General features: G+C 43.7%; 1 protein-coding gene and 1 long non-coding RNA gene across 4 annotated transcripts; one reads left to right on the top strand and one right to left on the bottom strand.

Annotated features, from left to right (window-relative positions):
- Positions 1 to 16,521: 16,521 nt before the first annotated feature.
- Positions 16,522 to 34,936, bottom strand: LOC133062298 (uncharacterized). Of its 2 annotated transcripts, XR_009694140.1 has the most exons (4): positions 33,032 to 34,936; positions 32,747 to 32,840; positions 19,826 to 19,953; positions 16,522 to 16,991 (listed from the first exon to the last, which is right to left on the bottom strand). It is a non-coding gene; the product is annotated as an uncharacterized LOC133062298 (long non-coding RNA). The 2 variants fall into 2 exon arrangements; XR_009694141.1 differs by lacking the exon at positions 16,522 to 16,991 and having other exon boundaries at positions 17,331 to 19,953.
- A 75-nt stretch (positions 34,937 to 35,011) lies between these two features.
- On the top strand, positions 35,012 to 53,381 carry LOC133062289 (alpha-1,3-mannosyl-glycoprotein 2-beta-N-acetylglucosaminyltransferase). Of its 2 annotated transcripts, XM_061151120.1 has the most exons (3): positions 35,012 to 35,127; positions 36,082 to 36,503; positions 51,781 to 53,381. In XM_061151120.1, the coding sequence occupies exon 3, from the start codon at positions 51,905 to 51,907 to the stop codon at positions 53,246 to 53,248; it is 1,344 nt and encodes a 447-aa protein (XP_061007103.1). In that variant the 5' UTR covers positions 35,012 to 35,127; positions 36,082 to 36,503; positions 51,781 to 51,904; the 3' UTR covers positions 53,249 to 53,381. The 2 variants fall into 2 exon arrangements, with proteins under 2 accessions (XP_061007103.1, XP_061007104.1); XM_061151121.1 differs by lacking the exons at positions 35,012 to 35,127; positions 36,082 to 36,503 and adding an exon at positions 41,418 to 41,565.
- The last annotated feature ends 14,749 nt before the right edge of the window (positions 53,382 to 68,130 follow it).

The following is a 68,130-nucleotide window of genomic DNA, read 5'->3' as shown; positions in this document are numbered from 1 at the left end:
ACTAATAGAAAAAATGTTTAATTAAAAATGTAAGTTAAAAAAAAAAGAGGGGTGAGACCAAAAAAAAAAAAAGATGGTAAATCTTAAGCCAAAAAAAACCCCCACAATATTTAGACATAATTTAATTTCACTAAATGTTTAACAAAGATTGTCAGGGAGTGTCTTCGTTTGGGCTGCTGGGGTGGGGGGCTTGACAAATATGCTGGACCAGAAAGTAAATCTGAACAAAATTTAAATAACTGAAGTTAGAAATTAATTTTTAAAATGTATAAAGCATGTCTATTCAGAAATTTGCATAAACATTTTAAAATCACAGTTCAAAGAAGAAAGTATTTTCAACTGAATGATAATGAAAATACTACATATCAAAACCACAGAGATATTGCTTAGTGCTTAGAAATTTATAGCTTAAAAGATATTTCAGAAAATCAGAAAACCTGGTAATTAATCACCTAAGCAACACTTCAAAAAGAAAATCAAATCCTAATGGAAGTTACAACAAGGAAGTAATAAAGAGCAGAAACTAACAAAACAGAAAAACACAGAGACCACAGTCAGATGTCTGTGTTTTGGAAGAGATTAATAAAACTGACAAACCTCTGGTGAGACTGAACAAGGAAAAAAAGAGAAAGCCTGAATAACCAAAGTCAGGGATAAAAAGGGAGAATACAGAGAACTGTAAATTTTTCTTCTCTGAACATACACTGACCTCCTTGCTCTCTGCTATTCTGAGAGAATAGCTCACTCCTAAACTCCTGACTCAACAATTCTGAGAACAGGAATGTAACAGTCACGATGAGCCAAATCAGAAAGAAGCACAACTCATTTCTGTAAGACTGCAATACCTAAAAAAAAAAAAAAAAAAAAAAAAAAAAATCGCAATACCTACCAAAACTGCAGTATTCAGTGCTGCTTTTGTTTCCTTCCCCTATAAAACCTCTCATTCCTCATGTTTGGGGAGACATTCCCTTTAAATCTTTCCCTGTTACAACAGTTTGAATAAATTCCCTTGAAGTCTCAGCAGATTTCTAAAGTTTTGTGTTACAAATGCTATAGACATTAAAACAATAAGATATTATATCATAGTTTTGTGCCAATAAATTAGAAATTTTATTTGAACTGAGAAAATTCCTAGGGGGAAAGAAACAAGACCTATTAAAGGTCGCACAGTTGGGAGGAGTATGGGAAAGATTCTGAAGTGAGTTCAGTCCTTATGGAACTCACAGGAGGAGTGAGTGGAGGGAGAAGCAATAGAGAGGGAAGGGAAAAGCTTGATAAACAGTAAGTTTGAAAAAGCTTTCCATAGGAGTTCACTCTATTTCTAGCGAATCTGTCTGAAAGCAAAAGCCTGAAAAATGATTTCATCAGGGTTTATGTACAGAGACACTGGGTAAAAAGTTCTGAATATCAGTCATGAAATGCAAGGGAACTTTTCCCTCATGAGATTAAAAAATGAGAAATGGTCACCTAAGGATCAGCTAGCTGAGGACAGACAGTTGGGACCTGAAGTCTGTCTGCATCAGGACCTTAAGGTTTCCTAGGGAATTCCCTGGCCTGGGAAGTCTCTCCATGCCTCTTCCCCAACCTCAGCTGAGGGCCTTGACTGGAGACATGCAGAAGGAAGTCAGAATATTTAACTCGATTTTTCTTTCCATTGAGTGTTCCCATTTAGACCTGGCAGTTCTTCTCAGGCTGTGAATAGTATCAGTTATGCTCAGGAAGGAGTTTGTGTGAATCCCACATAGAGAGGCAACACAGTTTAGTAGCCAAGAGCAGTCTCTCTGCCATGAAGCTGGGGTTCAAGTAAGGACTCTCACTTATTCCCGGATGACTAAGCAAGTAACTAAACCTTCTACTTTTTTTGCTCGTGTGTCCTCATCTACCACTTGTTGGGATAATAATGGTAACAACCTCAGAGGTTGTAATGAGGGTTGGGGAGGTTACTGTTAGAGCCCTTAGAAATGTGCTTGGAATGAGAGGCATTTGTAGAAGGGTGTGGGAAGTAAGTCTGACAGTGTGATGGCCCCTGCCAAGGATTGATACATCTAGACGGACACTCAGGCAATGGAATACAGCCCCATCTTCAAGCCAAGAAAATCCCCCAAGGACTACCCCACACAAGGTTTGAGAAGAAATATTTTTTTGGATATGTTTACTCTGTGGTATTTGCTTCTAAGCAAGCAATCCATTGTTTCTAAGCAAATATGCTTTCTTTCTTTTTTTTTTTTTCCTGGAAAAGGGGTCAACAAGAAGAGCCTCCAGCTCTAGTCCAGTGACCCAGAGTGTTGGGTTGATCAAGGGCTGCTTCACACTTGCTTCTCTGGCTAGGCAGCCTGCCCACTCATGCTGTACACAGTTTTCTCCCCACTCCCTCCCCATCCCTCTGTTTTCTTGGTAATAGGCATGCTGGAGACTACTGAAGGAAGGATTGGTGAGAGCCAAGCTTCCACCATCTTAACCATGGCTGTTTTGGGTAAGTGTTCCTGAAGACCTCGAGAATAAAAGGAGGCCCTGGAATGGGAGGAGAAGTTCCTCTGGTCTGGGGTCAGTATTCTGGTGAATGTGATAATTATCTATAATTTCCCCATCTGTAAAAATGAAGGAAAAGACCCAACTCACATGGTTGCTTTGAGGATTAATGAGAAAGCACTTTGTATTTTGTAAAACTTCACATAAACATTATTGTTAAGTTGATTAATGATCTGTCTTATTTTTAAAAGTTAAAGGAGATAAAGAAGATGAGAGTAAAAATCAATGAAACTGTAACACAACAGGATCAAAAGTCAAGGTTGGTACTTTGAAAAGAGAATTAAAATTCTCTTCTGGTAGACTTCTGATACAATAAGAAAGCACAAAGCACAGATAATTATAACAGATACCCTAGGTTATTTGGAAGTGTATTTTAAAATTTTGAAACATACAGGAAATTCCTAGTTATAATTTTGTTATTGCATTTTGGTTAGAAATCATACTGTATATGGTTGCTATCCTTTTATGTTTGTAGAGATTTGTTTATGGCCCAATGTGTGTTTGACCTTAATGAAGATTCCACAAGCATTGGAAAAGAACATGTGTTCTGCAGACTCTGGGTGCAGTCACCTAGATAAAGACATTGGATCAATTTTATAATGTATTGTTCAAATCATCTCTACTCCTTATGAATTTTTATCCACTTGTTCTATCAATTAATGAGATAATTGTTGAGTTATCCACTTCTACTTACAGTTATGTGGGTTTTGCATAATATATTTGAGGCCATGTCATTAGGTACATGCAATTACAGACTTGCTACATCTTCCTTACTTAAAGAAGTAAAACTCTGTAGTAATACCTTTGGCTTACTTATTTTTTTTCTGGTATTAGTAACAGCAGCTTTTTTTCCATTATTGTTGTCTAGCATAACTCTTCCCATCCTTTCACTTTCAACCTTTTCTGCATCCTTGGGTATTTTCTTTGTTTGGTGGGGGTGGTTTATAGCCTTTCTGTGCCACTTGTGGGATGGGACTGAACCCCCAGCCGTGACAGTGAAAGTGCTGAGTTCAGGGGACTTTCACTGGACCACCAGAGAATTCCCTCTGTATTCTTGTTTTAAATGTGCTTCTTGGAAATAGCATGTAATTGTTGTTTTAAATCAGTTTGATAACTTTTGTATTATGGGTATTAGGTCTTTAATATATAACTTCCAATATGTTTGGGTTTCAGTTTTATTCACTGCTTATTATCTTTTAAATAGTTTTATTTATTTTATTTTTGGCTGTGTTGGGTCTTTGTTGCTGTGTGGGCTTTTCTCTAGTTGCGTTGACAGGGGCTACTCTTCATTGCAGTGCACCGGCTTCTGCTTATAGTGACTTTTTGTGTTGTGGTGCATGGGCTCTAGAGTGTGTGGGCTTTGTAGTTGCAACTCCTGGACTCTGGAGCGCAGGTTCAGTAGTTGTGGCACATGGACTTAGTTGCACCGTGGCATGTGGGATTTTTCTGAATCAGGGATCGTGCCCGTCTCCTGTTTGGCAGGTGGATTCTTTACTACTGAGCCACCAGGGAAGCCCCACACTGCTTATTATTTATCCCACATGATTTAAATTCTGTTATCTCTTTTCTTACTTTCTTTCAGATTAGATTAGAATTATTCTATTTCCCTCTTTTGATTTGGAAGTTTGTACTTTTCTTTTAATGGGCAAGGAAATAAACGATCCATTCTTGACTTATGAAAACCTAGTTTTATCTTCATCCTAGATAATGAAAGGATCTTAAATACTTTAACTATTTATGTCCTGCCTTATATGCTATTATTTTGTGAATATTAATTATGTATATGTAAATGTATATAGATATGTCATAAAAATACATTATTATTTCTACATCAAATGTTTATTTACACTTATCCACATATTTACTATTTTACTTTCATATTGCTCTTCGTTCTTCTCTCCCTCCCTCACTTTCCTTGTGAGGTCACTTTCCTTGTGTTTGAAAAACATCATTTAAAACATTCTGTCCTGTTATTCTACCTTCATTCTTCCTTTCCCTTAAACTTTTTATTTTGTATTGGAGTATTGGGCTTCCCTAGTGGCTCAGACAGTAAAAAAAAATGTGCCTGAAATAGGGGAGACCCAGGTTTGATCCTTGGGTTGGGAAGATCTCCTGAAGAAGGGAATGGCAACCCACACCCAGTATTCTTGCCTGGAGAATTCCATGGACAGGGGAGCCTGGCGGACTACAGTCCAAGGGGTCACAAGGAGTGAGACATGACTGAGCAATAAATATGTATATATAGCTGATTTATGATGTGATATTTTCAGTTTCCACCTTCATTTTTAAGAAACATTTTTTTCTAGAAATCGAATTCTAGGTTGAGCATGATATTCTGTTGTCACCCTGGAGGCACCAAGCCACCAGTTTCTGACTTGGTGAGAAGTCAGCTGGTGAGCAGTCAACTGTTCATCTGTCCGTTTAATATATTCTTTTGTTAATGGCTTAAGATTTTTTTTCTCTGTCTTTGGTTTATCCCAGTTTTACTATGGTATGTATAGATATGGACTTTTTTTTCTTTAGTAAGTAATCCCCCTGGGATTCTTTGGGCTGTTAAATTGGTAGATATGTATCTTCCTTTAGTTTTGGTAAATTTTCAGCCATTGTGTGCTCGAATATTAGTTCTATACCATTCTCTTTGTAATTTCCTTCTGGGACTCCAACTAAAGGTATGTTAGACCTTCTCATTGTATCACTTATGTCTCTTAATCTCTTGTTCCCATCCCTTTGTTCCCTTACTTCGTACCTGGCTTTATTCTGGATATAACTTACCTTCCAATTCACTGTGTAATCTGCTTTTATGTGTATATTCTATTTTTCAGTTATAGAATTTCCATCTGCCTCCTTTTTTATAACATGCCAAATTCTCAAATTCGTCTTTTATGTCCTTGAGCATTGTTATTTTAAAAGCTGTATCTGTACCAGTTTTCTCTGATGCTGATCCCTGAGTATATCACCAGTCCCTTGCATTAGATTCCCTCCATCCAAATACTTAGAGTGGATTATATGTTCCTGATTGGAACCTGACTGTTACACTGCAAAAGGGAAGTTGGTTCAAGACCTACAGAAGTTGTGGTCTAAAGTCAGGTGACTCATCGCATATGTTATACTATAATTTATTTAACCAGTCACCTAATGATAAACATCACCGACTCGATGGACATGAGTTTGAGTAAACTCCGGGAGTTGGTGATGGACAGGGAGGCCTGGCATGCTGCGATTCATGGGGTCGCAAAGTCGGACACGACTGAGCGACTGAACTGAACTGAATGATAAACACTTCAGTTGTTTCCAGTCTTTTTCTAGTATAAATATATTTCTTATACATTTGCAGTAAAATGTATTTCTTTACCCTCAGCACAATTTCTGAGACAAATTTTGCTTTTAAGTTTTTGATAGATATTATAAAATTGCCCTCCCCAAATATTACAACATATAATTCCAACAATGGTGTGTGAAACTGTTTTCCTATACCTTCGCCACATTTTTCATGCTTGCCAAGCTGATATTTGAAAAATGGTATCATGCTGGGTTTTTTTTTTCCAAAAACTTCTAAAAATCTTGAAATAGCCTCAAAGAAAAATGGAAAGTAGAGTTTAAAACTTCCCCCCTTGAATCAACTGAGAATTCATAAATTCACAAGTTACTAGTGAAGTGAAGTTACAAGTCACAAGTTACAAGTGAAGCACCTCATTATATCTGCATATTTTTAGTATATATTTCCTAAAAGCAAGGACCACCTACATCACCACCCCACAACCATCAAAATCAGAAAATTAATACTGATGCATTACTATGAATTCTCTGACTCCATCCACATTTCTTTAATTATTCCAATAATGTCCTTTGGAACAAAAAGATCCAGCTTATAATCATGCCTTGCTAATTCATTTTTGCTTTCTAGTTTCTTTCAATCTAGAATAGTCCCTTAGTCCTAGAATAGTGGTTCTCAAACTTGAGCAAGTGTCTCAAACTGAACACAGCCTGCTGGAACCCAGGGGGCTTATTAAACACAGACTGCTGGACCCCAGATTCTGTGATTTAGTAAGGCTGAGATGGCTGAGGATTTTCATTTCTACAAGTTCTTAGGCAGATTATGTTGGTCTGGGGATCCCATTTTGAGAACTGCTGTTCTGGAACCTCTTCATGTTAATGTCCTCCAGCCCTGACTAATCCCTGAGAGTTCATAAGACAGTCAATAGGCTTCTGCAGAAAGTGGAAAGTCAACACATAGTCTTGTCTTCTTAAATTTTAACATAATGCTTCATACCACTAATAAGTAATTTTTTAAAAAAGGAATTACCACATGTGATTTGTATTAGTTTCTGTTTGCTGCAGAAATCACCATAATTTGGTGGTTTAAAACAATATAAACATATTATCTTAGAGTTCTGGAGATCAAGAATCTGAAATGAATCTCATTGGGCTAAAATCAAGGTGTCAGCAGGAGTTGCATTTTTCTGGAGGCTTTAGAGAAGAACCCATTCTTTTTTTTTTCTAGCTTCTACAGGGTGTCCAAATTTCTTAGTTCATGGTTCCCTTCTATCTTCAAAGTCAACAGTGGCTATGCTAGTCTTTCTATGCTGCATCCCTCTGATACTGACTGACTCTCCTGCCTCCCTTTCATATATAATGCCCCAGGGGAATAATGCAGAATAACTACCTCATTTCAAGATCCTAAATATCTTCAAAATCCCTTTTACCACATGAGGTAACATATTCACAGGTTCTAAAGATTAGGATGTGGAAATCTTTGGGGTCCATTTTTCTGCCGACCACAGTGGTGAAAACCACTAGCTGTCTACCAAACTCTGTTCTCTCCTGTGAGCACACAGCTAGAATAACATCTTCCAGTCCTTTTTACAGTTGGTTGACAGCACATGATCAGTGTCCCTCCAAAGGGATGTGAGCAGAAATGTGTGTGTTCCTTCCATGCCAGATCTGTGACAACCTCCTTTGCATGCTCTGCATGTTCCTCCCATTTTCTCTAGACCTTAGAGAATGGCAGAGCCTGTGTGCCTAAATGATCACCAAGGAAGGGAACTGCCCCCTGATCCGAACACCTATCCTGAACTGCTAAGGGTGGGTGCAAGAAATAAATTTCTATGGCCTAGAGACTATGCTGTAGAGCCATTGCATTTTGAGTCTACCTGTTACAGTTCTTAGTCCTAACTAATACTGCCCTAACAAATGAGAATATATCTTGATTTTATTCCCAATGCCCACTGCCCATTTTTCATAAGACCTAACTTCCTATTTCCCTAAGAAGACTGAGGTCATCTGAAATAGCCAACCACAATTTTTCACCTCTCTCCTCTAAATGTATAACAGTTACAGAGGAGGTACACTACTAAGACCTGTGATGCCTGCTTTTTGTTGTTGCTATTGTCTCTTTGAGCATACTTCCCTTCCTTTCTTGTTGCCTTTTCTGAGCCAGATCCCTTTCTTCAGCTCTGCTGTCCTCCTCACCTTCTCAAGTGCTCTTGCCACTGGTTCCTTAGCTTCCCCTTTTAAACATGCTGGCTTTTACCCCAGTGTTGAGTCAGCTTACCTTTACTCTGTTGTACCCTGAAGCTTCCCTGGTGGCCAGACGGTAAAGAATCTGTCTGCAATGCAGGAGACCCAGGTTCAATCACTGGGTCAGGAAGATCCCCTGGAGAAGGGAGTAGCTATGCACTCCAGTATTCCTGCCTGGAAAATTCCATGGACAGAGGCGTTTGGGGGGCTACAGTCTGGCTGGGGGGTCCCAAAGAGTTGGACACGAATGAGTGACTAACACTTGCACCTTCACTTTTTTACCCTGAAGCTACTTCTCTTTTTGTCTGCCTCCTTTTACTTCCTTCCTAGAAATCTGGAGGTAGAAGGGAGTGGAGACTGACCTGGTTTGGAAGTTCAAAGAAAGATAAAATGAAGAGGCAGTGTTCAAGCTGACAGCTGAGGGCTGAGGCCTGAGGCTGAGTAGGCATTAGCCAAGCAAAGGAGCAGGAAGACATTTACAGGGAGATAGACAAACAGCTGGAAAAAGACTGAATTTGGAAGGCACACACATGATAACTGGGGTCAAGGACTTGTGTAAAACAGAGGAGAATGCTCTGGGGATGGGGTGCAAGGTGGGAGTTAGGAGCTAGAGGTGGGGTAGGGAGAGGAGTTGTTAGGGAGCAAGGTGAGGCATGGAGGATGGGTGTGTGGAGGGTGTCTCCAAGGTCCTAGCTCAGACCCCAGTCCTTGCCACTGCTCTGGAGTTGCCAGAAGTGTGACCTGGACCACCCTGCTCCCTGCTCTATGGCTCTAGGAAGCAGGGGGACTCAGATTTTGACTAAAGGCCTATTGTAACTTATAAAAACATGAAAGAAACCAAAAAGTTGGATGACAACTGTGTCTCCTCTTCTCGCTTATTTTGCAATGGTTTTTTCACCCTAGCCACCCTGTCTCCTGCAGAGGCAAGGGCCTGTGTGTGCAGGGCTGCTAGCCAAGAAGTCCTGGATCTGATTCGTTCTCTTGTGGTACTAAGGGCCAAGCTATCCTAGGCTGCCTCACAAAGATCCCAGATACTGGAGTGGGGTGGACTGTGAGCACTGCAGAGAGCTCTTGGCAAAAAAACAACTCCACCCATGTCCTGCATTTAGAGACGTAAACAAATACTAGCATAGTTTTTAACAGCTGAAGGCCATGTCCCCTACGATGACTACTCCAGCCCACTGAAGTTCCTGCCTGGGAAAACTCAAAGGAATGTTCAGTTTGTTCCAGCCAACATTTGAAGATAGGATCCGTCTCCCAGTCTCTGTAGGAGGGTAGGAGCCTTGCTTCTATAAATGTCAGTGAGCAAATCCCAATGGCTCAATCACATTTTTTTATTTCTATTTCCCTGACTCTGCTTCCACTCCTCATTTCCTCCTACCTACTCCCTCATTCTCCCTTTAAAAGGCTCAGGTTATACAAATTGAATTAGAGTTCAGTTCACACTGGACCCTCTTCCATATTGCAACAGTTATCGAATAAAATCTGTTCTAATTAAAGCAGTAGTTTTAATTAGTGTCTAGCTTTATCTTTGACAGCTGGAAAGTAGTATTCCACCCACTCCCACATCACCACCAATTAGGATTATGATTGATGCTTTATGTGAGACCCTCAATGAAGGTAGCTTAGACAAGATGAAAGTCGGAAACAGTAGCCCAAGGCTGCTACGGTGGCTCTGCAATCATCAGGGACTCAGGCTCCCATTATCTTGTTACTCAGCCTTCTCTTGTGCTGCTTCCTTCCCATGGGCCAAGGAGGCTTCCCTAGATCCAGCCATCTGATCTGCGTTCCAGTCAACAGGAGCTTCTTGAAGGAGCATGATGTGACAGGCACACTTGGCTCAAGATATATACCACTGATCAGAACTTGACTTGAGGAAAGTCCGGAAACTGGGGTGGGGACAGCCATGTTTTGTCAGGTAGACCTGACAAATACCATCTTCATGCCAGACGAGGAAGCCAAATATCGGGATAACTAGCTCCCACTCCCTTCCCACCTCACCTACTACCTTCAAGAACTCTGGGTGAAAGGAGACTTTGGTGGTGATTACTGGAGGAGAGTGAAGAGGTAGCACAACCGTTGTGAAGACATTTCGTGAGGAAATCCAGTAACTGCACTCAAAGCAAAATAGAATTTTTCAACCTTGGGATTCTTACTTTCTCCTGAGATTGAGAGCTATTAGGTATGAGTGTGGAAGAGGGGCTTGGTGAGAGGAGGATGGGAAGGAGATGAGCTTTTTATGTGAGGAGTCCTGGCTCTGGACAGTACCACCGCCCCTCACCTCAGGCTCCCCTTGTACCAGAATGGCCACGGCTAGGGGTTCAGGTATGACTCCAAGGTGTAACAAGTGCTTTTGACTGAGTCACCTCACTGATTTGGGCTTCTCTTTTTAAGCAGAAAAACTTATTTCTCAGAAATCTAGATGGAAACCTTAAATAAGGTGGAAAGTGGAGCTTCTCAGGTAGAGAATGGAAAATTGGGGTGTTGCCTGCTGGATCAGACTGTCATGAGGGATTTGAATCACCTCCAAAGAATTAGCTAGGGCAGAGACTACAAGCTATTCAGAGGATCCAGTCTTGCCTTCTTCCATTTAGTAATCAGACCCCTCCCAACAGGTTTTGGCAGGGCATGTGCCCAGCTTTCCTTCAAGCCTCTGGACAAAGGAATGTGAGCAGAAGTAAAGCAGAAACTTTCAGGTGATGTCCTTAAAAAAAAAACAAAACCAGCTCTTGGTCCTTTGCTTCTTCTGCCCCTCCCACCTGGCTTGGAAAGGGGACAACTGGAGTTGCACTGAAGTGACATCTTGGATTCATGAGTGGATACCTTGTTTTGATGATGACAATGCCAACCTTCCAGCCTTGGCACCCAATGACCTGTGGAGCAGTTCAACTATTGCTCTGTACCATCCACCTGCCCACCTCTGTGCTGTTATCTAAAAGAGAAATAGAGGCCTATTTTGTTAAAGCCAATGCATTTGGGATCTTTTTGTACAGTGACTTAGACAGTTGCCTAACTAGAAAACCAAGTCTTAAAGGAGCACCGTTTGATAACCTCTGCATTACCTACTTTAAGCCGTCGGCAGCACGCACTTATGGAAGACCATTTTGCTTATGACACATGTCCCCATATGGTTTTTGCCTGCTTTTAAAGCTTTCCCGGTTCCATCCCAATGGAGGAATCTGTAGCCCGGCTGGCTGAGAGTATTCAGAAAAGCTGGTTTGTCCAGTCAGATGCAAATTTCTGAACTGACACAAGAACATAAAGCAAATTAGTAGAAAAAATATGATTTCTGTTTCTTTTCCTCCTCCCATCATTTCCTGCTAGCTTTCACCTTTTGTTTATTCTTATTACTCTTTCTCACTTCTCTTTCTCCTTGATTTTTCTCTGGAGTGCCTAAGTAAGTTGTTCAAACATGTGCCATTCCATGGGTTATCACTGATGGCTCATGGAAAAGTAGGAAGGCAAAGCATCCAAGACACAGCTGACTGCTGGCAACTCAAGCGCCAGGAAATGGTGAAGCCACATGAGAACTACGCACTGTAGTAGGACATTTTCTTCTTGTTGAAGGATAATGAAAAGGGTGGAGAGTCACCTGCATAAAAAGCATCAGTAAGGGACTTCCCTGGCAGCTGAGTGGTTGTATGTGTGTGTTAGTCACTCAGTCGTGTCCGACTCTTCTCGACCCCATGGACTGGAACCCTCCAGGCTCCTTTGTTCATGGGATTCTCCAGGCAAGAATACTGGAGTGGGCTGCCATTTCCTTCTCCACAGTTCAGTGGTTGGTACTCCACAATCTCAATGCAGGGGGCAGGGGTTTGAACCCTGGTTGAGGAACTAAGATCCCACATGCTACTTGGCATGGCCAAGAAAATAAAAAAGCATCAGTAAAAATACTGATATGTAGTGTTCAGTGGACCTTTTTTTCAAGTTGAAAACTGAATAATTGCCACCATTTGTCAGGCATAAGTCTAGGTGTCTCAATACATGGTCTCTTAATTTTTACAGAATCACTCAAGATAACCATTCTTACTCCCATTTTACAAATTAGAAAAGTTGAGTTCAGACTGGTGGGATTTGAACCCAGCTTTAAAGGAAATAAGTCCTGAATATTCATTAGAAGGACTGATGCTGAAGCTGAAGCTCCAATTCTTTGGCCACCTGATGCGAAGATCTGACTCATTAGAAAAGACCCTGGTGCTGGGAAAGACTGAAGGCAGGAGGAGATGGCATCACCAACTCGATGGACATGAGTTTGAGCAGGCTGCAGGAGCTGAGGATGGACAGGGAAGCCTGGTGTGCTGCAGTCCACGGGGTCCCAAAGAGTGGACACAACTGAGCAACTGAACTGAAGGGAACTGAACTTGACTATTTTTCCTCTCATGTCACTCTGCCTCCCACTTTAGACAAGAAATATAAAGTGTTAAAAACTGGCCTTGGAAGATGTGTTTAATTTCATGTGTCAACTTGGTTGAGCCATGGTCCCCAGGTATTTGGTTAAACATTATTTTGGATATTTGTTAGTCTTTTTGGATGAGGTTTACATTTAAATGGATTGACTTTGAGTAAAGCACATTGCCCTCCATAATATGGGTGGTCTTGTCCAATCAGTTGAAGGCCTACAGAGAACAGAAAGACTGACCTCCTCTGAGCTAGAAGGAATTGTGCCAGTTATGAGCCTTTGGACTTGAACTGCCACTTTTCTCTGCAGCTCTCCAGCCTGCTGGCCCACCCTGCAGACTTTTGGACTGGCCAACCTCCAAAACTGCATGAGCCAATTCCTGAAAAATCTCTCTCTCTCTCCCTTTCCTTTTCTCCTCTTCCCTCCTCTTCTTCCTCCTCCCACTGCCCCCTCCTCCTCCTTCTTCTTCCCCTTAATGTTCTCCTTTCTCCTCCTTTTCTCTCTCTCTAAGAAGATAGGTAGACAGACAGACAGACAGACACATCTTTATTCTGTCTCTCTGGAGAAGCCCAACTAATACGAGGAGGAGAGACAATTATTAAAATTCAAAGTACAACTGCAAACATTTCTTCTTCCTCTTTCTAAGTAAAAGCATCATATACTCTTTGCATGAGAGAAATTATGACTCTGTCAAAACCATTTAGGGTAGCTTTGGGGAATTATCCCAAGTAGTCTCCATGGAGTTTTCAGTGAAAAACCTTGCCTTTAGAGGAAATAAAACAAATGTTAAAAACCACTATGGTTTTCTGTAAAGCAATTATCCTTTAATAAAAAATAAATTAATTAAAAAAAACCCACTATGGCCATTTGGACAATGCCTTTAGTCCCACATTATAACTTATATTTAATGCCTAAGACCAGGTACAACAATGTTCAATTCCAGTGTATGCTTTTAATAAGTTATTACAGTACAGTAAACAAAATGAACAAACCTGGGAACTTTAAATGATTTAAATTAAGCATTGGCCATTTACATGCAGGGACTGAAGATTCCATGAAAAGATAAGATGGTTCTGGAGGGTGATTTTTCCAGAACAAGGCAAAGCTTACCCTAACCCATGGGTGTGAAACCAACTCATCCTGGCTGTTGATCCAATAGTTTTCACAATAATGCCCTGCAAGCCTCAACATCATCATTAGTGTCTTTCAAACATTTTGGACCCTGACTACAGTAAGAAATATCGTTAGCCATGTGCTAGCCATGTGCACACACAATGACTCAGAGACACAGGATTTTTTTGAGATAAAATGCAGGCAGTAGAGAAGCAAATGGCAACCCACTCCAATATTCTTGCCAGGGAAATCCCATGGACAGAGGAGCGTGGCAGGCTATAGTCCACTGGGTCACTGAGTCAGACACAACTCAGCAACTAAACAACAAACAACTGTGTGCATACCAGTGGTGGGTGTAAGGTAGGTAGTAATCTGATTTTACTCTTTCAGGAAAGAGGAATAGTTGTCCTTTGGCTGTTTCTTACCACATGTCCTCCCAGTACGTTGTTTATAAAAAGCATTGTGCAAGAGTATAAAATCACACATAGGAAACCTTCAGTAGTCATGGATTATTACATAGAATTTACAAAGATAATGAATGTTAAATGTTCATTGAAATTCTGTGGAACTGTCTAATGAAAAAAATCAGTTTATATTTTGTATTAATACTCTGCTTCTAGAGACAGTTAAGTAATAGAATTACAGATTGAAGATTGTCTTTTCTTTGTAAAATTATCATTTTTAAAATCTAGCAAACATTTTGTTTTCTTTCTCTACTTCAGGTCGAATCTCAGCCAGTTACTGATTTCTCCTGCTTTATCTTTTTAAAAACCTGCTTACAAAAGCCTGTTTCATATAGATATAAGATCGTTCTAAGAGGGTTAGGCTTTGTGAAGGATGGAAAATAGATGTGAATGTGATTCATGAGTTTTTCTTTCCCTGTTGTGTCCTGGAAGCCTTTATTTAATGTAGTCTTTCAACCTCTATGTTCCTGAGGTACGTAAGTGAGAGAACTAAAACCCATCCCAGGCAGTGACAAGCTCTAGCTCTGGCCATGGGAAGCTATAGCTGACTGTGTGGGCTTGTGGGCATAGTTTCCCCATTGCCTATCATGGGAATTCCATGGGCCAAGTGAAGGTCAACACTATGAACGTTTAACAGTTCCTGTGTCTGATGAGACTGGGTGTGAAAAAGGAAAGTAGGAACACACTCGCCCAGAACTGTTAGTGGATTGTGTAGAAGTGACAGAATCCTTAGTGGACTCAGCTTCCTTCATTAATGTGTCCTAGACGTTCTCTTATGTCTCCATTCCTGCTTTATTTTATAAGAAAAAGTCTGCCCTCTGTTCTTTTTTGTTTTGTTTTTGTTTGTTTAGTTCTTTTAATTCTAGCACATTTATTCTGCATGTAATTGTCATACTTTGGGGGGGAAATCAGAAACAATCTTTATGAAGCTCGAAGAATTTTTAGTGAGTAGATGAACAGTAATGAGATATTTGAGCTACCTTGCCAAAAAGGCTTGAGAATGTTGCCAGATTAATAATCATATGAATGTAGGTTACCCAAAGGAGTAGGGTGACCACGAATAGCTTTATTACTCTTGAGAATACTTGGAGAAAGATATCCTTTGCTCATGTCAAGGTTGGTGTGGTTGAGCTGTGGGGTCACTGCAAAGCTGCATGTCCCACAGGCCTGTGCTCATCAAAGGTTAAATACCTGAGAGAGAAAGTTCTCTACACTTGGTTCATGGCAGACAGTGTGGGCAGGAGACACACACCTTAAGAATTCACCTCTGCTGAGGTGATGTCCTGTCATGTCTACTGTATTCCTGGGCTTCACCTGTATTAACAAGTTTTGTACTGATAAAACCTTCTAAAAGCCTCAGTGAATGAGCTTGTACAATCTTGTATATGTACAGGAAACCCATCCTGTCTCCTACTGTGATTACTCGTGTACAATATCATTGTGTAAAATTGATTAAAAAGGGAGAGCAGTTGAAAAAAAAAAATAGAGGCAGTACACTCTGATCCCCTTCCCTAATCCACCCTATCCCCTACTCAAAATGCTGGCATGGCCTGGGTTCACAACCTGCAGGAGTTGTGACCCACAGTTTGAAACCCCTGAGTTATTGCTGGTTGCTTTGGCTGGCCCATCAAATCAGCCTGTATAGTATATTTCTTTTTTCTTTTCTCTCACAGCTCCCAGAGGGAAGAGGAGCCAAGTGCTTGGAAAGGGAACTGTCATCTGGGAGTCAGTAACTAAATCCCAGAGCCTGGAGAACTCAGCACCACTTCTGGAAGTTCCCACAATTGCCCAGACATGACAAGACCCTACTACTTTAATACCATCCTCAAAAATGTTGAGGTTCACTTAACATGTTGTCCTGTTACTAGAAATACCAGATTTAGCAAAACAATTTTTAAAAAGTCAGGACAGCCAGTAAAATTTGAATTCCAGATAAATAAGGAATAGTCTTTTTTTTAGTGTAAGTATGTCTCATGCAATAACAATTATTCCTTGTTTGTCTGAAGTTCAAATTTAATTGGGTGTCCTGTGTTTTATCTGGCAACTCAACTGGCTGTACACCCTGTCTCTTTACTTTGAAGGTCCTAAATCGGATGGATGGATGTAGGCTGGACAGGATGTAGGCATCGTTGCTGGGAGGAAGGGGGAATATCTGGCTCAGCCTCCTTCCACGCCCCTCAGTTTTCGTTGCTGGCCACACAGCCCACAGGCCCTTGATGGGCCTCATCTGGAGAGCACCCTCTCAGACAGGGCAGTAGATTGGCAAGATGGCACAAACCCTGTTCCTGCTCTGTCCCCTTGACCTTGGGGTCCTCCTGGAGCTTGGCATGCTAGACCTCCGGGATGCATGCTGCACTGCCACTCTAGCTCTGCGGCAAAGGGGCAGTCACCAGCCCATCCAGCTTTTGAACAGAACTCCCATCTCTCCTTCTTATAGCCACTCCAGTCTGTGCTAGTGATCTGCTCGGGGAGGGAGAGCACCGCTGGGAGGACAGAACTCACTTCCTACTTCCCTCCTCCAGAGCCTACACCCCCAACCTCCCTCTTGCCTCCCCTTGCCTCCAATTCTAGATATCCCAGAGAAAAGTCTTGCCTTTCCATCAAAGCACACTCTCTGACCCAGGTAGGCCAAGTCTGTTCATCCCCTCAGAGTTAAGACCACTGGACTTGGTTTTTCTTCTCATTTTCCCTCTCCCACTGCCCCAGCAAGAAATCAGTAAATTTGAAATGGCTCACAAATGGATGGTTTACTGAAGTGATTCGATCCTTCCTGTGTCCTTGCTGTTCCAACAGTTCCCTTACATTTGGTTAATAGGAAGGACAAATATCACCTCCTGGTCAAAGCTTCAGGTCAAGTTCTGAGCTCTGGGGCCCTGCAGGGCCTTCTTCCATGGCCTGGGTTGTGTTGCGAGGCTGCTGACCTGTTTCTTCAATGGGCTATGAGCAGCCTGAGGACAGAGGCCCAACATCTGTGGAAAAACACATGAAGAGGAGTCTGCCGTAGCTGGACAGAGGGGCAGTTGAAAAGTATGGGCCATGGTCCTTGTTATACCTTCTGTTTGCTTTCATAAAACTTTTCAGTAAACACATCTTGTTTCCTCTGACTACCAAGACCCAGCAAGGTCTGCTGCCCCAGCCACATTTCCTTCTGGGGTTTTCTCTCCCTTTGTTAACACTTACTTATCCAGACCTTTCTGCCAGGGCCATCTGGGTCTTCCAAGAAGGCATTAAAAAAGAAAGAAAGAAAGAAGCTGGGACTTCCCTGGTGGTCCAATGGCTTGGCTAAGACTCCATGCTCCCAGTGCAGGTGCCCTGGGTTTGAACCCTGGTCTGGGAACTAGATCCTACATGCCACAACTGAGTTCGCATGCCACAAGGAAGACTGAAGATCCTAAGTGCCACAACTAACACCTGGTGCAGCCAAATAAATAAATACTTAAAAAGAAAGAAAGAAAGAAACTTATCATTGCTAATGTGTAAATGACTGTCATTGGGATACACTTAAATTTTGCATCTTAAAGGAACTAACAGGTATTATTAAGCTCTGATACATGTGCCTCACACTGTTAGTGTCACATAAGGTTAAGATAGAACTTCCTGCATGCAAGAGTCATACTGGAAGACAAGATTTAAATACATGAAGTCATTTAAAAATGACCTAAAGAGACTGGCAGATAATAAAATGCAATTCAAATGGCTTATAAAGGTCACATAATGACATTGTGTTTCATCATTTGTGAAAGATTTGATAAGGTTATTCCTAAAGTTTATTTATTCCAAATAAATCACCAAGGAGAACTTTCAAATTTTACATGTAATAAAATAACATGGTACTCACTATGTACCAGGCACCATTGCTGGCAACTCCTCCAGTCTTTACAAGAATACCATGAGGTGGCCATTAATCATTTCCCATTTGTCAGATGGGGGAACTTATGCATCGAGAGATTAAAGAATTGCCACAGAACTTTGTGGCAGAGCTGGCAGCTGAACTCAAGGCATGAGGATCTTGAGTGTGCACATAATGATATGCCATGGCGTCTCTGAACACAGATCTAAACTTGCACTTTTCCATACTTTTCAGATTGTGCTTCCTTACTTTTTAAATGGGAAAACAATGTATTATTCTTGGAGTGCCTATTTTATTTTCCATTACCCCACACTTGGCCCTCTTGGTTCAATCTTGTAAAATCTACAATCAAGTAACATTTTCTTGGCTCTATCTCTTCTCTAGGGATCTGTTTGAGTGGACTCTGTAAACTTCACTCAGATTTGAGCCCAAAGTTCTGCCTTATCCACTATATCATGTTTCTTTCTTCTTTTGCTCAAAATTTATCAGGTTAAATCTTCAACATTTTACTTTTTTTTTCTACCTTTCTTAATTTCGATTCCACAGCCTGCCTGGGTTTCCATATAGGATTTCACTGAGACTTCGATTTCCTCTGTGGCTGCTCACATCTACTGCATCCAGCAGCTGTTCATACTCCACTGGGGTCTCTCAGGATACTGCTGGGGGTGAGGTGGAACTGAGAGATAGGCAAAGGAGTAGCACTAGGGACAGCCGTACCACAATGAATTCCAAGGCAAAGACGAACGAACCAGTGCTGACAATGACTCAGGTTTCAAGGAGGAAGAGGCATTTGAGCTGGTAATAAAAGACTTCTGCAGACTTTGGTGGGTTGATAAGGAAGACGTGGCACCCCAAGCTGAAGGCGGGGAAATGAATCTGGAGTCTCTGTGTTCCTCAGACCAACCATCCGTGATCTCTTCCTTGGAACAAACTGCCTCTGGTTTCCAGGTATTGACAAAGCCCAGAAAAATGCAAATCAAATGTTTTTCTTGAAACATTGGCCTCACTCTGGGTTGTAGCTGAGTAACAGGATCCATTTCATACATCAACTCAACTCTGTCAGAAATTCCAATTGTTTTTCACCCACTCAAGACAGCATGTGAGAATGCAAGCTTGATATTCCCCCAGACGTGACCTCAAATGGATCTATTTAGAAGTGCCAATCATCTGAAAAGGTCAGTCCTTTAACAGTTACCAGGAATGAAATCAGTGCATGATACAGTGCAGAGGTGATTGTCATACAGCAGTGAAATAACTGGGAGGCAGCAGGCAGAATGGATTATTAACTCCAAGAAGCTCGTGGCCCCTTAAAAAGTTTTGTTTTTTGCCTTGAACAGTTTCCAGGTGATACCTGATGAGTGTTTGCTGGGAGTGTAGGGTTGCCTTTAACTTCTGTTCTTCCACTATTCTAGAGGAGTCTAGTATTGGTTTGGGGGGCATGGGGGTGGGGAACATGTGTACCACATCTTTGTCACAAAATAAGGTGGAAAACAGCAACTCACATACTGAGCAAAAGATCAGAAATGATACTTTCAAATAGACTAATCGATGTGTTTCTCTCTTCATGATTAGTAAAGACTATTACTGACAATTATTTAAAATATTTCTAAAAATTAGAAATAGTTGTTCTGGTTTAAAACCCATTTCAAAAGAGATAAAGGAATTATGATGAGGTTATAGTTTTGATTTGGAGGTATTAGTTTTCAATTGTTTTCCCCAAAGTACTTCTTAACTGCTCCTACATGAGGAGGAGATGCTTTAAAGGGTTTGACTGGAGTGTGTGAAACCTGGTAACTGCAATCAGGAGCAGCATCCAAACTGCTGGCACCAGGCCCAGTTTAGATGATAAAGATTAGAAATATTCCTGTTTGAGCTTGGTTCTACTTCAAGTAGAGAAGGACATATGACCCCTAAATCAGGGGTTCCTCTCTCCTGGTTCCCTTCAAAACCTACCTTCAGGAAATACTCCATATTAATTTTACATGCTTCTTGTACTTCTGCATTGTCCTCAGTGTTTTACTTCCAAGTTTTTTTGTTCTTTCTTGAGAACCAGTCTCCTCTCTCCTGTGACCTGATATATCCTGAAGGCAAAAGACACTTCTATTTCAGACTGTTCTCCCTTGACTGCCCTTCTCCCTCTCCTCCCCTCTCTGCACCACTCCCCACTAGTGGAGGACCTACAGGAAAACCTCAGCTTCCTGGCATCAGTATCTGAAGTTTCAAATATTCACTAGGTAACTGGACAACCCTTTCTGATGGAGCTGGTCTAAAGGAATACTGACCTAAGAATGCTGCTGGTTTAAATGCAAATTCACAGATTTGAAAACCAACCAATCGATCTAGGAACAATCAGAACTTCTAATATGGTTAAAGAAAGGTGTTTAAAAGCAGACTGGATTTCTGTATGACATGATAACACTCTGAGAGTCCTGAAAAAGAGAGAGGCCAGGTGAGAAATGGGAGCAGCTTCCTAAGGGAGGGGATGCTCAGGGCTTTCTCTGTTCTCAGAGGGAAAGGGCATTGAGGGGTCCTCCCCTGAAAGCTCAAAACAACTAGCACCCTGGCATACTGATTGCTATCTGGAAACTTCTAAATACCACAGATATTTACATAGCTCTTTTCAGTTCTAAAAGGGTTCCCACAGCCTTGGTTTCATTTGATCCTCATGAATTCCTTGCCAAGAATGAAGGACAGATTTCACAACCTGAGCCTTGGAAAAGGAAATCAAATCTCCCAAGTCCACAGAAATCAGAGGAGCCAGAATCTGAGCTAGCAGGTAAATGTTCATTGCATTGAACAAATTCAGAAACATATGAGTATTATGAGGTAAACAGGGTCTCTTCTTGTAAGAAGCTCATAATCTAGTTGGGGAGAAATGCTCCAAATTAATATAGTTAAAATAATACTAGGATTAAATAAGGAAAGACCAGACACAAGGCAGTAAGTGCATCCTTCACTGTGAAACAAAGCAAGGCAGTGCTATGATTTTAAGTGTACTTAAACAGCTTTCATCCCATGATTAAACTGAAATTCCCAAGTGTCCTCCATCTATCACTCCACCTTCATCCTAAGTCTCTGCTTAATATTCTGGGTTTCACTCGAATTCCCTATGGCACACTACACAGTCTTCAGCTTTACACATCAGCTACAGAGATGTCTGGGCTAGTCACATCCTCTTTAGTTCCATATTTGCAGTGTAACTCCAGGCCCCCACACCCAATTTTTAGTTATTTATTTTTAGCCACAAGGGACATAAAAAAGGGAGTGGGGGTTATCTGTCTTCAGTGTTCTGGAAAAGTTCACCCTCACCTCCTGGAAGTACTAATGGGAGCAGATTTTAGAAAATGGTATAATGATTAAGAAATCACACATGAAGAGAGACTTATAGTTGGAGGGTATTTCAGGAATGAATACCAACCAGGCCAAGGACAGAGTGAGTGAGAAGACAGGAGAAAGTCAGAACATGCCCATGGTCAGGACTGTCTCCATCTGACACAGAAGACACATGGTGTGATGATTATGTGCATACTAAGAACAGGGTTAACAGATCATTTAAAACTGGGATTTCCCCAAATCTAGGGGGGCCCTGGCCCACATCCACTGTTCTCCAGAAAATACAAATTTCTCCCAAATACCTCTTTCTTTATCTGAGGATTCTGTAGGCTTTTATGTGGAGGCTGCGGTCCAGTCTCCTTATATTCATTCCTTATATTACACTGGCAAAAACAGATACTATAGAGTGGAAACAACTTAGTATCTATCAACTGATGAATGAAAACACAACATATATACAGTGAACAGTTATTCAGCCACAAAAAGGAATGAAACGCTAATACATACTATAACATGGATGAAATCTTAACACTATGCTAAGAAGCAGACACATGTCTGATGCTATTCACATGAAATGTTCAGAACAGGCTGATAGGGTTGTACAGTAAATCAATGGTTCATAGGGGCAAGGGAGGCAGGAAAGGAGAGTGACTGCTAATGGACATGTGGTTTCTTTCAAGGGTGATCAAAGTGTTTTGGATAAGTGGTGACGGTTGTATAACTGTATCAAGTATACTGAAAACCACTAAATCATACATTTTGGAAGGATGGAAAAAAAACAAGTATGCATTGTTAGAATTTTATTTTAAATTTAAGGAAAACATGGAGGAACTTAACTGTATTAACCTGATATTTGCCTGGGAACATTAGAAACATCAAAAATAAAATAAGTATAACTAAAAAACTAGGGGCTTCCCAGGTAGCTCAGTGGTAAAGAATCCTCTTGCCAAAGCAGGAGATGCTGGTTCAAACCCTGTGTCAGGAAGATTCCCTAGAGGAAGAAATGGTAACCCACTCCAGTATTCTTGTATGGAAAATTCCTTAGACAGAGGAGCCTGGTGGGCTACAGTCCACATGATTGCAAAGAACTGGACACAACTGAGCAAGCATGCATGCATGCACAAAAAAACTATTCAAAAAACATGAAAAATGGCAAAGAAACAAAGACCAAAAAATGAGGGAGATGGAGGATAGTCAAATGAGTCCCAACATATACAAAACTGGTATTCCTAAGATGGGATAGAACAAACGAAACAAACAAAAAGTACTAGACTGAAACTTTTCAGAATTAATCATAAGAATAGTAACCAACATTTACTGAGCACTATATATATTGTACATAGTTTGAGCATCAAGTCATGTCAGAAGACCAAAAAGTTGAGCAAGACCCGCAAATCTTGAGCAAGTGTCCTCCAAGGCTTTTGTCCTTTAAATAGAAAAGCTGAAACTATTTTCATTTGTGCTCGAGGTTTGCTACCTGACAGAAACCTTATCCTAGTTCAGTAAATTCCAGGAAGGAACTGGCTGGCCAGGCTTGAGTCCTCTGTGACCCAATCCCTATGGCTAGGGTATGAGCTGTAATGACTGGCCCAGGTTGGGAAGAGATACTGAGCACTATATATATTGTACATAGTTTGAGCATCAAGTCATGTCAGAAGACCAAAAAGTTGAGCAAGACCCGCAAATCTTGAGCAAGTGTCCTCCAAGATTTTTGTCCTTTAAATAGAAAAGCTGAAACTACTTTCATTTGTGCTCGAGGTTTGCTACCTGACAGAAACCTTATCCTAGTTCAGTAAATTCCAGGAAGGAACTGGCTGGCCAAGCTTGAGTCCTCTGTGACCCAATCCCTATGGCTAGGGTATGAGCTGTAATGACTGGCCCAGGTTGGGAAGAGATAGAGAGAAGCGCAGCATGAAGTAATTGGGAGATGAACCTTGAGGAGTGTGTTGATTGATTAGAGGTGGAAACTTTGTGAAGGACTTGGAATTCTGGCACATGTATTTAGTGGGATGATGGAGCTACTCACTGAGGAGGGGAATGCTGGGAGAGGAGCTGGGAGGAATACTGCGAGTCAGTTGTGGACACTCGCATTAGAGCTGTCTGTGAGGAGCCCCAGTTGAGATGTCCAAGCATGTAGCTGGACATATGGGCCTGGAGGATGGAGGAGAAGGGGCCTAGGGGCTTATTTGTGGAGTTGGTAATGGAAGCCAAGTGACTCATACTGGGGTTGAAAGCAGCTTCTGGCAGGAAAGAACTCTCTGGGAGGTTCCTTTTGTCTTGACATTGATAGCTTATGGTGAACAATGTAGGATTCGTGATCTCCTAAGAAGATGATTTAGCTTTGGGACCAGGGACCAGGCTTGATCACTTAAGAGCTTCTGTGTAGCAGAGTTTTATTAAAGTGAAAAAGGGACAGAGAAAGCTTCTGACATAGACATCAGAAGGGGGAATGGAGAGAGTCCCCCTTGCTAGTCTTAACAAGGGAGCTATATACTTTTTCTTTTTTTTTTTTACTTTTTCAATTGGTTATAGTCCAGTCAGTTCAGTTCAGTTCAGTCGCTCAGTCGTGTCCGACTCTTTGCGACCCCATGAATCGCAGCACACCAGGCCTCCCTGTCCATCACCAACTCCCAGAGTTGACTCAAACTCATGCCCATCGAATCGGTGATGCCATCCAGCGATCTCATCCTCTGTTGTCACCTCCTTCTCCTGCCCCCAATCCCTCCCAGCATCAGGGTCTTTTCCAATGGGTCAACTCTTCGCATCAGGTGGCCAAAGTACTGGAGTTTCAGCTTCAGCATCAGTCCTTCCAATGAACACCCAGGACTGATCTCCTTTAGGATGGACTGGTTGGATCTCCTTGCAGTCCAAGGGACTCTCAAGAGTCTTCTCCAACACCACAGTTCAAAAGCATCAATTCTTCGGTGCTCAGCTTTCTTCACAGTCCAACTCTCACATCCATACACGACCACTGGAAAAACCATAGCCTTGACTAGACGGACCTTTGTTGGCAAAGTAATGTCTCTGCTTTTTAATATGCTGTCTAGGTTGGTCATAACTTTCCTTCCAAGGAGTAAGCGTCTTTTAATTTCATGGCTGCAATCACCATCTGCAGTGATTTTGGAGCCCCAAAAAGTAAAGTCTGACACCATTTCCACTGTCTCCCCATCTATTTCCCACAAGGTGATGGGACCAGATGCCATGATCTTAGTTTTCTGAATGTTAAGCTTTAAGCCAACTTTTTCACTCTTCTCTTTAACTTTCATCAAGAGGCTTTTTAGTTCCTCTTCACTCTCTGCCGTAAGGGTGGTGTCCTCTGCATATCTGAGGTTATTGATATTTCTCCCAGCAATCTTGATTCCAGCTTGTGCTTCTTCCAGCCCTGCGTTTGTCATGATGTACTCTGCATAGAAGTTACATAAGCAGGGTGACAATATACAGCCTTGATGTACTCCTTTTCCTATTTGGAACCAGTCTGTTGTTCCATGTTCAGTTCTGTTGCTTCCTGACCTGCATATAGGTTTCTCAAGAGGCAGGTCAGGTGGTCTGGTATTCCCATCTCTTTCAGAATTTTCCACAGTTTATTGTGATCCACGCAGTCGAAGGCTTTGGCATAGTCAATAAAGCAGAAATAGATATTTTTCTGGAATTCTCCTGCTTTTCGATGATCCAGCGGATATTGGCAATTTAATCTCTGGTTCCTCTGCCTTTTCTAAAACTAGCTTGAACATCTGGAAGTTCTCGGTTCATGTATTGCTGAAGCCTGGCTTGGAGAATTTTGAGCATTACTTTACTAGCGTGAGAGATGAGTGCAATTGTGCGGTAGTTTGAGCATTCTTTGGGATTGCCATTCTTAGAGATTGGAATGAAAGGTGACCTTTTCCAGTCCTGTGGCCACTGCTGAGTTCTCCAAATTTGCTGGCATATTGAGTGCAGCACTTTCACAGCATCATCTTTCAGGATTTGAAATAGCTCAACTGGAATTCCATCACATCCGCTAGCTTTGTTTGTAGTGATGCTTTCTAGGCCCACTTGACTTCATATTCCAGGATGTCTGGCTCTAGGTGAGTGATCACACCATCATGATTAACTGGGTCATGAAGATCTTTTTTGTACAGTTCTTCTGTGTATTCTTGCCACCTCTTCTTAATCTCTTCTGCTTCTGTTAGGTCCATACCATTTCTGTCCTTTATCGAACCCATCTTTGCCTGAAATGTTCCCTTGATATCTCTAATTTTCTTGAAGAGATCTCTACTCTTTCCCATTCTGTTGTTTTCCTCTATTTCTTTGCATTGATTGCTGAGGAAGGCTTTCTTATCTCTCCTTGCTATTCTTTGGAACTCTGCATTCAAATGGGTATATCTTTCCTTTTCTCCTTTGCTTTTCGCTTCTCTTCTTCTCACAGCTATTTGTAAGGCCGCCTCAGACAACCATTTTGCCTTTTTGCATTTCTTTTCCATGGGGATGGTCTTGATCCCCATCTCCTGTACAATGTCACAAACCTCTGTCCATAGTTCATCAGGCTCTCTGTCTATCAGATCTAGTCCCTTAAATCTATTTCTCACTTCCACTGTATAGTCATAAGGGATTTGATTTAGGTCATACCTGAATGGTCTAGTGGTTTTTCTTACTTTCTTCAGTTTAAGTCTGAATTTGGCAATAAGGAGTTCATGATCTGAGCCACAGTCAGCCCCTGGTCTTGTTTTTGCTGACTGTATAGAGCTTCTCCATCTTTGGCTGAAAAGAATATAATCAATCTGATTTTGGTGTTGACCATCTGGTGATGTCCATGTGTAGAGTCTTCTCTCGTGTTGTTGGAAGAGGGTGTTTGCTGTGAGCAGTGAGTTCTCGTGGCAAAAATCTATTAGCCTTTGCCCTGCTTCATTCCGTACTCCAAGGCCAAATTTGCCTGTTACTCCAGGTGATTCTTGACTTCCTACTTTTGCATTCCAGTCTCCTATAATGAAAAGGACATCTTTTTGGGGTGTTAGTTCTTAAAAGGTCTTGTAGGTCTTCGTAGAACCGTTCAACTTCAGCTTCTTCAGCATTACTGGTTGGGGCATAGGCTTGGATTACCATGATACTGAATGGCTTGCCTTGGAAACGAACAGAGATCATTCTGTCATTTTTGAGATTGCATCCAAGTACTGCATTTCAGACTCTTTTGTTGACCATGATGGCTACTCCATTTCTTCTAAGGGATTTCTGCCCACAGTAGTAGATATAATGGTCATCTGAGTTAAATTCACCCATTCCAGTCCATTTTTGTTTGCTGATTCCTAGAATGTCGACATTCACTCTTGCCATCTCCTGTTTGACCATTTCCAATTTGCCTTGATTCATGGACCTAACATTCCAGGTTCTTATGCAATATTGCTCTTTACAGCATCGGACCTTGCTTCTATCACCAGTCACATCCATAACTGGGTATTGTTTTTGCCTTGGCTCCATCCCTTCATTCTTTCTGGAGTCATTTCTCCATTGATCTCCATTAGCATATTGGGCACCTACCGACCTGGGGAGTTCCTCTTTCAGTATCCTATCATTTTGCCTTCTCATACTGTTCAAGGGGTTCTCAAGGCAAGAATACTGAAGTGGTTTGCCATTCCCTTCTCCAGTGGACCACATTCTGTCAGACCTCTCCACCATGACCAGACCATCTTGGTTATCACAGTAAATCAAAAGAATGTCTCAAGGTTGTAAAGGTCTCACCAAATCCACTCCCCTAATTTACATATTAAGATAACAGGATTCACTTTGGTTCAGGTCAGTCATTCAGTCATGTCCAACTCTTTGCAACCCCATGGACTGCAGCATGCCAGGTTTTCCTGTCCATCACCAACTCCCAAAGTTTGCTCAAACCCATGTCCATTGAGTCGGTGATGTCATCCAACCATCTCATCCTCTGTCATCCCGTTCTCCTCCTGTCTTCAACCTTTCCCAGCATCAGGGTCTTTTCCAGTGAGTCAGTTCTTTGCCTCAGGTGGCCAAAATATTAGAGTTTCAGCTTTAGCATCAGTCTTTCCAATGAATATTCAGGACTGATTTCCTTTAGGACTGACTGGTTGGATCTTCTTGCAGTCCAAGGGACTCTCAAGAGTCTTTCTAACACCACAGTTCAAAAGCATCAATTCTTTGGCTCTCAGCTTTCTTTATATCAGGAACTGAAACAACTCTGTGCCCCTCTGAGATTACTTCCTTTTTTCCCCTTTACAAACTATCATGGCCGAGCAGAATCTTCAGTGATAGCTTTGCAGGGAAACTGAATTCACTGTCTCCTCAGATTGCCAGCACTCTGATTAAAAGCAACTTCCCTTTTACAAACATTTGTCTCTTTCTTGAGTAATGATTTTTGGGCAATGAGGATCCAGATCTGAGTTCAGTAACAGCATTACATAAACAGAAAGTGTTGGGCACAGAATAAAAGAGAAGAGGAAGAAGCTGGTTAGGAAGGTTGAGGAGTGGTCAGAGAGGGAGGAAGGCACCCAGGAGAGTGTGGTGGCAAGGGAATTAAAGGGGAATAGTGCTGGAAGAAGAGGTGCATAGTCCAGTGTCTTAGAAGTTGCTAAGAGGTAAAATAAGATAAGAGGAGAAAACGAATATGGCCGTTTCCTTATGGGTCAGAGTTTTAAAATATATTCCAGAATAAAAGAACATGTCACAGATAGAAAATATACAAACTGACTTTTGTACCTATAGGACTTTGGACTAAAATCAATACAAAGAATACTTGATAAGATAAGGAGGAGTCCATTAAGTTATAAAAGAGGATCTAGTTTCTAAAATGAACCCCAAATAATTATCATCTGAAAAAGATATGTTGGAAAAAATATACTTGTGAAAATATTTAACAAAACATTGAAAAACAAGGTAATGTGGAAGACTTAAGATGGTGTTGGCACAATGTGAAGAAAAGGATCCTTCTGCCTGCTGGAGTGAAAGCAGTGACACCATTTGGTAGGTCTGCTGACAACATCATCAAAAGCCTTCAACAGTGAGCACAACCTTTTAATAACTGTTCCAGGGTTTATCCTGAGGAAATAATTAGGGATGTGCACAGAGATTCATCTACAAGTAATTCCACAAAAATGAAAAGCTGGAAACAAACCAAATGTCCAAAATCAGGTAAAATAATTATGGTACATTTATACAATGGGAGACCACAGAGTCATTAAAAATGCCAGAAGTGTATTTTCTGATATGAAAAAATGTTTGCAATATATAAAGCAATAAAAGCTAATTATAATATGATCTCAAATATGCACATATATGAACAGAACAAATTGATTATTTCTGGCTGCTGGCTTTACAAATGGTTTTTATTTTGCTTATTTGTGATTTACTATTTTAAGATGCTTACTCCTTGGAAGAATAGCTATAACAAACCTAGACAGTGTATTAAAAAGCAGAGAATCGCTTGGTCGACAAAAATCCGTATAGTCAAAACTATGGTTTTTCCAGGACTCATGTATGGATGTGAGAGTTGGACCATAAAGAAGGTTGAGTACCAGAGAAGTGACGCTTTCGAACTGTGGTGTTGGAGAAAACTCTTGAGAGTCCCTTGGACTGCAAGGAGATCAAACCAGTCAATCCTAAAGGAAATCAACCATGAATATTCATCGAAGGACTGATGCTGAAAACAGAAGGTCCAGTACTTTGACCACCAGATGCGAAGAGCTGACTCACTGGGGAAGACACTGATGCTAGGAAAAACTGAGGGGAAGAGAAGGGGGCAACAGAGGAGATGGCATCACTGGCTCAATGGACATCAGTCTGGGCAAATCCAAGAAGATGGCGAAGGACAGAGAAGCCTGGTGTGCTGCAGTTCATGGGGTCTCAAACAGTTGGACAGCTGTTGTTAGCAGCTGAACAACAACAAAATTTTTCTGTAATGAACATATATTCTTTTATAATAACTTTAAAAAACTTGGTAATTATATAAAGGTGAAAGGAGAAAAGAACAAGTTCACTAGAATTAAACCATGCTATGCTGTGCTTAGTCGCTCAGTCAGGTCCGACTCTTTGCAACCTCATGGACTACAGCCTGCTAGGCTCCTCTGTCCATGGGGATTCTCCAGGCAAGAATACTGGAGTGGGTTGCCACGCCCTCCTTCGGGGGATCTTGCCAACCCAGGGATCAAACCCAGGTCTCCCACATTGCAGGTGGATTAAGCCTGAATTAAACATAACTGATCATTAATACATAAGCAAATCATGAAGTGTGAACATTTATCCTGAGTTAACTATACTTAGTTTTTCTGCTATCAGAGGGAAAGAGGCCTAAAATAGAAACTGGCTTGTGTTACAGAAAATAAAGTTACATACTTGTCTTTGAACTGTGAAATCTGTACATATTACATATTTATATATATGTACAGAGAAAATATTTCGAAAGGTATCCACTAAATTTGAAAGTGGTTCCTTTCAGCAGGGTAAGATAAATGGGGGTGGGAAATAATTAACTTTTCCTTTGAACAACTCTATTGTCTGAAAAATAATAACAAGCATGTAAAAAGTTTAAGTACATTTAAAAAGAAAAAGTGGTTGTAATTTTGAAAATATTTAGAAACATGATAGTATTTATGGTACGATGACAAAAATATCATATACAAAATATGCTTAGGATGCTTACCACTATGTTCATGTATCTGCAGGTAAGAAAGGCCTAGACAACAATTCTCCATCATGAAAATAACTGTTCAAGTTCATTCATTCATTCATTTCAGAAATGTTTGCTGAGCACCTACTAAGTGCTGAGCACACCCTTGTTCCAGGCACTTGGGATATAGCAAGGAAGCAAACAGCCAAACATGCCTCCCCTCAGGGTACTGACATTCAAGCAAGCAGAGGCAGACAGGAAGTAGTAAAGCATAATAAATATGGAAGGAGTTGATAAGTGCTACTGAAAAAATGGAGCAGAGTAAAGGAGAATAACTGTAGTTTTCAGAGAAGGCTCTTAAGAATCCCTTGGACTGCAAGGAGACCAAACCAGTCAATCCTAAAGGAAACCAATCCTGAATATTCATTTGGATGGACTGATGTTGAAGCAGAAGCTCCAATACTTTGGCCACCTGATTCGAAGTGCCAACTCATTAAAAAAGACCCTGATGCTGGGAAAGATTGAAGGCAGGAGAAGAGGATGACAGAGGACGAGATGGTTGGATGGCATCACTGACTCAATGGACATGAGTTTGAGCAAGCTCCGGGAGATGGTGAAGGACAAGGAAGTCTGACAGGCTGCAGTTGATGGGCTGCAAAGAGTCAGACACGACTGAGCAACTGAACAACAAAGGGATACTGGCAATGCTGTGGTAAGGGCCAGGGTTTAATTAGGTTGGTCAGGGAAGGTTTCACTGAGAAGGTGACATTTGAAGAAATATTTGAGAATAATTAAAATATCCAGAATATGAGCTTTACAAGCAGAGAGATCAAACTGCAACATGTTGGATCATATAAAAAGCGAGAGTTCCAAAAAACATCTACTTCTGCTTTATTGACTACACCAAAGCCTTTAACTGTGTGGATCACAACAAACTGTGGAAAATTCTTCAAGAGATGGGAATACCCGACCCCCTTACCTACCTCCTGAGAAATCTGTATGCAGGTCAAGAAGCAACAGTTAGAACTGGACATGGAACAATGGACTGGTTCCAAATTGGGAAAGGAGTACATCAAGGCTGTATATTGTCACCCTGCTTATTTAACTTCCACACAGAGTACATCATGCAAAATGCCGGGCTGGATGAAGCACAAGCAGGAATCAAGATTGCTGGGAGAAATATCAATAATCTCAGATATGCAGATGATGCCACTTTTATGGCAGAAAGTGAAGAGGAACTGAAGAATCTCTTGATGAAAGTGAGAGGAAAGTGAAAAAGGTGGCTTAAAACTCAACATTAAAAAAAAAAAACGAACATCATGGCATCCAGTTCCATCAATTCATGGCAAATAGATGGGGAAACAATGGAAAGCAGTGACAGACTTTATTTTCTTGGGCTCCAAAATCACTGCAGATGGTGAGTGCAGCCATGAAATTAAAAGACACTTCCTCCTTGGAAGAAAAGCTATGTCAAACATAGACAGCATATTAAAAAGCAGAGACATTACTTTGCCAACAATGGTCTGTCTAGTCAAAGCTATGATTTTTCCAGTAGTCATGTATGGATTTAAGAATTGAACCATAAAGAAAGCTGAGTGCTGAAGAATTGATGCTTTTCAACTGTGGTGTTAGAGAAGATTCTTACAAGTCCCTTGGACTATAAGGAGATCAAATCAGTCAATCTTAAAGGAAATCAGACCTGAATATTCATCAGAAGGACTGATGCTGAAGCTCCAATACTTTGGCCACCTGATTCGAAGAACTGACTCACTGGAAAAGACTCTGATGTTGTGAAGAGTCGAAGGCAAGAGGAAAAGCGGCTGACAGAGGATGAAATGGTTGGATGGCATCACTGACTTGATGGACATGAGTCTGAGCAAGCTCCGAGAGTTGGTGATGAACAGGGAAGCCTGGCGTGCTGCAGTCCATGGGGTTGCAAAGAGTCGGACATGACTGAGCGACTGAACTGACTGATGCACTGATAAGCATAGAGAACAGCTAGAGCTTCTGCACTAGAAATATTCCCCATGGAATAGCAATGAAGGTAGAATGGCTGAGACAGAGTGAGCAAAGCCCTTTAGGAGTAAGCAGGCCAGTTGGTATTGGGCTCTGTAGTCTACTGAAAGGACTGGCTTTTTATTCCAATTGAACTGGGGATACACTATGGGGTTTTAAGCAGAAAAATGCCAGGATCACTCTGACTGCTGTGTGAAGACTAGGCTACTGGAGGAGGGAAGTAAGGACATGGGTTGTCCTTCATCCTGTGGGATGAAGTTGGCTGTGAGAATACTGAGGTATTGAATCTGAGACACAGTTTGAAGATAGAGCCAAGAGGATTTTCAGACAGATTGACAGGGAATGTACGAGAGGAGTATGAGGATGGCTCTCAGCATTATGGCCTGAACAAATGAAGTGGCGTTACCATTAATTTCAATGAGAAAGCCAGCTGAGTGGAGTAAATCTGGGGTTGTGAAAGTATCAGGAAGTTATTTGTAGAACTGTATTATGTGAGGGTGAAAGCAATATAAATTTTGTCTTAAGACTGTTTTTAATATTACGACATCTTTCCAAATGAAAAAATCGTTTCAAGACTCCTGACTTAGTAACTATTACATTCCCAGTACTGTGAACATGCAACTTGGTCACTGCTAATATTCTGGAGAAATCATGTGGGTAGAAGATATTCCAGGAAACTGGAACCTAGGATACGGTTTTCCAAAGGGTGGTGGGGTGGGGTGGGAAACAGAGGCTGTAAATCTTTCCAGAATCTTGGCAAGATTCTAGAACATGTCATTAAATGATAATATATGATTGCCTAAAATTAGTAGTAGTCCCTATTGGATTCAGTCTGATGTTAACAGCAAGTCAGATTAATGTATGTACTAGAAAAACCCAGTCTTTTTCCTATATGTCTTCATTACTACTCATACAGAATACTTTACCTCTGACACCAAATGCATGGGTGTTTTCTCCCACCAAGCAGTTCTCTGGGATACCAGCTGGTTGTCCTACAATTTAACTCAATTTTGACACAATCTGAAATAACATCAGATAACACAGGTTAGGGACCAGTACCATGAGACTGACTCTGCTTCAGATGCCAATTACAAGTAGTAAGTCCCCAAGTTACTCCCAACTTCTGTTCTACCTGGAGGTTCCTATGACCTCGTACCCAGAGGATTCAGTAATTTGCTAGACCAACTCACAGAACTCTGGGAAACACTTACCTATGTTTATCAGTCTATTAAAGGATACAGATGAATGCCAGATGATATACAGAGGTTGAGGCCTGGGGTGAGGGATATGGAGGGGGGGGAGGCATTGGGTGAGGGGGTAGGTCCCAAGCATAGGAGCTTCTGTTTTCCTGAGTTGAGGGTGTGGTCCCTCCTGGTGTGTGGATGTATTCACCAACCTGGAAGCTCTCTGAACCCCATTTTGTTGGAATTTTAAAGGATGCTTCATCACCTAAGCATGATTTATCATTAGCTCCATTTTCAACCCTTCTCTCATCTCAATATAATGGCAAGGGTAAGGGGTGGCATGAGAGTGAAATGAAAGTCGCTCAGTAGTGTCCGACTCTTTGCAAACCTACGGAGTATAGTCCATGGAATTCTCCATGCCAGAATACTGGAGTGGGTAGCCTTTCCCTTCTCCAGGGGATCAAATCCAGGTCTTCCGCATTCCAGGTGGATTCTTTACCAGCTGAGCCACAAGGGAAGCCTTCCCACAAGGAAAGGCGTGGGAGGGAGATGCTAAAAAATTCCAACTTTCTAATCGTGGCTTGATCTTTTCAACGACCAGCTCCCATTCAGAAGCTGTCTAGCAGCCCACACAAAGTTGTTCATTAGAAGAAATCACATTCCTATCACCCAGGAAATGCCAAGGGTTTTTGTGGCCTTGTGGCAGGAACTAAGGTTAAAGGTCAAATATTATAACAAAAGAGCCTCCTAGTACTCTTATCACATATGAAAATTCCAAGGATTTTAGCAGCTCAGTATCAAAGAAGATATTCCAGAAGACTGCAGACTAAGTTCCAGTTTTCAATAAAAGGGGAAAAAAACAAAGGTTGCAAAGTCATCCAAAGCCCTGGCAAAATTCTAGAACACGTCATTAAGTAGATGGCATATGAACAAAAATTAGTAGTAGCTCCTTTTGCATTCAGTTTTAAGTCAAGAACATGTCTGACCAATACATTTAGAAAAAAATAAACCAGGGTAATTTTGGAAACTGTAAGTCTAATGTTCGAAGGTGTGGAAAGGTTCAAGAGGAGACTGCACACGATAGTGGCAACACAGGTTAGTGTTACAGACTGGAAGGTTCGCATTCAGCCCCTATCACTTTCTAGCCATCTAACCTCTGGAAGACTTCTGTGCTGCTCAGGGAACGGTAACCATGGCACAGACTGGTGCATACTAACACTGAGACTTGACAAGGGCTTCGCACAATGCGTGTAGAACAGAGCTGTCCTGGGGGCGGGAGGGGGAGGAGAGCTTACTGTAGTCTCTTTTCAGACCCAAGGAAGGTCCTGCCTCCGTGAGAGATGCAGCGAGAAAAGTAAGCAGCCTTCTTCTAGTACTGCTACAGAGCTCTCAGCGTAGGAACGGGTGAACACAGGCCTTGGTGCTTCCAGAACTGCTTCTCACCAGGACTCGAATCCAGAGAGTGGACCAGCTTAGACCTTCTTCAGAACTCCAAAGAGGCAGGTTGTTGCGACAGTAAAACCAAGGGGACCGGGCGAGACTGCCCCTGGCCGACTCCGCCCCCACTTGCGGGCTCTCGCCCCGCCCCCTTCCCGCCCAAGTCCAGCCTGGCCAAGCAGTCCAAGCACCAAACTTCATCAACCGGGCGAGGTGTCATGCGCATGCGCTCTTCTTCCCGCGCGGCTCGACGTGACGCGAGCTCCGGCTTTCCGCCACACTCTGCCCCGCCCCTTCTTGCACAGCCGTTACTGTTGTCCCCATGTCCTTTCTCACCCGCACTCTGTCCTGCCCACACCTCGTCTCCAGTTCTGTGACTAGTAACTGCAGAACAACCTCAAGTCCTGCAGAGTCACGTTCCGTGCTCCCTTGGTGGCGGTGATGATGGGCGGGGGGAGATAAGGCGGGATGACGGGAGGTGGCAGTTGCCGCGGACCCACTTCCGGAGGACGGGCGGAAGTGGCTGCGGTAGATGGTGGGAGGGGGAAAGGAGTGCGAGGGGAGGGCCGGGCGCCGGGGGTCGAGGGGGTGGGGCCTGGGCCGGTAGTGGGGACCCGGCCTGGGACCTGGAGTCCGACCAGGGGCGGACTGCGGATACCTGCCGAGTTTGGGTGGGCGGGACCCAGGTAAAGAACCAGCGCAGATAGGGCGAGGGTCGTCTGGGCCGCCGAGGGGTGCGGGGGTCAGAGTCTAGAGAGGGTCGCGTTGTTACCCTCTTTCCCAGTGAACACAGAGCAAGGGGTTCTGGGGAGAAGGGTGGGAGGAGTAAGTTCTTGGCTGGGTGGGGGGGCGTTCTTGTGGATGCCACGCCCCTACAGGAAGGAAAGGCGCGTGCGTGTGTGTGTGTGTGTGTGTGTGTGTGTGTGTGTGTGTGTGTGTGTGTGTGTGTGTGTGTGTGTGTGTCTGTGTCTGTGTCTGTGTGTGTTTAAGAATAAACTTAGAAGGGAAGGGGGCGGCCAGGGTGGGCCACTGGATTGAAAAAATTGGAACATCACTAGGGCTATTGGTGGTAGCATTCGGGCCTCTAACATTTCAGGAAAGTGCTCTCGGGAGTCGCCTCAGGAAGGAGTTTGACGGAGATTGGGAATTACATCTTTGGCACGAAGCGGGGGGGAGGTATCAGTGAAGGGAAGGGGGCAAAGAATGCTTGTAGAAGGTGCCAGAATCTAGGTCTGGTGTGGATTTAATTCAGACTGGGAGAGTTGGCCGATTAAAACACTGCACACCCTAAGAAGCTTGGGAGATGTAGGGCGATTAGTGTGTGGCACGAACGAGGAGAACAGGAGGAGAATGTTCTTTTCTGTATTTCTTAGAAGACAGTCTCCACACAGCAGTGGTTTTGGTTACTTTTCTGTGGTGGGATTAGGCGCTGTCTCTCCTTTATCTTGAGTCATATTTGTATACATATTGAGGTGACTGTTTTGGGGTGGAATATGTGAGTGAGGTAGGTACTTTGAGTAACCTTGTGGAGTGTTTAAGGAAGGGTTTTTGATGATAATCTCATTTAGGTAGGAAGTATTAGGGATTCCTTTGGGTATATAATAGATTAGAGAGTGTCATGATGTTTAAATATTCTTCAGGTTAACACAGAAATCAGCTTCCTGGGCCATGCCGGTTCTGAGGCCTGTTTCCTCTCATGAGCTTCAACAGAAGACGGACTCTCCAGCCCTCACAGTGGATGACTTTCCTTCCCTGAACAGGAGATGGGATAGTACCTGGGATCTGCCTATCACCAGACTCTGGGCTTAATAAACCAGCTGAATGAAGGGATGTAATAGACCTCTGGGAGGGACACTGAAGCCTGCAGGGGGGGGAGGGGCCTGGACATACTCCTTCCCCCCCAGACTCCTCCCACTCAGAGTCCACTCAGCCATGGACTTTGGACCTGGACCAGAGGAGAGAAGCTGCACTTCGGTGTTTCTGATCTGGGATTCTCAGTTTTGGAAATGGAGTACTGGATGGGGGTTTGATGATCTTCAGGGGAGCAGCTGAGAGAAGAAAGGTAAGGTTCCTGTCTCATTTCCCACTTGGTCTCTTGCTGCTCCTGTGCAGATAGTGTTGAGTGGGGCGAGTCCGGGGACACTGCCATTCAGAAAATGCCCTGATGAGAACTCTTACCCTGATGGGTACACAGGAAACTTCACCTCTCTTTCCCTCTCAGGGTGCAGGCTTGTTCCCAGTAGCTCCTTACCCAGATAGAGTACCTTGAAATGAGTTGGGAGCAATGGCAGTTGTGAGGTTAGACCAAGGAGAACATAAAAAGACTTTAGGCCTCTGAAGGGAGGTTGTATTAGATTACTTGTAAGGGCTTTTTCCACACTGGGGTAATTGGATTCCAAGTCAGTTTGGGCTAAGTACAACTCTGGAATGGATTATCCAGGCTGAGGCAGGCTGCTGTGTTTTGGGGAGCTAACTAAATCGAGCTGGCTTGGGTGGGGGCAGGTAGCAGATGGTCTGGAATACCTCCTAAGTTGGCTCTCCTCCTTCCCCTTTAAGGAAATGTAGGCCGTGAAACCTCACTGTAAGAGCAGAGAAACAGAACACAGGTTTGGGAATCAGGATTTGTGTCCTAGCTCTGCCTTTCTTAGTGTACACCCCTAGATATGTCAGTTAAGCTATGCCATGTTCTCTTCACTTGCAAAATGGGGATAACTAACTTTCCAAGTCCCCCACAGGTTGTTTGCAAGGAACAAATGAAATGATAGATTTTTCAGGAGTACCCAGGGCCATGTACATGTAGCAGAGTAACATTGTTTTTGCTTGATATGCTTGTATAGTTGCATAGAGAAAAACTGAATTAGGAGTTCTGTTCATTTATTGAATTAGTGTTCTGGCAAAAGTCTTACTTGTGCTTAATTAAAAACTCTGTCTTGAATTTGTCTCATCCTGTTGCTACTAGCCAATACCTGGCAAAGGTGCACGGGTTCAAATAGAACTCAGATTAAGGGATTCTGCCAGGTACCTTGTGGCTGTCAGAGCTCTCCAGTCAGCTGGCCTCGTTGGGGTAGCAGACCAAAGAGAGGTGGAGAGAAGTATAAGTCTCAAGGACCAAGTGTCTGTTAGGAGATAGAGCTCCATTTCTTGGAGTGAGCATTGGGCCTTTCCTTCTTATTGCCATGTCCTGGTCTTCTCTCCTGCTCTTTGAAGTGACAGTGTTTTTCAGACTGCCGTTGTTTAGCCTTCTATATTTTCGCAGGCTCTGTTCCCACTTAAAGCAGAAGCTGTTCATTTTACCTTCTTACCTTCTGTTCCTTCCTTGAATTCCAAGTTACCTATGCCAAGATGCCTGCTTTTCTGAGTGACAGAAACAGCAGAAAGAAGAGGTGATGGAAATTTTGATAGACAGTAGGATACAGTGGACTGGGAAAGGGGTAGGAAGCTTGGCTTCTAGCATCTCTTTGCCTCTCACTAGCTGTGTAATACCTAGGCCTCATATTCAGTGGTCATTTGCAAGCTGAAAATTGTGTATTTATGACTTGGTTTCTTTCTTTTTCCCTTCCTCTTTTCCATAGGAGTCTGTGAGACCCCCAATGGCCTGAGGGCTGGGCAGGCAGACTTAGGTGGACTTCCTGGCCCTAGATATTTCTTCTCTAGTCTGATGCCTAAGGTAGCTCTTTTGAGGCTGGGCTTCTACTATAGGGTGGGTCTGTCACCTCCCCTAGCTTTGCCCAGCAAATTCCTGGTGCTATTCTTTGCTTAGACACTGGGATCACAGTGATCTTCAGGGATATGTGGTCCCAGGCCCTCATCCTGCCTAGGAGGCCTGTGAGTGCTTCGAAGCACTTGAAGTACCACAGAGTCGTGCTGTATTGGTACAGTGCTTACATTATGTGAAGTGTCCAGGCTGTTGTCTTGTGTCAGTTTTTCGTCACCACATTGTTATGAGGAGAACAGAGCAGGGATTATTCTCCCAATTTGATGCGTGAGGGGAAGCTACAGAAGCCCTGAGCAGGCAGGGCTTGCCTTAGTGTAAAGCGGCAGATGCTGTGATTGCCTGCCCAGTTCTCTGCTGCTTCTGTAGCATCTGACCTGACAAGGGCCATCGGTATTCTGCTGCAAACCTCCAGGGAGGAGAACTCGAGGGCCCTGTCAGACAGCCTCTCTGGTAAGATATTTTCTTGTTAGAGTGAGCCAGAATTCCTCTCCCCTATTGTTTCCAGCAAAAGCAGTAATCCTTCCCTCAGCCTAACCCTTCAATAAGACAGTCCTCTTGACACAGCCATTGGCCTTCTCAAAGGGGCACCATGATGCCAGGGCACAGCACTCATTGGGTGTTCAGCCACTTAGCCAGGACCAATAAACCACATACTGTGTGTATGTTGTAACTGAATTTATTTATACCCTTCTTTTATCCAAAAGGAATTGTAGGTGACTAACCAAAAGTTCCATTTAATAGACATTGCTCGGTGATTATTGTGTTAATCTTTTCTCTTTTCTTTGATTTTGGTGAGCTGAGTTTCTGTGTTGTCGAGGGGAGTAGAGATATCGGGAGGAAGTAAGAGGGGAAAAATAGATACATCATTGATTTAAAGCTTTGCTTTTATTTCTACTTATGGTTTCAAGCTAAAATCTGTCTTATGTTCAGAGCATGAATTCTTTGCAAATTATACAAAAATTCAGGATATCTTGGGCATTGTTTATGGGAGGGCAGTTTCCTGGGACAATTTTCACTTCCTTCTTGTCTATCCTCTCCTTTTTTGGGAGTAGTGGCTAGGACCAGAACTTCCTATTCTTCCATTTTCACAGGATCCAATCCCAGTTTCATCCCCAGAATTCAGGCACTTGGCTCCTTGTTTCTGCCCTTCTTCCCCTATAACCCATCTCCGTGAAACATCCATCAGGAGCCCAGGGCCTCTTTTCCCAGGTCAATTTGGCACTCATCACCCTGGAATCTTGCCTCTCAGAACACATGTTTTCTTTTGCTTCCATCCAAGAATTCAGCTCATCCTGCCTCTCTAACCAGGTCCTTTGTTTTGAGACAGTCAGGGAATTTCAACTTGTAGATCTTCTTTGAGCCTTGAAATTTAAACAGAGGGTTATAGTGATGGGGTGTGAGTTTTGGTACACAGTTATCTTCTCTCTTCCCTATCGAACAGCCTTAGATAGAGGAGGATGATTGGTAGAGATGGGAATCTGACATATTCTGGGCTAATTGGTTTCCTTACCTTTCAGCATTCTACTCTGGCCTTTGTCCTGGGACAGTGATCTTAGCTTTTGATATCTTGGATCCACAGTGTTTCCCAACTTTTCCCAGTTTTAGGAAACTATGGTTTTCCCTCTTGCTTTGACATGGAGTATTAGTATGTAATAATCCCATGCCCCCCTCATGAGGAAAAGCTTAGAGAGAGGGCAGAGGTACAGAAACATTGGCTGCTGACTGGCCCATAAGTGTGGACTCCCATCTCTTGCCACAGTCCACACAATCGACTAAACTGGAGACCCTGGACACACACACACAGAGTCCAGCGTCACTGAGGTGTCAGCTCTTCTTTCATTCTTCTCTTTTAGGACCAGGCTCCAACTGCAGGATTTCCCCGCTGCCCCACTGTGTGCTTGTCATGCTGGACACACAGCTATCTCAAACACTCGAGGCTGCATGAGAAGAGGGAATAATGAGTGCCATCTTGGAAGTAGGACTGCCTGGGTCTAAAACCTAGCCATGACCCTCATTAGGTCTTGTGACCTTCAGCAAATTGGGACTTAGCTTGAGCCTCAGACTCTACATCTGTAGAGTGAGATGACAGTGTATATTCTGCAGAGCTGCTAGGGTTAAAGGAGAGGCTGGGAGTGGGGTAGGCTGTAGGTGCATGTGAAGGCCACTGCAATTTTGTTTTAGCTCCAGACCCCCATGCAGGGAATTTTAGGTCATGTCCTGCCTTTGTTTCTTTAAACCGCTGCCTAATTCCTAGTTTCACTTAGAAACAAGTTCATGAGTGATGTCAGTAACCACACACCACGAAGTTCCAGACTGCTCTGTGCTCTGAAATACAGGGGAGGGAAGTGGATGGGGGCAGGTGCTGGTGCCAGAACAGTGTGTCCTGATCACATGCTAGCGCTGGCTGTGGACCCAGTCCTTCTCAGGAAAGTTATCTGCATGAGTAACCAGTAGTTCTTAGCTTCCCACCTTCACTTCTTAGGGTCAGATACAGATATCTAGGCTTTTCCAGGGTTCCCCCTACCCCCCTTTCACAGGTCTACCCCAAAGCATGCTTGAGGCCTTCATTTCCTCTTTGGGTCTAATGGTTCTCCCTTAGGGAAAGGTCTGTTTCTACTCTTTTACTCTGAACTAACAGCATTATCTACCCCGAAAGAAAAACCAAAAACAAGGGTGGGTGAGGGAAGCCAGCTTATTCTTTCTCGGTTTTGACTGCAAGTGTTTCCTCTTGGCTTCCTTTTGGCACCCTGGTTCTTGTTCTCACTTCCCTGTAAGCTGCAGCCTCTGTGATGCCCTGGACTCCTCCCTCCCGGAAGCCAGTGGTTGGGGGAGCAGGCCCCCAGATTCTTGGCTTTGGGTTTGGTAAACGCACTACTGAGGTTAGCTGCTTGGCCTGCCTCTGGCAGGGCTATTCCCCTAAACTCCACGAGATTCTGCACTCTGACTGGGGCTGGGCAGGGAGGCTCGAGAAGTCTGGACTGGAGTGGATTAAGCGTAATTGGTTTGATGGGTATTGACCCGTGGAGTTGCGATTGTGAGCAGTGAAGGGCCCAATAGTAACAGTTATCTCCACTACATCTCCCGAAGTTGGGAACCCCGGAAAACTTGGGGTGTCCAGACCTCGAGTCGTTCTGAGCGATCGGGCGTTGGAGACGACCTGGGGAGAAGGGCCTCTGGGCGAGTTGGGGCAGACAGCTCCGCCCCTCGGCCTGCCCCGCCTCGCCCCGCCCTCCCCGGGGAAGGGCCACGTTGCCCGCCCGGCTGTCCGGGCTCGGCGCGCTGCAAGAAGGGCCGGCCGGGCGGAAGGCGCCGGCAGCCGCGCGAGCGCCTTGAACGCGCCGGGTCACCCGGCTCGCTCCCCGCGCTTCGGGGCGGGCCAAGTTCAGGGCCGGGAAGTTGGAAGGACCTGGTAAGTGGGAGCCGGGGAACGCCGGCATCCGTCAGTTCTGGGGTTTGTTCCCGGAAGGGGATCGAGGTTTCTGACTGAAGGAGGCCCCGCCGGAGGGGAGAGGGCGCTTCGGAACTCCGGTACCGACTTGAGAGGCTGCCGCTTTCCAATCCCTCTGTGTCCCCCGACAGCCTCGGTGCATGCGAGCCCCAGCAAGAGGAAATTGGCCCGGGCCACCCGGAGTCACGGCCGCGCGCCCCTCCTGAGCCGGGAAGTGGAACTCTGGCGTTCCGCTCGCGGAATCCCGGGCCTCCAGCTGTTGGAGAGAGGGCGGGCTCCGCGAGGAGGGGGGTGGTTGTGAAACTCACCCTCCGGGCGGACTTGGGTGCGGGGCTTGGAGGAGCTGGTGTTGTTGGAGAGGGTTGGGAAGAGGAATCCGAAGTGGCCTTTCCTCAGACTCCACCCCAGAGTCCTTTCCAAAAGTTATTAGGGGTTCTTAACAGCTCTGGGAAAGAATTGACTCAGTATGGAAATAAGTAAATTGTCAAGAAAATTTGCTCCTACTTGTTTGCTAATGTGTGTGAAGTAGGGGGCCCTGAGACGTGGAGGGCCCGAATCTTATAAACTCCCGAGCAGAAAGGTTGGGGCCAGCTAGTCTGTGTCTCCGCAGGACAGTGAGCCCCGAAGTAAAAGGCTCTACCTTGGTTAACTTTTGCCCCTGTGATGTATGTAATTAGTCTCTGCTTTACGAACATCAACTGGCTAAGATTGTCCAGCTTTCTCTTCTGTCGTTGATAATACTTTTCAGACCATGTAGCCTTTTCTCTTAGATGCTTACACCCCCCCAACCCCCCCCACCGTGTCTTCCTTCGATTCCGAGACTATTGAGCTCTCTTGGATTTCCCACCCTGTCCTTTCTCAGATTAGAAAGCAATGTAGTGTGTTTAACCTCAGTGGCGTATGTGACAGGTTAAACTCATTTCCTGTTTGGGACACTGAGGAAGTTATTACTGTTCTTTTTGTCATCAGATCCCAGGGACCTTGGAGATGATCCACATCAAGCCTCTCCCTGTACAAATGCAGGAACGAAGGCACAAGTGACTGCTCAAGGTTCCTTGGTTTCCCAAGGCTTTGTGCTTTTTTGCTGCACTAGCATCATGTATCCCGTTAGCCTTTTCCAGGATGAATAACCTGTATCCCTTCTCTCTAGGCCTTATTCTCTCAAGTCCTTGAATTATTTAGTGTATCTGACTCCCTTTCAGTTCTTCCATCCTTTTGAAATTGTGGAGCCTGGTACAAGATACAGGAGGATACATTATTAGAGGAGGTCTAATAATGAACAAAAAAATAATTCAATTAAGTCTCCATTATCTCTGGCATGTCTATACTTTCTCGGTTTTTTAAGGCAGTGCTTTTTAACATGCTAAGCAAGACAGAGATGGAAGGGAAGGTCTGTCAGCATTCATTTCCATGCCTTCTAAAAACTAAATGAGACTTCTCCATTTGTGCTCATTTTTGACTATCTGGTGTTCTCTTGCTGTTTAAAAACACCTTTTTTTTTTTTTTTTTTCATAGAGGACTGGCTAGAGAGTACTATAGGAATCAGAGTGTTAGAAAGGGTTCTTACAGCTCCAAGGCAGTTCTTCAGAAGAAAAACCTGAGACTTACTTACAGGAGTTGGTGGGACCTACCCAGAGCCTCCTGGTTTTTGTTTGAGGGTCTTATTCACTAAAAAGGCTCCTTCCTCATTCCCACCACAGTGTACTTGGTCTTTGTACTTGGTGGTATGGACCAGCTGTGTCACTTCCCTGAAGGAGCAGTGAAAACTCTGGCAAAACAAAGTTTGAGTTTGTGCTTTGCAGGCAAATGTCATTGATAACAGAACATCAGGTGCTCAGATCAAGGTTAAGGACTGTTCTATTTTAGAAAAGGAAGGTGTGTCCAATTCTATTTTCCCAAATGGCCACAACCTTAAACATCCCATTCTCCAGTTGTTACCGTAGGACACTGCCCTCCTGCCACCTGGCTGTGGTGGCTGTGTTTCTTTTTCCTTGAATGTAGACAGGACTCATGATACCTCTGACCAGTGAATAAGTCAGAAGTGATGCAAGGTTGGATCATGAAAAGGATGCAGTTTTACTTGACTTGCACTCTTTCTTCAGACAGTCACTTTTTGGAGTTCAGCCTCATGCTCAGAGGAAGTCCATGCCATGTGGAGAGGCCACATGGAGGTGACTCCAGCTGACATCTCAGCCAGCGCCAGCATCAACCTGCAGACATATGAGAGACTAAGCCTTTAGAGGACATATAGCTGAAGTCACAGACACCATGGTGCAGAGGCAGGTCATCTCCTTTGTGCCCCAGTGTCCTAATTCCTTACTTGTAGAAATCAAGAGAGAATAAATGATTGCTCTTGTTTTAAGCCATAGGGGCAGGACCTCAAAATTTGGACTCTTGGGTACCGAGGGCAAAAGGAACACTTGCCCTTTGTACCAAGGCTACTTAGATTCTGCGTCACTCATCGTTTCAGATACTCATTGCTACATAACAAATCACCCTAAAACCTAGTGGCTTAAAACAGAATTATTTTATTCCTGTCTCGGCTATGTCATTTTGCTTCTGGTCTTTCATGTAGTTGCAGTTAGATGTGGCTGGGGCTGGAATCATCTGGAAGGCTTCCTCTCATGTCTACTGTCTGTTGCTGACTGTCAGCTGACCTTAGCTGTGGTTGTCAGCCAGAATACTTGGAAGGTATCTAGTCCATGTGGCTGGGCTTCCTCTTACCTTGGTGGCTGGGTTCCAACAATAGGCATTTCAGGAGCATCAAGTAGAAACTGTTGACTTTCATGAACTAGTCTTAAGAAGTCACATAATCACTTCCTCTGTAGTTACAGCTCAGAGAGAGGAAACATTGACCCGACCCACCCTGCCTCCTGCCCCAAGCTCTGGAGGGAGGCGTGTCATTGTCACTTTGTAAGAAGAGCCTGTAGAATGGGATGTTTTGTAGTCAACTTTGGAAAATGTAATCCTTCACTGTTAGGCTTCTAATTTAGTCTTTCTCCCCAATTTAGTTAATAATGTCCTGCATCTAACTACTTGAACTTCATACATGTGCCAAGCACTGTAAGAGGTGTAGAGGTCACAGAGCCTTTTTTCTAAGGAGTAAGGAAGAGTCAAGTAAGTCCAGCCGCAAATTCTGTTACAGTGTGGAGAGGAAGGCAGGGGGTGTGCAGAGAGTGTGGCGGGAGTATCGCTGTGGGGAGCCCAAGTCTGCCTGGATGTTAAGGAAGTACTCACCCAGACTGGGTTCTTAAGAGGTACCATGCTTGTCGACAGGGCTTTAGATGATTTCAGCATGCAGGACCAGCCAGAGCAGAGACAGTAGTGTATAAAGGGTACTAACTGGGTGAGATAAGTAGCCTGTTGAGGCCACAGTATGCAGTTCATGGAGTTAGTGGTTGGAAGTGAGATTGAAAGGGATGTTTGAGTCACTTTGTTGTGAAGGCCCTGTGTGTCATAATAATGATTTTGAATTTTATTCTGTGGGTAGTGGCAGTATGTTTTTTAAGGCAGGTGAGTGTTATGACCAGGTGTGTACTTTAAGAAGGTTGCTTAAAGGGAAGCAAAGTTAGTGATAGGTGGACCAGCTGAGAAACCCAGTCAGGTTAAAGGGTTTGAGATCTTGAAATGGGATGGTAGCAGTGAAAGAATTACTTTGTCTTCCACTTTCGTAATTCTGAAATTCTTGGGGCTGGATGTGTTTCAGAATTTAGAAATTTTTGGATTAAAAAAGATGACCTGGTACATTTATGATATAGTCTAAGATCTGGAGCAGCATACCATAGTCCAGCATGTTTATTTCTGTAGCAAAATATATGAATGGGATAAATAAAGGCTATAAGTAGCCTCACATTAGATTAGATTTCTCCAAAAGAGGTTATGCCAAACAAGTGTGGAAAACTTTTGTTTTTCAACACTTTTTGGACTTGGGAATTACAGTTAAGTGATTGTAGGTGTGTGACATACACAGGAAAGTCACTTTTTTGTTACAGGCAAATCTCCTGAATGTTGAGGATCCTAGCATAGCGGCTTGGCAGCACTGGGGGAGCTGGTCTGCCTCAAGTAACGTGTAGCTGAGGGGATTTGACAGATGCTGAGCAGTGTTGTGCTGGTGCTGATGGCTGTGAAGGGGAGGTGGACCTCACATGGGCCGATGGTATCTGGGATGGTGTCCGGCGAGATGTGAGTCAGAACCCACTTGGTGAAGGAGAGAGAGAAGAGCAGGCCAGGCATACAAGCACATGCAAAGGCCCTGAGGCAGGCCTGGATGTTTGGACCCTGGAAGGACTCTAGTAGAGTGGTGCAGAGAGAACCACCAAGAGAGGAGACAGACAAGTGATGGGCTAGCACTTACCTTGTTCATGCCAGGCACTGTTCTAAACACTTAATGTGAATTATCTCAGCCAATCCTCAAAGCAACCCAATGAGGTATTCTACTACCATTTCCATCTTAGAGGTGAGAAAATTGAGTCTCAGCAATGTGAAAAAACTCAGGGTGACGCCCAAGCATTGCCCTGGGCTGTCTGACTTGCGCTTGTTACTGCCAAACCCTCCATACCAGTGGGACTTGCAGCGGCAGTGCCTCCTGGATGAGTGCATGGGCTCTGTTGGCCAAGAGATGGACTGTCTCATCCCATGGGTACAGCCATCTCCTGGAGAGTGCGTGCGTTTGTGTGTTAACACACCACTAACTTGTAGGCAGAGTAGAGGATCGTGCCCTGGAGAATAAGGGGAGAAGTAGTAGGAAATGGCACTGGGACTGTGGGAGAGTCTGTGTGGAAAAGGGGTGGGCCTGGGAATAGTTGTGTCCTGTGCTCCGATGGCAAGAGAAGGAAGTTCTGTTTGACAATTTAGAGGAAAGGGTTGTGGAGTGGAGAACAAAGTCCTGAGCGCTAAGTTGGAGGCCTGGTGGACTGGGGCAGCTGTTTGCTATGGGCTGTCTAGCCATTCACAAGGTTTATAGACTTGCTAAGGGTACAGTCTGCAGAGGGGCTGAGACGATTGGTTTGATCTGCCTGGCTTAGAAGGGTGGTGGGGAGGTCTTCTAGGCCGTGGGGTAGTGGGTGTGGTCTACCTAGTTCTAATGTCTGGAGAAGAGTGAGGATGGATATGGTCCCTTGGGGTTTTGCCACCACTCTGAGAGCCTCTTGGCCTGAGGTGGCTCATTGATAAGTCTGAGACAGGCCTGCTCCTCCAGCCCTGAAGCCAACACTTGAAATGATGGAGTTCAGTTTCTCTTTTCTTTCCCCCATCGTTCTGCCTGAAGTCTTTTCCTACCCAGTCACTTGGGAGGCAGGACATGGAGGGTTAGGGATTCCAACACTGACCACATCCTCAGGCAGAGGGAAGAAAAACTGGGAATCTGTGTGTGTTTCTCTTCTGGGAAACCCTGATTGGTAAATGAGCACTGATAAAATGGAAATTTAATGACACAATAAAACAGAGGCTTCTAAGAAGACTGGTGCTATGGAGTTGTGAGTGTGGATGGTTTCTGGAAGGAAGATAGGAGGAGGTGGTGCTTGCAGGGGCTGGAGGGGTCTCAGATGAGGGAGGCAGGATCCATTCCCTGTAGAGACCATTCAAGATCAGCCCTTTGATCCTTGGATACTGGATCGGCCTGCTTGAGAGCCCAGGAGCACAGAGATGAAATCTGGGACCCGAGATTCTGGTTAGCATTAGTGAACTGGGCTGTGAGGCAGAGGGTAGCTGGCAGAGCAGCCAGCACAAGAGAGTGCAGACCTGCAGCTTTTGGGTGTGAAGTGTTGAGACCAGAGGCAGGAATGCCAAGGTGAAAGTTGCATGCTCAAGAATGGCAGCTGTCCTGGCATTGAAGGGTGTGGTAGATCCTTTAAGTAATGAGGTCTGGTAGAGTGAAGGGCCTGGCAGGACCATGCCTTTTTCTTGTTGGCTCTGTGTCCCAGTCTCTTCCCAGAGCCTGGCAGAGAGCAGGTCGCGTCATGGCAGATCGTGGAATGGTTGAAGAGTTCAGGACAAATAGATGGTCCCCAGTTCTTCTGATGTGTCCAGCTGGGGCCATATTGGACGAAGCTAGTCAGAGCTGTGGGCTATGTCTCTGTTTGATTTTATTTGAAAATAACTTCAAAATATAAAAAAGTTGCAAGAATAAAAATGGTGTAAGGATTCTCATATTCCCTTTATTCAGATCCACCTATTAACATTTTGTTTCATTTTCTCTTCTTATTTATTCTTGATATTTTTGTTCTGAACCATTTGGAAGTTGCATCTACCATGGCTCTCTGTACCTAATTACTTCATCGTGTATTATATAAGAATTGGGATATTCTTTTATATAACCACAGTGTGGTTATCGACTAGTCATAGTTGATATTTTGATCAACTAAATATTTTGATATACTGTCTATAGTCTAATTTTGTCATTTGATGTAATAATATCTTTTTGAAAAGTTTTATTGAGGTATAAATGATATACAGTAAACCTTATGTATTTAAAGTGTGCATTTTCATAAGTTTGTTCATATATATTCAGCCCATGAAACTGTCACCCCCACAAAGTGTCCTAGTAATACCTCCGCTGATGGTCTCACTGCCTCCATTCCTAGGCAGACACTGATTGGTATGTGTTCCTTCATATGTTGCAACATTATCTTGAGATTTGTCTATGTGTGTGTGTATCAGTAGTTTGTTTCATTCATTTGATTTGTTTTCTGTGCTTCATTTTCATTGCTGAGTGTTACTTCGTTCCGTGGATAAGCCGCAGTTATCAGTATCCAGTGCTGATGAGTGTTCGGGTTGTTTCCACTTTTGGGCTGTTATGAGGAAAGCTCCCTCAAACATTCTACGTGGGTTTTTTTTTTTTCATTTTTGTTAGTTGGAGGCTAATTACTTTACAATATTGTAGTGGTTTTTGCCATACATTGACATGAATCAGCCATGGATTTACATGTGTTCCCCATCCTTATCCCCCTTCCCGCCTCCCTCTCTACCCGATCCCTCTGGGTCTTCCCAGTGCACCAGCCCTGAGCACTTGTCTCATGCATCCAGCCTGGACTGGTGATCTGTTTCACGCTTGATAGTATACATGTTTCGATGCTATTCTCTCTAAACATCCCACCCTCGCCTTCTCCCACAGAGTCCAAAAGTCTGTTCTGTACATCTGTGTCTCTTTTTCTGTTTTGTATATGGGGTTATCATTCCATCTTTCTAAATTCCGTATACATGCGTTAGTATACTGTATTGGTCTTTATCTTTCTGGCTTACTTCATTCTGTATAATGGGCTCCAGTTTCATCCATCTCATTAGAACTGATTCAAATGAATTCTTTTTAATGACTGAGTAATATTCCATGGTGTATATGTACCACAGCTTCCTTATCCATTCGTCTGCTGATGGACATCTAGGTTGCTTCCATGTCCTGGCTATTATAAATACATGGGTTTTTTTTATAGACGTTTGTTTTCATTTCTCTTGGGTGTATATGTAGGAGTGGACTTGCTGGGTCATATGGTATCCCTGTTTAGCATTTTGACAAACTGCCAAACTACTTTAAAAGGACTTCAGTTCTTTATCTCACACCATATATGAAAACTAATTCAAAATGAATCATAAATGTAAATGTAAAACTTAAAACTGTAAAACATAAAAAAGAAAACATAGGAAAAAAATCTCTGTGACTTTAACAAAGATTTCTTTTTTTTTTTTTTTTTTGCAGTTATGAAGTTTATTGTGGGTAACTTACACAAAGGAAGTATCAGGCAGACAACAATCCAGAGCCATTCATAGCTACAAAAGATTTCTTAAATACAACACCAAAAACATGATTCATTTTAAAAAAAAAAAAAAACTGAAAATTAGAAATCATCAAAATTAGAATTTCTATTCTTAAACTGATTCTATTATGAGAATCAGACAGATTTTTTATTTTTGCTAGTCTGATGGGTGAGAAATGTTGCCTTAGTATAGTTTTAATTAGAATTTTTCTTATCATAAGTGAAATTGAACACCTTTTCATACATCTATGGGCCATTTTAGTACTTTTTTGTGTGAGTTATGCTAGTGTTTTAGACAGGGAATTTTTGGCTTTTTTTCCCCTCAGTTTTTAAGAAGTTTTTTGTTTGTTAGGGTATCGGCTTTTTATTTGTGATGTGTGTTTTCAAATTTTCTCTTCCAGTTTGTTATTTTTCTTTTGACTTGGCTTATGGTGTTTTTGGAGAAGGAAATGGCAACCCACTCCAGTATTCTTGCCTGGAAAATTCCGTGGAGAGAGGAGCCTGGTGGGCTACAGTCCATGGGGTCGAAAAGAGTCAGACACAACTTAGCAACTGAGCACACATGGTACTTTTAGCCATGCAGAAGTATTGTATTTCTTACGACATCTGTATTTTAGGGCATACTTAGAAAGCCTTTCCCTATACTAAGCTATAGAGGAATTGACATAAATCTTTTAGCACTTGTATGTTTTTAGTTTTCTACTTAAATATCTAGTCCACTTGAAATTTATTCTTGTATACAGATCTTATTTTTGTCCGCAAATACCTGTATAGTTGTTATAACACTATTAATAAGACCATTCTTTTTTTTTGCCCCAGTAATTCTAATTATCTTCTTTATCATACATTAGATTTCTACATGTATTTGGGTCTATTTCTGTAGTTGAAATTCTATTCCTTTGCATGATCTGTTTAATTTCCATTCCTTGAATGATCTGTTTGTTTACACATCAGAACCACATTGTGTTGTTCATTCACTCAGTCGTGTCCAACCCTTTGCGACCCCCATGGACTGCAGCACACTAGGCTTCCCTGTCCACCATCTCCCATAGCTTGCTTAAACTCATGTCCATTGAATTGGTGATGCCATCCAACCATCTATCTCATCCTGTCATCTCCTCCTCCTCCTGACTTCTGTCTTTCCCAGCATCAGGATCTTTTCCAGTGACTTGGCTTTTTGTATCAGGTGGAAAAAGTATTGGAGTTTCAGCTTTAGCATCAGTGCTTCTAGTGACTATTCAGGGTTGATTTCCTTTAGGATTGACTGGTTTGATCTGATCAGCATCACACACTTTTAATTATAGAGGCTTTGTCATGTGTAGTATATCTGGTAGGGCTAGTCCCTCTTCACAGCTTGTTCATTTTCATCATTTTCCTAGATGTTCTGTTTGAACTTCAGTGCCAGTTTGACTAGCTCTACAAAAAATACTTTTATTGAGATTTTTGATGAAGCTGAGGTGTCCTAACCAAGAACAAGGGATATTTAAGTCGCCTTTTGTCTTTTCAGGAATTATAAGTTCCTGTAGGTTTTTGCATATTTCTTGTTTATTCCTGAATAGTGTATCATATCATACATTTCATATCATTTCATAGCTATTATAAACAAGGTTTTCTCTTTGTTGTTTAATGAAACAATGAAAAAATTCATTGTTTATTTGATGAGTTATTATTTGTGGATATGAAGGCTATTGATATTTGCACGTTAATTTTTATCTGCCACTACCTGACTCAATTCTTTGATTGTTTGGGTTGGACTTATCATTGTTTCTCTTAGAGTTTTCCAGGCATATTCTCATAGCATCAGCACATTTGTACTTCTGCCTGTAATTGTATTCTACAGTCGAATTGCATTGGCTGATCCCTCCAACAGAATGTTAAACAGTCATGTAGATCTGGTCCCTGACCTTCATGGGAATGCCTCTGGTGCTTCCTTATTAGGTATGGTGCTGGCTTTAGTCCTGAGGTGTGACATTAAGAATTTTAAAATCAGTAATCTTTGGGCAGTTTGATTTGAGGAACAGGAGGCAGATGGTCTTACCCCCCACCTCTCCTAAGCTCTGGATGGAAGATGGTAAACAAAATCTGTCAGGTAGAGAAGGGGTGTGTGGGGTTCCTTTGCTTCCTCTCTTCCACCAACATCATTCTCTACATATACTGCTCCCCCACCTCCCCCTCAAAAAAACCCACATTTCTTTTTAGAGGATTCATAAACTCATTTTGGAGTCGGGGAGCATGCTATCCTAATCCTGTTCTTCCATACAGATTGACCCTCTGAATTAGGGAATGGGTAGCTCTTTTCTAAGAGAGGTCTGGAGTTAAGCTCCTGGCCTTCCTTGTCCTGACCTTTCTCATCTGTTTCTGCCCCCCTTCTTCTACTCTGGAGCAGCCCTGCACCCTGTGATGATGGTTGTTTTTCTCCTCTCCTCAGGTTCATGGCTGCTTCCTAATCCCGGAGCCCAGAGGAAGCATCCCTAGAACCGTGGGGGTGTGAGCCAGGCAAGCTGAGGGCAGCCTTGAGCCCTACCCTTCCCGCCTCCCCTGCGGGGGCCAGGATGCTGAAGAAGCAGTCTGCAGGGCTTGTGCTGTGGGGCGCCATCCTCTTTGTGGCCTGGAACGCCCTGCTGCTCCTCTTCTTTTGGACACGCCCAGCGCCTGGCAGGCTACCCTCAGACAGTGCTCTTGATGATGACCCCGCCAGCCTCACCCGCGAGGTGATCCGCCTGGCCCAGGACGCCGAGGTGGAGTTGGAGCGGCAGCGGGGCCTGTTGCAGCAGATCAGGGAGCACCATGCTAGGTGGAGCCAGCGGTGGAGGGTACCCACCGTGGCCCCGCCTGTCCCGCCGCGAGTGCCTGTGACCACTCCACCAGCTGTAATCCCCATCCTGGTCATCGCCTGTGACCGCAGTACTGTTCGGCGCTGCCTGGACAAGCTGCTGAATTACCGGCCTTCAGCTGAGCGCTTTCCCATCATCGTCAGCCAGGACTGCGGGCATGAGGAGACAGCCCAGGTTATCGCCTCCTACGGCAACGCTGTCATGCACATCCGGCAGCCCGACCTGAGCACCATTGCAGTGCCACCTGACCACCGAAAGTTCCAGGGCTACTACAAGATTGCTCGGCACTACCGCTGGGCACTGGGCCAGGTCTTTCACGAGTTCAAGTTCCCAGCAGCCGTGGTGGTAGAGGATGATCTGGAGGTGGCTCCAGACTTCTTTGAGTACTTTCAGGCCACTTACCCGCTGCTGAGGGCCGACCCCTCCCTCTGGTGTGTGTCTGCCTGGAACGACAATGGCAAGGAGCAGATGGTGGACTCCAGCAAGCCCGAGCTGCTCTACCGCACAGACTTTTTCCCTGGCCTGGGCTGGCTGCTGTTGGCTGAGCTCTGGGCTGAGCTGGAGCCCAAGTGGCCCAAGGCCTTTTGGGACGACTGGATGCGCCGGCCAGAGCAGCGGCAGGGCCGGGCCTGCGTGCGGCCCGAAATCTCCAGAACAATGACCTTTGGCCGCAAAGGTGTGAGCCACGGGCAGTTCTTTGACCAGCACCTCAAGTTTATCAAGCTGAACCAGCACTTCGTGCCCTTCACCCAGCTGGACCTGTCTTACCTGCGACAGGAGACCTATAACAGGGATTTCCTTGCGCGAGTCTATGGTGCTCCCCTGCTGCAGGTGGAGAAAGTGAGGACCAGTGAGCGGAGCGAGCTGCAGGAGGTGCGAGTGCAGTACACGAGCAGGGACAGCTTCAAGGCCTTTGCCAAGGCCCTGGGAGTCATGGATGACCTCAAGTCTGGTGTCCCCAGGGCCGGCTACCGCGGCATTGTCAGCTTCCTGTACCGGGGCCGCCGTGTCCACCTGGCCCCACCCCAGACCTGGGATGGTTATGATCCTAGCTGGAATTAGCAGCACCTGTGTGTCCGTCGTGGGCCCCCTCCTTGGCATCTCATGGCCTAAGATGGGACCGCAGTCCCTGGACTTCATCGTCCTCTCTGTGTTTCTCTCTTGGGTCCATTTATCTTTTTTTTTTTTTTTTTTTCTTTTTCCGAGTGGCATTCAAGTGCACAGATGTTAAGGTGAAGGTTATTCTCTCATTCTCAAGGGGGTCAAATCAGGGGACTCTTTCTGGGATATGTTGGGGGACTTATTAAGCAAGAAACCACTGTGTGGTAGGAGGGACTTGGGCTTGTCATGGCCACACACGTCCACATTCCAGGTGTTCTCCTAGGACATCAGCGGAGAGCTTGGCTACTTTAGTTCTCTTGATCAGGCCTCTTTTCCCTGTCCTGGCTCTTCTAGCCAGAGTATGAGCCCTCCCCCTGTACCTGTCCCCGGCCATCTCTGCTTTCTCCCAGTTAGAGTAGGGGTAGGAGGCTGGATTATGTGAGAACGGCATGTATCTGTGCCAGAATGAGACTAACCAAAGGGGTTCCATTATCGTCAGGGTCTGGATAGAGCTGTTAGGTTGTCAGGGTTTACTGCCTCCTGCCTGTATTTCTCTTCTTCCCCTCTCCTTCATCTCTGACCTCCTCTCAGCTCTTCTTTCTATGCAGCCCAGCCGTTTATGATTCTAAGATGAAGCGGGGAAGTGGAAAAGCAGAACATTCCCTCAGCTCATCCGCTGTGGTGGGGAGAAAGCCTTGGATGCTGGGGCACCCCTCCCTCATTCTTCCTCTAAGAAACAGACTGCCCCTCCCACCTCTCCTTCCAGTCTTTTCCAAAAACCAGTCCTTACCCTGTTGCTCTAGGACAGTTCACGTTAACCTGGCTTCTGGAGGCCCTCTCAGTGTGAGGTACGGCAGCCAAGACCATTCAGCCCAGCCTCCCTCTTCTCTCCCAGACGTCCCCGGGCACGCAGATCAGGAGGCGGGTGGGCTGGAGAGCAGCGTGTGTGTTTTTGTTCTTGCCTGACCTCAGTTCATGGAGGAAAGTTTAAGCTACAGAATTATTTTCAAAAATAAAGGCTGAATTGTCTGAAAAACTGTGTGTTTATGTGTCCTGGAAAAGGAGGTGGGAATGGAAAAGGGAGGTGAAGGGTGGAGGAAGAAAGGAAAAGAATGAGGACTGAAGGAAGGGGCTGCACAGAGAAGTAAATCCATTGAAGGAAGAAAAGCAGATGACAGGAAGATAAGAGCAGGGAGTGGGGGGAAAAGGCATAGGAGAGCTGAGGAGGGGCCTGGGTGTGAAAGGCCAGGCTTGGAGGCGGAGAGGACCTCCGCCTTTACTCCGCTACTGCTAATCTCTGTAGAGGTGGGCTGTGGCCCCTCAAGGCCGGAGAGAACGTGGGCCTCCCCTCCTGCAGTGGGTACGTGGTGTGGGCGCCCTCTGCTGGCCCAGGCACCATTTCCTAGGCATCCGAGCTGACAGCTGGATCAACTCTGGCAGTAGCACATGGAGCGTGAGAATGGCTTTTACACTGCCACCCAGAACACCCACACATAAATGGCAAACTTTCCCTGAAACTATTCCTGAGAGTTTCTGTTACCCACTTTTTTTTTTTTTTAATGCTGCTTGTGACCCATCAACTTGATTTCGTTAGGGGGTTTGAAAACCCTGGGCTAGGTGACTTTGTTGATAGTAACCACCCTTGAGCGTCACATCAGGTGGATGAGCTGTGGAGAAGGGGGTGTAACCAGGTCACTGAGGGAGCAACTCTGGCCTCGCTACTGGGCTCAGGAATTTTCTCTTTGCTACGGGGTGTTGAAGCTGAAACTCCAATACTTTGGCCACCTGATGCAAAGAGCTGACTCATTTGAAAAGATCCTTATGCTGGGAAAGACTGAGGGCAGGAGGAGAAGGGGACAACAGAGGATGAGATGGTTGGACGGCATCACCGACTCAATGGACATGAGCTTGAGTAAACTCCGGGAGTTGGTGATGGACAGGGAAGCCTCGTATGCTGCAGTCCATGGGGTCCCAAGGAGTCAGACATGATTGAGCGACTGAACTGAACTGAACTCAAGGGAACCAGTGTTCAGACATTCATTTTAACCTTGTAGATTCTTGTAGAGCTAGTTTTGTCTTCCCACATCCTCTTAGATGGATTATTTAATGTTGTTCTGGGTTAGGGACATGGTCGTTGTCCATGATTTGCAAGGCTCTATCTCACCTGACACAACAGGATCAGGTGCATTTTGGTCTTGGCACTAAATTAACAGTTGCTTACCAAGTGCATTGTTTTTATGCTCCACAATTAAAATTAACTCATTTAATCCTCAAAAAGATCATGGGTAGTAATTAATGCTCTGATTTTACAGACATGGAAATGGCACAGAGAGGTTCCTTTGGCCAAGGCCACACACCTAGTTGGGGTGGAATGGAGCCCACGTTTAGTGAAATTAAAAGATGCTTGTTCCTTTAAGGAAAGTAATGACAGACCTTATTCAGTTCAATTCAGTCGCTCAGTTGTGTCTGACTCTTTGTGACTCCATGGACTGCAGCGTGCCAAGCTTCCCTGTCCATCACCAACTCCCGGAGCTTACTCAAACTCATGTCCATTGAGTTGATGATGCCATCCAACCGTCTCATCCTCTGTCATCCCCTTCTCCTGCCTTCAATCTTTCCTAACGTCAGGGTCTTTTCCAGTGAGTCAGGTCTTCGCATCAGGTGGCCAAATTATTGGAGTTTCAGCTTTGGTATCAGTTCTTCCAATGAATACTGAGGACCGATTTCCTTTAGGATTGACTACTTTGATCTCCTTGCAGTCCAAGGGACTCTCAAGAGTCTTTTCCAACATCACAGTTCAAAACCATCAATTCTTCAGCACTCAACTTTCTTAATGGTTCAAATCTCACATCCATACATGACTACTGGGAAAATCATAGCTTTGACTAGATGGACCTTTGTTGGCAAGATAATGTTTCTGCTTTTTAATGTGCTGTCTAGGTTGGTCATAGCTTCTTCCAAGGAGCAAGCGTCTTTTAATTTCATGACTGCAGTCACCATCTGCAGTGATTTTTTAGCCCAAGAAAATAAAGTCTTTTACCGTTTCCATTATTTCCCCATCTATTTGCCATGAAGTGATGGGACCGAATGCCATGATCTTCAATAAACTCTGAATATTCATTGGAAAGACTGATGCTGAAATTCCAATACTTTGGCCATGTGATGTGAACAGCCAACTCTGGAAAAGACCCTGATACTGGGAAAAATTGAAGGTGGGAGGAGAAGGGGACGACAGAGGACGAGATGGTTGGATGGCATCACTGACTCTATGGACATGAGTTCGAGTAAACTCCGGGAATTGGTGATGGACAGGGAGGCCTGGCGTGCCGCAGTCTATGGGGTCGTGAAGAGTTGGACACGACTGAGTGACTGAACTGAACTGAACTTAATCAGGACCATCCCCTTTCTATCTTTTACTTCATTTCCTCCAAGGCCATCTCAGCCTTCCTTGTACTTCGGTCTCCTCTCCCTCAGGCCCCTGGGTGGCGGATGGGGCTGGGCTGCCAGGTCTAACAGCAGGTGGGGGTGGGAGGGCAGCTGTCCCAGAGAGATTGCAGAGGAGGAGACAGAAGACTCAGGCTGGTTTCTCCTCAAGTGAGGAGCACTTTCAGGGGTCTCTGTGTTCTGTTTGTCTTTCTTTTGATGTGCATCCCCAGAGAGGCCAAGTGATTCGTGTGTGCCTGGCTGCTACCCCTCAAACCATGATCCTCCTGTGGATGACAAAGCAAGCAGAAGTACTGAATGGAAAAAGCATGGGTGTCATTAAACCTGCAGAGCTATGATAACCTTGAATCCAGAGATTAAAGATAATTCAGGAGCTGACAGGAGCTGGTACTAAGCTCACCCAGCTCAACATGGCTCCCAGGTGAGCTGGGCCTCATCTTGGGAGACAGCAGAGAGCAGCAATTTGAAGCAGAATCTTAGTTCCCTACCTAGGAATTGAATTTGGGTAGCCTGGGTAAAAAATCAGGAATCCTAGCTACCAGACCACAAGAGGGTATGTAGGAGAATGGCTAGAAGCTAGAAGCAAAGTTCCCCTGGCTCTTGTCCTGTTTGAAAAATGAATTTCTCAAGGAGGCAAGAACTGTAAAAATAGGTATGAAGTTTATCATTAGAGACACAATATAATGTGTGGGAGAGCACACAGAGAAACAGTTGATTTAAATAAGACAGAAGCAAGGCAGAAATACACACGTGGAGAAAAAGGGCATCCTTCCTAATGGGGAGAGCAGTAAAGAGGTGATTAAATCTGTGTATAGGGCAGTTCTTCCAGGTCTTTATTTGGTTTTGGCCAATTATCTCATTTCTTTTCTCACTCCTGATCTGTTCTAGGTCCCTCCCCAATATGCATGTGCAACTTTTTGCCAAGAGGGACTCCAGTGCAGAGGCCTGTGGGAGTTTCAGCGTCACCTATTATGGCGTGGTTCCCCTCCTTTTTGAACCCCGAGGAGCATTCCTGTGCACGCGCAGTCAGGAGGGTTTCCTTGACCCCAGAAATCATCATCTTGTCTCTTTACTCCAACAGGGCTCAGCTCATCTTATCTCTTTACTCCAACAGAGCTCAGCTCCTGCCATTAACTTTGTCCTTGGAAAACAAAGCTTCAGTTTTACCCTGCTTGACAAACACCCACTGTCCAGCCCTGGGACCCACCTACCTCCTCCCTCAGGCCCTCACTGGAACCTTGGTGACTGACTGGTATGGTGCTTTCAGGTCCCAAGTTCCCGAGAGTGGAGGGTTTGTCCGTGAGACGTGCAGGGTACAGCTGCCCACAGGTGTCCTCCTGGGGACCTGATGTGTTTGTGGGCCTGGAAGTGGCTTGGGCCAGCCCACCCCTCCTCTGCCTCGGCTTTGGCGTTTCAGCCTCTGCCAGTGACCCATAGCCCTTCCTCCTCCACTTCCTGCCATTCTCTTCAGCCTCTGCTATTTCCGCCTTCCCTCCACTCCACAAGTTTCTCAGTCTCGGTCTTCTTATCTGGGTCATCGTGGTGGGATCTCATTCGTGGGCCCAGTTACCCCCAGTGTACACAAATGTGTTGAATAGAGTCTCTGACCAGGGTTCCCCTGAACCTTTGTTTGGTAACTTAGGGTTTGTTCAAAACTGGACCAAGGCTGGGGGTTGCAGCTGGGGGTGTGGTAGGCAACCAGGGATGGGCCGCAGGCAGAGGAGTTGAGGAGCGGGGATTGGGGCCGGTGGAAGCTGGTGGGGGCGAGGTGGGGACTGTTAGATGGTTAGCTACAATGACCTTTAATCTGTTGTGTTTTTTTTTTTTTACAATAACCTTTTAAAGTGAAAGGTATCATTCATTAACACTTTTTTTCATATTACCAAAGCAAAACATGTTCATTTTAGAAATCAGAAAGCAAATAATAAAACATTCACACTTACAATCCACCACCCCCCATCTCTATTTACAGTCAGACTTCTTTCTCATATATGTAGATAAATAGATAAATCATCTATAAAGTCATAAAATTACATAAATATTTATTTAGCTTTATATAAGTTAAACATTTATATATATCCTATATATTGTTTTATAACCATGTCACATATTCACCATCACCATAATTATGATCATTTACCTTTTTCCTTAAATATATTTAACAAACACTCGGAGTTTCAGGCTTCCTGAAAGGATTTCCTTAGAGATAAGTGGTTTGCCTCCAGCCCAGTTGGGGCCTTGAGTTTCTGTCCGTTCTCCCACACACCTCCATCTAGGGGCAAAGGTTAGGGCCCTTCCTGATGTGGAAACACGCACCGCATTTCCTGTCTTTTGAAAAAGTATATTTGACTACTTCTGTGTCATCTCTTTTTTTCCTATTTATTAAGCATTCTGAAAAATATTTATTTTATTCATTTGTCTGGGCTTCCTCAGTGGCTTAGCAGTACAGAATTCACCTGCAGTATCTGAATCGGGAAGATCCCCTGGAGAAGGACATGGCAACCCATTCCAGTATTCTTGCCTGGACAGTCCCACGGACCGAGGAGTGTGGTGGACTACAGTCCATGGCGTCGAAAAGAGCCGGACACCACTGAACGACTGAGCACATGTTTCTTTGGCTGTACTGGGTCTTGGCTGCAGCACAAAGGCTCTTCCATCTTCGTTGTGGCATGAGGGATCTTTAACTGTGGCAGACAAACTCTTCAGTTGCAGCATTGGGATCTAGTTCCCTGACTGTTGCGGGCAGGAAGCCAATTCTGACTCCATGTTGGAACTGTTTTTTTTACTTGCTTTTCGTTGCTTTTATCATAATCACACATAATGGCCCACCTCAGAGAATCCTGCCCCTCTGCCTGACTGTTAAACTAAAGGGCCTTTGTTCAGAACCCTGTCCACCTGTGGATGGCAGGAAGGAAGAACTTAACACATCCCCTGCCGGAGACTTGCCATTCTAGGAGATGTTTGCAAAATTAATGGCCTTTTTACTTTGCTTCCTCACCTCCCCCCATCTCTGATCTATAAAAGAATCTGGCATCCAGACCCCATAAGTTGGTTATTTTAAGGCACTAGCCTGTCATCTTCTCCATCTGCCAACTCCCCGATTAAAGTCTCTTCCTTGCCTCAACACCTTGTCTCTCAGATTCGTTCGCCTGTCGTGCGGTGAGCAGAGTGAGTTTGAACTCAGTAACATGACCAGAATCCAAACCTGAGCTCCCTACATTGGGAGTGTGTTATCTAAGCTACTGGACTGCCACAGAATTCCCCCCATTGCCTGTCTCGAGACATGGTATCTTGCTTAACTGCTTTCCATTGTTTCTGCATTTTTTTGTTGTTGTTGTTTAATCACTAAGTTGTGTCCAATTCTTTTGGAACCCCATAGATATAGCCCACCAGGCTCCTCTGTCCACGGGATATCCCAGGAGAGAATACTGGAGTTGGTTACCATTTGCTTCTCCAGAGCATCTTCCCGACCCAGGGACTGAACCACTGTCTCCTGCATTGCAGGTAGATTCTTTACCCCTGAGCCACCAGGGACCACTTCTCTGATTAAATTTACTATTTGGAACTCAGGGAAGACCTAGGAAGCTAGAGTTTTCTTACAATGAGGGGTGGGGGTGGAGGGGGGTGGGGATCTGCTCCCAGAAAGGCCCCACAGGGTCCTACTCTGTTTCACAGGGATCTGTGTGTCCCTTCCGGGAGATGCACTTGTATTAAAAGCAGAGGACCTTTGCCTTATAAGGTATCAGTCTGGTCGCTGAAACAGAGATGCCCAACACGATCTGATGTTGGGTGAAATAAGATGTTTTATTTCTCATCCACTCAGAAGTCCAGGTGGGTGGTCTTTGAGGCTGCTACAGCAGATTCACACCCACCAAGAACTCAGTCTTCCATTACATCATTCCTACCATCTTCAACACATGATTCCCAGATCCCAAAGATGGTACCCTGGCTCCAGCTAGAAAGGAGGAAAAGAGAAGGGGAAGGCAAGCCTCTTTCTTTTTAGAATGAAACCTAGAATTTGTACATATCTTCTTTCCTCATTCCCCACTCACCAGAACTTGGTCTAGTTCCCCTATTTGCAAGGGAGCCAGGGAAATGGAGTGGCAGCCTTGTGTTCAGCTAAGCTTCTCTTACCACGTGGGACCAGACACCTTAGCCTATAGGAAGCTATGCAGTGGGTGGGACTGAGGTCCCAGGTCATGAAAGGGGACCTGGCTTCTGTTTCACTTGCTGGAGTGTGTGTACACACACTCTGAGCCTTGAGCTGTGTGGGGCTGCCATGTAACAAGTCTGATGACCCCTAAACTGCTCTGCTGGAGAGGCTTCAGCCATGTGAGTCAGCCACTTTGCATAACCAGTCTGGGAGCATTTAGATGTCTGCTGCCCTGCTGATACCTACCTGCAACTGCATGGGATACCCCAAGTGACAACCGCCCAGACAAACCCCTCCTGAATTTATGACCCATTGTAAGCAATGGCTGTTTTATGATGCTAAGTTTTGGGGCAATTTGTTAAGCAACAGTAGTACCTGGTACTCTTATGTACTGTATTCTGTTGCTGAAATGTTAGAAGATTTTAGGTAACCAGGAGGGAATGTTCAAACAAATATTTTGAAAATAAGAAATTTTAAACATTTACTCTTCAATCCCTAGGGGTGATGATATTGTTCTCTAGAAGACTGGCTTTATTATTTCAGTAGAAGTTGTCTTGAATTAATAGATGTGGTCTTGTTTTCATCCCCAAACTTTTTTTTTCCATTTTATATTCAAAATATGCCCCAAGTTTTTATTATGAAAAATTTCAAACCCATTGAGAATTTGAATTACTAGTACCAAGAAGACATATTCCACTGAGATGGTATGACAAGTAGTGTTTTGTCTTATGGCAGACATATAAAACTTTCTATACCATTTGAGAGAAAGTTCTTGCAGTCGAAGCAAAGAATTTTAACCACTAGACCATCAGGGAAGTCCCACATTTTTTTCTAACCATGTAAGTAATATTTGCTCGTTGTATAACTCTTGTAAAATACAGAAAAATAAAAAGAAAATAAGGTTCATCTTTTAACTGTCTTGAAAAGCAAGTTTTAAATTTGAATTGTCTTCATAGAGAAGGCGCGCCCTCTGCTGACAGTAGGGTGAATTGTCAGGTAGTGGAATTTTTATTTATTGTACACCGTCTCTTGGGGATTTTTGTTGAATTGATTCTTTAGACTTATGAATGAATCAGGAAAGCGGAGTTTCTGAAATTGCAGACCTGAGCCCCAGAGCCACATACCTGGGGATTTTATCAAAGTCTTAGGAGACACCTCACCTGAAACAAGTTGTCTGACTTACCATTCCTTGCTAAATTGCTTTCTTTTATTGTCCAAAGAGATAGACTTCCATCCCCGACCATACCCCGCCAGTTCTACATCCAATTACATGGCACAGACACGTGGTTCTGAGGTGGGAGGGTTCTGGGTCCCTGGGCTGGACAGCTGGTGTTTGTCAATGCAGTAGATTTTAAGCTTTGTTCTTGCCCAGACACTCCAAGGACAAAGCTAGTGGTGAAAGCTGACATCTGCTGAAGTAAAGAGATAACCTCACTCTTCCTGAGGTCATGGAAAACTTTCCTGTCTGCACATGAGCAAGAAAGCTTTTAGGGTCAGAAAGGGGGGACCCACCCCTTAATAAGTGTGGATATGCACCCACAGGCCTCTTCCGTGGAATCCCTCTTAGCAAGAAGTTGCACACACATCTTGGGGAGGGTCCAAGGGCCAGTCGGGTGTGAAAAAAGAACCAAAATAATTGGTCATAGGAAACAAAGACCCAGAAGGCCTGTCCTATACAAGTGATTCAGTCACCTCTTACTACTCATCTCACTCGGGACACCCACACCCCTCTCTGCGTGTGTATTTCTACCCAGCTTCTGACTTACTGCTCTCCTCCTCCCTAGAGAGGGTGCCCATGCTCTTTCTCTGTGCATGTGTGTTTCTGCCGCGCTTCTGTTTTAAATAAATGGCTTCCCTGTGTGCTCTCAACTCGGCTGTGCTGTTTCTAACAATGAACTTTGTACCTGTTTTCACAATTTTTGTCTCCGTCAAACATTCTTGCTTTCAAAGGGGTTAAAGAGCTGGGCCACTTTGCTTCTAGCATCTAGCCCTTGGTGGTCTAATGGCTAAGATTCCAGGTTTTTAACCCATGCTCAGTTCCTTAGTAAGGAACTAAAATATCTCTTCAGGATCACTCATTGCTGTCTCTCTGAAGTAAGTTTCAGCACCTCTCTCCCCAAACTGAACTAATGACTGTTTCTTCCTAGATTCTTTTTCTTTTTCTTTTTTTATTCCTTTGATCCATCCTTCCTATCCCCTTTTCTCCAACCACATCTTGTCTTCTTTACACTTCCCACCTTCTAGGGCTTCTGGTGTAAGTTCACTGCACTTTTGTTCTTTTTTTTTTTTTCCTATCAATTTCTGCCTTACTGAAAAATAGCAAATTCATGTATTCAGCAAGGCCTCTGTAAGATTTATAAAAAGAATATCCTTGGACTTCCCTAGTGGCGCAGTGGATAGGAATCTGCCTGCTAATGCAGGGGACATGGGTTCCTTTCCCGGTCCAGGAAGATTACAGATGCTGTGGAGCAGCAAAACCCAAGAGCCGTGATGACTAAAGCCCATTCACTCTAAGGCCGGTGGGACACAACTACTGAGCCTATATGCCAATAGACTACTGCAGTCCATGTGCCCTAAGAGCCTCACACTGAAACTACCCATCCTGCTTGCTGCAACTAAGGAAGCCTTAAGGCCTAGAGCCTGTGCTTTCCAACAGAAGCCACCACAGTGACACCTCAGTGAATAATAGCCACTGCTCACCACAAGGAAAGAAAGCCCGTATGCAGCAATGAACACCCAGTGCAACCAAAAAGATCATTAATTAATTAAGAAAAGAATATTCTCTTTCTCTCCCTTTCTATTCCCCCCTCCTCTTTCCCTCCCTCTCTCCTCAGAGGAAGTCACACTTTCCCTGGGAATAGTATTATACCTGCAACCTTCAAGAGTTGCAGACAGCCATCACAGTAGTTCCTACTCAATTACCTCGATGTCTGTCTCCACTCCATGCTAGATAGGAACTAAAGTGATTTTACAGTTACAGTGAATTAATAAATTACTCATTTTCAAGGTTGATTGACATACCCCTCTATCAGGAGATATTTGAGGAAGATAGTTGGCTTTGTGGTAAGAGTACTGCAGGGAAAGGAATGAAGGAGAGGGTGAAGCATTTGAACATTCCGAACACTGGAAGCATCAATGTAGAGTGGACTGATGTGCAGTGAAGATATGGGACCCTGTCGCTCTCAGCCCTTTTGGCCAACAGTCTTGTCCTGTTGCCTTATTTTGCCTGTGTCCCACAGCTCCTTCTCAATGGCCTACAGAACCTCATGCTATGGAATGTGAAACAGTCTCAAGTCCTCTGCTTGTTCGGCACATGGCGATCCATGACATGACATCTAGAACCATGACATGACATCTAGAGGAGACACATCTCTCTTAGTGTCCTCCATTTACGCTAACCTCAACCTGTTCTCATCTTACCTCCACCTGCAGGTGAGGAGCCTTCTTGAAGTACCTGATCTCTGCCACTGCTCACGGTGTAAGACCCAGACCACTGCTCTGCTGTCGGCCATACAGCGTTCTTGGGCTACAAACACATGGAAATACATAAGCTCTATCTAGACAGGTCTCAGACTGCTGTTGTTTTACAAAATACTCTTCTTCCTAGTCTCCTCCAGTGTTTGGCAAAGTGACATAGACAGGGCACACTTTTTTATTTTGCAAACTGAAGTATAGCTCATTTATAGTATTATGCTGGTTTTAGGTGTACCACATAGTTATTCAATATTTATGTAGACTATACTCCATTTTGAAGTTGTTATAAAATATTGGTTATATTCCCTGTATGACACATTACATCTTTGCATCTAACTTATTTTATACCTAGTAGTTTGTACCTCTTAATCCCCTACCCCATAAAGCCCCTCCAGTTTTCCTACTGGTGACCACCATTCTCTGTATTTATGACTCTGTTACTGCTCTGTTGGATGTACTACTGTTACATTCATTTGTTTGCTTCATTTTTTAGATTCCCCAAACAAGTGAAAACGTATAGATAATACACGTTTATACCTTTTAGATAATATACATCTTTCTCTGACATATTTCACTTGGCATAAAACTCTCCAGATCCATCCTTATTGTTGCAAATGGCAAAATGTCATTCTTTTTTTGGCTAAGTAAAATTCCACTTTATATCTATCTTAACCTATATCTATAATTGGATATATAATTATAGTATCTAGTTGTATCTCTCTCTCTTTACATATATATATATATCTTACATTTTTATTGATATATATATATATATAATTAATAAATAAATACATGTATAATATATAAACTATATATATTTATATATATATATAGTTGTATCTATATACAACTCTAGTTGTATCTCTCTCTCTTTACATATATATATATATATATATCTTACATCTTTTGTTGTATCTTTCTTTACATATAGTTGTATCTAGTTGTATCTCTCTTTTTACATATATATATATCTTACATCTTTATTGATCAACCATTAATGGACACTTAGGTTGCTTCTAAATATCGGAATTATAAATAATGCTGCTATGGACATCGATTTATGGTTTTTATTTTCTTCAGATATATACCCATCATGGAATAACCGCATTTTAAGCTTTTTGGGTAACCTCCACACTATTTCCCATTGTGACTGTATTTTTTAAAATTTATTTTTAGTTGAAGAATAATTGCTCTGCAATATTCTGTTGGCTTCTGCGTACAGCCGTTTGACTCAGCCGTAAGTGTACACACGTTCCCCCTCCGGTGACCCTCCCCTCCCAGCACATCCCAGCCCACCTGCCCTGGGGTTGTCACGGAGCATGGGGCTGAACTCCCTGTGTTACACAGCAACTACCCACTGGCTGTCTGTTTTACAAATGGTAACGTATGTGTTTCAGTGCTTTTCTCCCAATTGCCCCACCCTCTTCCTCCCCTGCTGTGTCCACAAGTCTGTTCTCAATGTCTGCATCTCTATTTCTGCCCTGCAAATAGATTCATCAGTACCATTTTCCTAGATTCTATATGTATGTGTTAATATATGATATTTTTTCACTTTCTGACTTACTTCACTCTGTATAACAGGCTCTAGGTTCGTCCATCTCACTAGAACTGACTGAAATCTATTTCTTTCTAATGGCTGAGTAACAGTCCATTGTTTATATATACCACAACTTCTTTATCCATTCATCTAGTCGATGGACATCTAGGTTGCTTCCAAAATATTGGAGCTCTAGCTTCAACATCAGTCCTTCCAAAGAATATTCAGGACTGATTTCCTTTAGGATTGACTGGTTTGATCTCCTTGGAGTCCAAGGGACTCTCAAGAGTCTTCTCCAACACCTAAGTTTAAAGGCATCAATTCTTCAACACTCAGCCTTCTTTATGGCCCAGCTTTCACATCCATACATGACTACTGGAAAAACCAAAGCTTTGACTAGACGGACCTTTGTCGGCAAAGTAATGTCTCTGTTTTTTAATATGTTCTCTAGGCTTGTCAGCTTTTCTTTCAAGGAGCAAGTGTCTTTTAATTTCACAGCTGTGGTCACCATCTGCAGTGAATTTGGAGCCCAAGAAAATAAAGTCTGTCACTGTTTCCATTGTTTCCCCATCTATTTGTTGTCACGAAGTAATGGGACCGGATGTCATGGTCTTCATTTTTTGAATGTTGAGCTTTAGTCAGCTTTTTCATTCTCCTCTTTCCTCTTCATCATGGGGCTTCTTTAAATCCTCTTCACTTTCTGGATATCTGAGGTTGCTGATATTTCTCCCAGCAATCTGGATTCCAGCTTGTGATTCATCCAGCCCAGCATTTTGCATAATGTACTCTCCATAAAAGTTAAATAAGCAGGGTGACAATATACAGCCTTGACAAATTTCTTTCCCAATTTTGAACCAGTCCATTGTTCCATGCCTGGTCCTAACTTCTCGACCTGCATACAGATTTCCAGGGAGGAAGGTAAGGTGGTCTGGTATTCTCATCTCTTGAATTATTTTCCACAGTTTGCTGTGATCCACACAGTCAAAGGCTTTAGCGTAGGCAATGAAGCAGAAGTAGATGTTTTTCCAGAATGCTCTTGCTTTTTCGATGATCCAGCAGAGGTTGGCAATTTGATCTCTGGTTCCTCTGCCCATTTTTAAGTCCATCTTAAACATCTGAAAGTTCTCAGTTCGTGTATTGTTGAAGCCTAACTTGGAGAATTTTGAGCATTACTTTGCCAGCATGTGAAATAAGTGCAATAATGTGGTAGTTTGAACATTCTTTGGCATTGCCTTTCTCTCAGATTGGAATGAAAACTATTTCCAGTCTTGTGACTACTGCTGAGTTTTCCAAATTTGCTGGCATATTGAGTGCAGCACTTTCACAGCATCATCTTTTAGGATTTGAAATAGCCCAGCTGGAATTCCATTACCTCTACTAGCTTTGTTTGTAGTGATGCTTTCTAAGGCCCACTTGACTTCACACTCCAAGATGTCTGGCTCTAGGTGAGTGAGCAAACCATCATGGTTATCCAGGTCATTGAGATCTTTTTTGTACAGTTCTTCTGGGTATTCTTGCCACCTCTTCTTAATCTCTTCTGTTTCTGTTCAGTTCAGTTCAGTTCAATCACTCAGTCATGTTCGACTCTTTGTGACCCCATGGACTGAAACATGCCAAGCCTCCCTGTCCATCACCATCTCCCAGAGTCCACCCAAACCATGTCCATTGAGTCTGTGATGCCATCCAACCATCTCATCCTCTGTCGTCCCCTTCTCCTCCTGCCCTCAATCTTTCCCAGCAGCAGGGTCTTTTCAAATGAGTCAGCTCTTCGCATCAGGTGGCCAGAGTACTGGAGTTTCAACTTCAGCATCAGTCCTTCCAATGAATATTCAGGACTGATTTCCTTTAGGATGGACTGGTTGGATCTCCTTGCAGTCCAAGGGACTCTCAAGAGTCTTCTCCAACACCACAGTTCAAAAGCATCAATTCTTCGGTGCTCAGCTTTCTTTATAGTCTAACTCTCACATCCATACATGACCACTGGAAAAACCATAGCCTTGATCAGACGGACCTTTGTTGGCAAAGTAATGTCTGCTTTTTAATATGCTGTCTAGGTTGGTCATAACTTTCCTTCCAAGGAGTAAGTGTCTTTTAATTTCATGGCTGCAATCACCATCTGCAGTGATTTTGGAGCCCAGAAAAATAAAGTCAGCCACTGTTTCCACTGTTTCCCCATCTACTTGCCATGAAGTGATGGGACCAGATGCCATGATCTTAGTTTTCTGAATGTTGAGT

This window comes from Dama dama, chromosome 9, assembly GCF_033118175.1.
Source record: "Dama dama isolate Ldn47 chromosome 9, ASM3311817v1, whole genome shotgun sequence".
Taxonomy (NCBI): Eukaryota; Metazoa; Chordata; class Mammalia; order Artiodactyla; family Cervidae; genus Dama; species Dama dama.
This window is presented reverse-complemented; position numbering and strand designations above follow the sequence as displayed.

Bases quoted from the DNA above. Each gene is read 5' to 3' on its own strand.
- LOC133062289 (XM_061151120.1), top strand. From the start codon at position 51,905: ATGCTGAAGAAGCAGTCTGCAGGGCTTGTGCTGTGGGGCGCCATCCTC.